Source organism: Lissotriton vulgaris, chromosome 9 (assembly GCF_964263255.1).
Source record: "Lissotriton vulgaris chromosome 9, aLisVul1.2, whole genome shotgun sequence".
NCBI lineage: Eukaryota > Metazoa > Chordata > Amphibia > Caudata > Salamandridae > Lissotriton > Lissotriton vulgaris.
This window is the reverse complement of record NC_141697.1, coordinates 1184544060-1184616148: the sequence shown is the minus strand read 5'-3', so window position 1 is coordinate 1184616148 and position 72089 is coordinate 1184544060. Positions and strand designations below refer to the sequence as shown.

Sequence of the window (72089 nt, the reverse complement as noted above, 5' to 3'; positions counted from 1 at the left end):
TAAAGAAAATACCTCTCTCAGTGGCATAAGACCCTGGGTTAGCCTGTATTTAAGGGGGGGGGGGGGAAAGATCAGGGTCTATACATTGTTCAAACAAAGGGGCCTCTGGTCCTAGATTCACTGTCAGTGCCTCTATCGGTCCTTCCCATTTTTTTAACAAGTTGATATGATAGATTTGTGAGGTGCCCCGAGCTGGATCTAATTCGATACGACATGTAACGGGGGTGACCTGTTCTGTGACTATGTAGGGACCCTGCCACTGACCCAGTAATTTGTGATCAGACGAAGCCATCATCAGCAATACTGGATCTCCCACCTCCAGATTCCTTTCCTTTGCTTTTTTGTCATACTGAGCTTTTTGAGCCAACTGGGCCTCTTCCAGATTAATACAGACAATAGTCCTTATCTGTCCCAGATGGGTTTTAAGACTAGAGACACTGGGCCCGATTCACAGAACTAACTTAAGACAAAATCCGAAACTTACTACTTTTGGTATTCACAGAAGTTAGGATTTTGTCTTAAGTTTGTCTTAAGACAGACTTAAGACAGACTTAAGATAAAATCCTAACTTAAGTCTGTCTTAAGTCTGTCTTAAGACAAACTTAAGACAAAATCCTAACTTCTGTGAATAGCAAAAGTAGTAAGTTTAAGATTTTGTCTTAAGTTCGTTCTGTGAATCGGCCCCATAATCCACTAAGGGTCTGGTGTTGTCTGGTTCGCCTTCCCATTTCTCCTGGGCCATTTCCAGCAATGTTCTGGGCTGATGGCCGTACAACAATTCGAAAGGTGAAAACCCGGTACTTTTTTGGGTTTTACATCGTATAGCAAACAAGGCCAGGGGTAACATGTCCTCCCACTTCCTGGTCTCTAAATCTAAGAGCTTTTTTAATGTGGTCTTCAGAGTGGCATTATACCGTTCCACCAACTCGTCTGTCTTGGGGTGGTAGGCTGCGGTTCTAATTTGTTGTATTCCTAATTGGGAGCACACTTGTTTCATGACCCTAGATATAAAAGGAGTCCATTGATCAGTTAAAATCTCCTTTGGGAACCCTACTTTTGAAAATACGGTTATCATAGCCTTAGTGATATTGACGGCATCGGGCCGGCGTAAGGCTATCGCTTCAGGAAATCTGGAGGCATAATCCACAAGGACCAATACATATCTACACCGGATCACTGACAGAATTTCGACCTCAAAAATATCGACCTACAGAAATATCGAGTCAAAAATATCGAAAGCAAGAATATCGACATCCTATCTACAACATGGTAAGTACAAAAATATCGAAAAAATAATATAGATGTTAAAAATATCGATGTTAAAAATATTGTTTTTTTTCCTTTTAAAATATAAATGTAAAATAAAGTATATAACACTAATAAATAAAATCTACATAGTAAAAAGTATCTAATAATGTTTAAAATTAATAAATAATACATATATAATAATAATACATTAATTAAATATATACAGTGTATATATATATAATATATATGTACTGAACACTAAGGTGTAATAATTATTTTACTAATTTATAAATGAATAAAGTATATTCAAAATTACAAATACATTTACAAACATAGAACAATAACACAAATAAAATGTAAAAAATATAAAAAATTAAATATACTTTTAATATTTTTACAATTAATTATATAAAACGTTGGATAGCATAAGGGTAAAAATTACTATTCCCACTCCAGAGAGTGCAATAGTAGGGAAAGCGTTGGATAGCGTAGGAGTATAAATTACTATTCCCACTCCAGAGAGTGCAACAGTAGGGAAAGCGTTGGATTGCGTAGGAGTAAAAATTACTATTCCCACTCCAGAGAGTGCAACAGTAGGGAAAGCGTTGGATAGCGTAGGGGTAAAAATTACTATTCCCACTCCAGAGAGTGCAACAGTAGGGAAAGCGTTGGATAGCGTAGGAGTAAAAATTACTATTCCCACTCCAGAGAGTGCAACAGTAGGGAAAGCGTTGGATAGCGTAGGAGTATAAATTACTATTCCCACACCAGAGAGTGCAACAGTAGGGAAAGCGTTGGATAGCGTAGGAGTAAAAATTACTATTCCCAATCCAGAGAGTGCAACAGTAGGGAAAGCGTTGGATAGCGTAGGGGTAAAAATTATTATTCCCACTCCAGAGAGTACAACAGTAGAGAAAGCGTTGGATAGCGTAGAAGTAAAATTTACTATTCCCACTCCAGAGAGTGCAACAGTAGGGAAAGCGTTGGATAGCGTAGGAGTAAAAATTACTATTCCCACTCCAGAGAGTGCAACAGTAGGGAAAGCGTTGGATAGCGTAGGGGTAAAAATTACTATTCCCACTCCAGAGAGTGCAACAGTAGGGAAAGCGTTGGATAGCGTAGGAGTAAAAATTACTATTCCCACTCCAGAGAGTGCAACAGTAGGGAAAGCGTTGGATAGCGTAGGGGTAAAAATTATTATTCCCACTCCAGAGAGTACAACAGTAGAGAAAGCGTTGGATAGCGTAGAAGTGAAATTTACTATTCCCACTCCAGAGAGTGCAACAGTAGGGAAAGCGTTGGATAGCGTAGGAGTAAAAATTACTATTCCCACTCCAGAGAGTGCAACAGTAGGGAAAGCGTTGGATAGCGTAGGGGTAAAAATTACTATTCCCACTCCAAAGAGTGCAACAGTAGGGAAAGCGTTGGATAGCGTAGGAGTAAAAATTACTATTCCCACTCCAGAGAGTGCAACAGTAGGGAAAGCGTTGGATAGCGTAGGAGTATAAATTACTATTCCCACTCCAGAGAGTGCAACAGTAGGGAAAGCGTTGGATAGAGTAGGAGTAAAAATTACTATTCCCACTCCAAAGAGTGCAACAATAGGGAAAGCGTTGGATAGCGTAGGGGTAAAAATTACTATTCCCACTCCAGAGAGTGCAACAGTAGGGAAAGCGTTGGATAGCGTAGGAGTAAAAATTACTATTCCCACTCCAGAGAGAGCAACAGTAGGGAAAGCGTTGGATAGCGTAAGGGTAAAAATTACTATTCCCACTCCAGAGAGTGCAACAGTAGGGAAAGCTTTGGATAGCGTAGGGGTGAAAAATTACTATTCCCACTCCAGAGAGTGCAACAGTAGGGAAAGCGTTGGATGGCGTAGGAGTAAAAATTACTATTCCCACTCCAGAGAGTGCAACAGTAGGGAAAGCGTTGGATAGCGTAGGGGTAAAAATTACTATTCCCACTCCAGAGAGTGCAACAGTAGGGAAAGTGTTGGATAGCGTAGGAGTAAAAATGACTATTCCCACTCCAGAGAGTGCAACAGTAGGGAAAGTGTTGGATAGCGTAAGGGTAAAAATTACTTTTCCCACTCCTGAGAGTGCAACAGTAGGGAAAGCTTTGGATAGCGTAGGGGTAAAAATTACTATTCCCACTCCAGAGAGTGCAACAGTAGGGAAAGCGTTGAATAGCGTAGGAGTAAAAATTACTATTCCCACTCCAGAGAGTGCAACAGTAGGGAAAGCGTTGGATAGCGTAGGGGTAAAAATTACTATTCCCACTCCTGAGAGTGCAACAGTAGAGAAAGTGTTGGATAGCGTAGGGGTAACAATTACTATTCCTACTCCAGAGAGTGCAACAGTAGGGAAAGCGTTGGATAACGTAGGAGTAAAAATTACTATTCCCACTCCAGAGAGTGCAACAGTAGGGAAAGCGTTGGATAGCGTAGGGGTAACAATTACTATTCCAACTCCAGAGAGTGCAACAGTAGGGAAAGTGTTGGATAGCGTAGGGGTTAAAATAACATACTTATAAATAAAAGTTTTTTTAAATTATAAAAATATAAACTATGAAATAAATATAAACCATATACAATAGCTATACATAATTATAAAAGATATGATTAGCAAAATATATTTAACCATAAATAAATATAAAAAATACAATTTTATAATATTTAATTACCAATTAATAATTAATATAAAATTATATTATTAACAAAAATATTAATGTATATACATTATTACTTTATTAAATTAAAATTACTTCCCACCGTATTCCCCTATAAACCCACTACCCACAACAGAACACATTTATCTATTTATGAATTAATTAAAATTATTTACCAATCAATTAAAATTAATTACCAATTAAATAAAATGTATTACCAATTAATTAAAATGATTTTATACTTCCTACTAATTAATAATTATTTAAACATAATTAAATAACTTCCCACCCTATTCCCCTATAAACTCACAACCTGCTACAGAACATATATATCTATTAATCAATTTATTAAAATTAAATACAAATTAATTAAATTTATTTACTAATTATTTAAAATTATTTTATAATAACTACTAATTAATTTTTAATTTAACATCATTAAATTACATCCCACCCTATTCCCCTATAAACCCACAACCCGCTACAGAACATATTTATCAATTAATCAATTAATTAAAATGAATTACCAATTAATTAAATGTAATTACCAATTATTTTAAATTAATTAATATTAACTACTAATTATTAATTAATTTATCCTAAATATATTGCTTCCCACCCTATTTCCCTATAAACCCATAACCCACTACAGAACATATTTATCAATTAATCAATTAATTAAAATAATTTTCCAATAATTAAAAATAATTACCAATTAATTACAATTTATTAATAAATCCTACTAATTAATAATCAATTTAACATAATTAAATTACTTCCCACCCTATTCCCCTATAAACCCACAACCCGCTCCGGTACTAAAACATATAATTTGCTTAAAAATAAAAATATTAATATATAAAATTAACACAGTTATAATATTAATTAATTTAAATACTTAAGTACAACATATAACACATACATAATAAAAAACAAAAAAGTAATACAAATATTGATATTAGTGTCATCGAAATTAGTAACATCGATATATATGCTATCGATATTACTAACTTCGATATTACTTACATCGATATAAAGAATTTCGATATTACTTACCTTAGAATCGATATTCTGTCCAACGATATTCTTGACATCGATATTCTGCACCTTCGAAATCTCTAACACGATATTTTGGTAGGTCGATATTTACTACTCGATATTTTGACTGTGTACCATCTACACCCACTTCTGGACGGTAGCAAAGGGCCTATTATGTCCATGCCTACTCTGCTGAAAGGTTCTTCGATAACCGGAAGAGGATGTAAGGGAGCGCGGGGAGGTATGTACCTGCTATGTCGCTGGCATATGGGGCATTCCCTGCAATACTTCTTTACTTGTTGAAAGATGCCGGGCCAATAGAAACGCTCAGTGATCTGCTTCTCTGTTTTGTCTGCCCCAAAGTGTCCCACTAATAAATGGCTGTGGGCCAGAAACAACACCTTTTCTCTAAAGGGTGTGGGAATCAGGAGTTATGGTGTTTGGGTAGGGCCTCCTTTTCTATAGAGCAACCCATTTTTAGTAAAGAAATAAGGACCTACATGAAGGGGATCTTCGTGGTCTAGGGCATTTTTGCAAGCTTCCTGAAATACCAGATCTTCTCTTTGGGTGGCGCGAAAGCTTCTGTCTGTTTCTCACGGATTCTCTTCTGGTAAAGTAGGTAAGACAGCTGGAACCTTTCCTTTCTCTGCTCTTTTCTGTTTACGACTTTTCCGGGGTTTGGGATACGGCCAGTCGGGTTTTTCTTCTCCCGAAAATGGAGCTTCAGCCCACCATTCTTCTCCTTTGTTCGGATTAGCCGTTATCATTTGGGAAAGGTGGGGATAGTCATTTCCTAGGATGACTTTTTCGGGAAGATTAGGGCTAAGACCCACCTTCAGAGAACTACCCGGATCATGATCGTATTGTATTTGGACCTGAGTGGTTGGATATTGTTTGACGTCCCCATGTACACAACGTATAGCAACCGTTCCGTCACTGGGTCCAATCCAGGGTTCCAGGTCTTGAGGACGAACTACACTTTGCAACACCCTGTGTCTGCTAACGCCAGTGTTTGTTGTCCATTGACTTTTACCTTGCAATGATAGGGAGGTAGTAGATTACTGGATGAGGAACAGTAATAATTCCTGGCTACCCCGATTTCCATCGGTTCCAATTTTTGGGGGCAGAACCTGGCAATGTGTCCTAGTCCCCCGCAGGGAAAGCACTGTGGTCCGGTGTTTGGGGGGCGGAATACTGGGGTCGGGGTGGCTACTCTCGGGATGATTTCCACAGGTTCTGGCTTTTTTGGGGTTAAGGGTTGGGGTGGCCTATGGATTCCTGTTCCACTGGCTTTCCATGGTGGTTCGTCTCTTCCTTTTTGAATTTCCTGGGCGCGGTTGTACGCACTAGCTATTTCCACAGCAGTTTCCAATGTCAGGTGGGCCTGTTGTCTGACCCATTTCTGTATAGGTGGGTGAAGGAAAGCCAAATATTGTTCTAAATAGATTTTGGACATGATGCCATCTTTATCAGTAGTGGCTGGTTTCAACCAACGGTCAGTCATGTCCTTTACCCTAAAATACAGGGCATGTGGTGTTTCCTGAGGTCCCTCCTTAATTTGAGGCAGCTTTATCCTGTAGGATTCGTCATCCACTCCCAGTCTCTCCATGATGCGTCGTTTGATGACAGCATGTTGTATTTCTATCTAGGACCCTAATTCGATATTCCCGATTCATGCCCTTATGTGGTTATAATGAATAATATCCTTATAAAGGCATAAGAACCATATCCATATTCAGTAATAGCCCATGCAGTCCAAAGCACAGCACGGCTACTCCCATCGACTCCTAGAAAGCACAACGCGTTCTTTAAACAAACCAAGCCTCCAGCAGCCCAGGAAATCCCCCCCTGCTTTTGTTTTGATTTGAACAAGAACTCCTTGAGTCCAGAAAGAACTGTTAGTTCTTAGTGACGTCTTATGTCCAACCTTACGTCAAACCCGGCACCTTTCAGGTATAAATATACCAACAGTTGCTTTAAGCAAACACACAGTGGTTTGGAGCAGAGCGGCTATCTACTTGCCCGAGAGCCTACGAAAGCCGCCCCTCCACTTTGACGCGCTGGAGAAGCTGCTTTTTCTCACGCCGAGAAAATCCAGCTCCTGTGTTCCCGAGTCACCCTTGCGGGTTGCTGGGAGATCGAGTCCTGAAGAAAGAGATACCAGACCTCCCACATTCTATTACCAAGGTACAGAGATGACTAAACCCCTAAGAGAATTCTTGATTCAGATTCTTGGAAAAACCTACTTAACCAACTTCACTTAAACTGCTACTTACTTATTCCTTCCCAAGTACTAGGCTTAGGTCAGGTACACCGGGGTAGGCGTAGTTAGAAGCACCAGTTGAGTATGTTAGTCAATGTTTTTATGTATGTATATATTTTATTTATTTTAAAGTATCATATGGCTAAGAAACCATATCAATGCTTTTACAGTATTATTTCATAATACTACTTTTACTGTACACACTTTACTTTATGATAAGTATTGCAATTGTGGCAATTCATTTCTCTTGCATGAGAAAGAAGACTGCTCAATAAAATAATACATTTTATCGAAAACGCCTGTCTCTCTATTTCTCTGCACTCTGGTGAAACTAAGTATGCACTGTTGACTGAGTGAAATAGCTGCCTATTGTTTTCACACTTTGAAAGGAAGGGGGGTTTTACCCAAAAAAGTCACTAGGGACCTGGGTGCTATATGATATATTAAATGAGGGTCCCTGTGAATAAAGTAAACACACTGTAAATTAATCACAATGAGTAAAAACTGCAATTTATAGGCCAAAGAAAGGAATCATGAATTATCCCATTATTTATCAAAAAAACATCTATTTGACGCTGGTATATAGTATCCAAAGAAATGCGGGCGGCGTCAACTGAGAAAGAGGGGAGGTAGCCATTTCTTTGGCTCAGGGATCTGAAGCCGATTAAGGGGCTCATTACGATCGCGGACGGACTTGCGTCCGTCCGCGAGCCCTGAGAAGGAGGGAACGTCCGCATGTGCTGCGGCGTTCCCTCCTGTACAATTAGGATGTGACTGCCACCCTGGCGGTCACATCCTCTATATTTAACATTGCGGCGGGTGCGGCTTCAAGCTGCACCCGCCGCAATGTTAAAAAGGCATGCATTGCATTTACATGCAGAAAGCGGCAGGCACCGCGCAGTGCCTGCCGCTTTCTGCATGTAAATGCAGGGGGGTACCATAGGTACCCCCATGTGCACCCCCCACCCAACCTTCACCCACTTAGTGAAGATCCGTATGCTTTTCCACGGCAGACAATCTGCCGCGGAAAAGCATGTTTTAGAAGCCATCCTAATATGTCTGGCGGTGTCTGAGAGACACCGCCACCATATTAGAGCTTTTCCGCCGTGGTTGTAAGCTGACCGCGGCGGAAAAGCGGCGGACTGAAACCAAGACCCACCAGCCATCCTAATGTGGCGGTGGGTCTTTGGTGGGTCCGCAGCGGTTTTCCCGCATCCTCCGGGCCGGCGGTGGCTTCCGCCGGCCCGGAGGATGCAGGAAAACCGCGATAATAATGGGCCCCTTAGTGTGTAAATATTTTAGGAATTTGATATATCTACTTGTCACGAATACTATCATCCTTTATCTATTCCTTTATTCCTCACAGCATCACGCTACCTCACTCTTTCCTTTTTTTGGGGGCACTGTTATTATAACCTATAAATTGCAGTTTTTACTCATTGTGATTAATTTACAGTGTGTTTACTTTATTCCTTTGCTATCGTTGCTTTAAATAAATGTGAATAATGTCTACACAGTTCACAGGGACCCCCATTTCATATATTGTTTTCACACAACTCTAGAGATACACTCTTTCCTGAGGGAGCAAAGTTGTCATGTTGTATGGTTGTCAGAAGCTAATCCCTTCTTGTCTAAATCCGGAGAGTTAACTCTTTCCTGAATATTCGAGAAAGTTTCTAGTGACCTCTGAGCTAGCTGGCAAAACGAATTAAGTCTAATATAGTCAGTAGAGACCTAGTCGACCTCAGTCCTACGTCTACACTGCTGTTTATATTATTCCAATGCGCAGAGCCTATTGGGAATATAGGAACTACACTACATGGTGCCCAACGTTTGGTAAGGGGATATTCTAACGCAAGACACTAGAGTAACTCAGTCATGCTTTTTCACACAGAACCCCTTTTCCCCTTTAAAACTCCAAAAGACGTCTGGAGTGGGTGAAAGGTTAATATCCGCCGGAACTTAGTAGGAAGAGATTCCTATGTATTAGTTTTTGGTTTAGTCAACATTGAAGGATACAGTGTTCCAAAATATTGTGCACCTAATCTTTGTTTCCTTGAAACTTGATCTGCAACAAAGAGCTTTCTGTCAGTAAAAATGGTGGAAAGTGACGATGAAGCAGAGAGAGCTAGAATAGCGGCTCAGCTCGTAGAGGATGGCACAACCATCCAAGACAATGACCCGAATGCTATAATCATTCTGGTAAATGTAAGAAGAACTATAACTCTTAAACTTATAGAGAATGGACTATCACCAAGAGGTGGTACACTCATATTCATGGTAGAGGCCCATGAATATCGGCAGACAGAGGTATTCTATTCATGGATACATTTTCCAGCAGCACACGCTGAAACAAAAGAATTCCACTATAACAAAATAGAGGAACCTCCGGATATATACACTCCTTTCGAGGACGTTGAAATCCCACTAAATTACCAAGAGCACCTGATCTGGTTTAATGGCGCCCTAAAACATAATAATCACATCACCAGGCACGGTCCACTAGGTAGACCAGGAGCAACGTGGCCGGTTCTAGCCAGCGACACACCACATCCAGACATTGATAAAATGTCAGACCGGGAACTTTTAGCTCAGCTAAAACTATTAATTAAAATGCATAGACAATTGGTCCAATATGTCATGCGGACTTCAACAGTCCAACCCACAATTAATATTCCACAGCGACCCCTCATCAGGGGAACACAAACAAAATTACACCACCGAACATACAATCATGTCTTGGTAAAGTACCCACAAAACAGGAACACATTCCATTCTGGTTAGCACAGAAAATTACTCAAATAGAAGCAGTATTTCCAGATACTACTCCTACTGAGAAACACAGAATTCTGACTATCTGTCTTCCAATGGGGATCGCACCACATGTGGAAGACTATGACACCTGGGGCACAGTCTTTGCTTCAATATACACAAAAACACATGGTGTTCCGTCTATGGCGGTTATACCAGATGTACTAAGACAGATTCAAAATGAATACAGTCCAGAACCTGCTTTAACTCTGGTTATGAAATTATTGAAAGACTTCAAGCAGGTCTCGGCTATATTGTTAGCCAACATAAAAGGAGAAGCAGCATCTGTGGCGATCCGCCAGAAACTGAAGGAGACAGATATAGCAGACCAGCCATTTGAACTTGCCAGAATCATAGAAAAATCCTATGAAGAGCTAGGAAGAGATAGTTTGGGTGGGAAACCGGTAAAACCCCAACTAACTGAAAATCCTGAAAAAACCTTTATTAAAAATAATCTGAATACTCCAAAAAGGAGTTGGGATGGGAATAAACAGTCCACTCCCAGGGAAAAATGATTCCAGTCCAGAGGAAGTCTCCTCAACTAAGAGAAGAATCTCCAGACCAAGGAAACAAGTCTCCCCAAAGGGAGCCCCCTGAGAAAAGATACAACCTTAGAAATAGGGATAATTTGAAATAATCTGATAGATATCAAGATGTTGATACACGTCCCTCTCGATCTTTTCAGACTTCCTCACAGAAATCAGAAAGAAGAGGACAGTCAGAACACAGAGAAGAGCAGGCCAAGTCCAAAGACAAAGAACCTGCTCATCAAAGTGATAAATCACAATTTCCCAGAAAGAAGGTAGCAAGTAATAAGATTAAACATGCCGAGGGTTCTGAGGACACAACTGAAAAACGGAGAGTGGGCCCAGACAATGCTAGACTGCGCAGCAGAAGTGACCATAGCTTGCAAGATCGTGATGAATCTTCTGGAGACAGTGGACACGAATGAATACATTCAGGTGGAAACTGCAGATACCAGGGTTAGCAAACCTCATAAAATATACGAAATAACATTGCGTATAGAAGGGGACAAGAAATGGAAAGTAAGGGGTCTCTTTTGGGATAACCTTTCGAAAGGCTATGACATCCTGTTAGCTGAAAAAGACTGGTCACCAGAGTTTGTCAGGGAGTGCGCTCATGGCGAAGAAATGATTATGCCTGCCTTCTCGAATCATATACCAATTCATTAAAAATATACACTTGCAAGAAAATGGGCAGTAGCCCAAGCTCCTGCATTATATAAAAATCATGTAGGATGGGATGAGGATTCGCCTCACCACAAAATCCAGTTAAAAAATCAGCCCACTGCACAAAGGCAGTACTCAGTTAAACAAGAAGCTAAAAAGCAGGTCGGGGAGATTTTAGATCAACTTGAATATCAAGGGGTGATTGAAACATGCACCTCACAAATGAACAATCCTTTGTTTCCTGTCGCCAAGCCAGACGATTCATATCGTCTAGTTTTGGACTACAGACACCTCAACTCCTGTTGTAAAACATTTGCAGTAGAAAACTCACACAGTGCAGCACTAATGAATAACATTGTGCGCAAAAATATAAAACGACATTAGATCTCTCTAATGGATTCTTTTGTCAAAACATTTCACCTGAAAGCAGGTATTTGACCGCTTTCTCAATAATGGGGTTACAAAAACACTTCTGTCGACTCCCACAGGGATTCAAGAATAGCCCAGGATTATTCTCAGCAAGAGTAGCTGAGTTACTACAAATATATGATGGTGAGGCATTATCCTATGTCGATGATATCTATCTCACAGATGAAGACCTAGAGACTCATTCAAAAAGAGTGAACACCATAATACTTGGGTTCGCATCAGAGGGTTACAAATTGAACTTTAAAAAGTCACGAATTGCCCATCTAACTGTCCTGTTTCTAAGATATGAATTATCAAGTGAAGGCAAGAGCCTAGCTGACAATTTCTTAGAAAAATGTGCTGTACTCCAAGCACCAAAAACGCTGAAGAATTTACAATCAATACTAGCTTTCCTGAATTTCGGAAGAACATACATTCTAAATTATGCAGAGAGAGTTAAACCACTCTATGAATTAATAAGACCTGATTTCAAACCAATAAATTGGACTCAGAAACACACAGAAATTTTAAGATCACTACAAACAGACATGTTAACTAAAACAAAATTGCAAACATGCGAAAACATACGCAACCTTGAAATCCGAGTCATCCCAGGAAGATGCGGATTCACATACCTGACCTCTAATGAGGGAGAAACGGTACCTATAGCTTACAAATCACATTTGTACACTCAAGCTGAAATGAAATTCAGCTCTACAGAAAAAATTCTGACAGCGGTTCAAACAGCTGTAGCAAAAGAAAGAGCCCTGGCCCAAGGCAAGAGAATAACTGTTTATACAGCAGAATCAGCCCTCGAGGCATTAACAAGTCCACTTAATCTGAATACAGTGACATTAGATTCAAAATGGGTACAATGGGAAAATTCTCTTGCTACAGAAGACGTGAAATACTATTTTGACCCGAAACTGAAAAAACTAGATGATCTAGAATACGAACAAGAATATCCTCTGCCAATCGAAATTCTGCCTCTCGAACCGTACACATGTGTAATCTACATGGACAGATTTGCACAACACTACGGTGTAGAGGAAAAATCCTACAATGCAGCATGCACGATTGTTAAAGGTCGCTGGCGCTCCGGTAAATTCAAACCGATGATTACCAAAACTGAATCACTCAGAAACTGTTCAGCTCAGCGAGCTGAAATAAGATCTTTAAAGATGGTGCTTGAGAATGCCGATCGTGAATTCCCGACACTAATAGTGTGCGATTCGCATTTCTGTGTCAAGTCTTACAATAGTGACATGCAGACATGGAGTAAAAATGGTTACAAAGATGACACAGGTGCCACAATAAGGCATAAAACGCTTTGGGAACAAGCAGTTCTTTTAAAGAAAGAACTACAGAAGACTCACGTGATACACGCACTGAGTCATCGACGTGATGGCGTTCACGTTGCAGGGAATTCATTGGCTAACACAGCCACAGCGGAAGCGGTTCAACCGGCTTCCGTAGCCACTGAAAAGGGTTCAGAAAAACACGTAGATGGGGAAACCATGCTGGCGGTAAAAGCCTCATTAAAAGGCGATTATGCAGCATTGCCTCTCAACTATCCACTCAGTAATACATACATAATTGATGCAAACTCCGTTCCTTTTGCTCAAATCCCTGGAGTGGGGGATAGAGTAATTCCAAACACGAACCGGAGAGTTTTCTTGATTGAAAGCGCACACATGTGACTGGGTCCGAGTCACCAGCAGATCTTGAAATCTCTAATAGAATTACAATCAGAGTACTGGTGGTCGGGAATGAGCGTGCAAATTTACAAATTTGCAATGGATTGTCCAGACTGCAAAAGAGATCGCAGCTGTGAACCGGACCAGACTATTGCCAGGACATCTGTGTTAGAAAGCATCAGGCTATCTATAATGCAGAAATCCAAGCGGAGAAATGCGTCCCCATAATTAATAAGACAAAATTAACTTAAAAATGTAGACCAGCAGCCTCGGCTAATGCCAGAACTATTATAAAAGATTTGCGAGTCTTTATCGGCATATACGCAATTGGCATGCTACATTCTGATCAGGGTCCTGCGTTTAGCTCTCGAGCTTACAAAGAGGCCATGAACAGCATGGGCATTGCATTGCGGTACTCTTCTCCCTTCCATCCTGAGGGAAATGCGGTAGTGGAAAGAAAAAACCAGGACATAAAGCAATCTATAACGGCGAGGGTATTAGGTTCGGGTGATGGGTGGGTCAAACGTAGTCTTATTAATCTGCCAAGAAATTCTCTAAAAGGTCTCACTCCATACGAACTATTGTTCGGTTCTAGAATGCACATTCAGGGTCTTGATTGTCACACTTCAGTGGTAGAAGAAAAATCCTTTGATATCAAAGACCGTTTGGCTGTTTTGCAGGATTTAAATGAAACAAGAAAAAGCCTGAGTAACATAAAGTTGAAACAACAGCCGACAACCACTGAAGAAAAACCACCTGTCCCAGCAAGACCTGTCTGGATTCCAAAGATTGGGGATCTGGTCAGGGAGAAGATCGCGGTGAAGAAGGAATTTGGGTCTTCTTACAGAAAAGCTGTACCTGTCTTAGCTGTCAGCGGAACAAGATCAGTTGTACTACCGCACCTTGCTGGTAAAAAGGAGAACCGAGTTGTATCCATCGACCTGGTAAAACCACAATCATGTGGCCAATAATAAGTAGTAGGCCCAGTGGACTCCCAAGAAATAGCAGAATACCGAAATTTGCTACAATCCAAGAGGCTCATACTGAGAAACTAATCACAGTTGATAAACCTGCAGTGAATAAAAAAGGACTATGCAATAATGCCATGAAACTTGTGCCTCTTGAAACCCAAATTGCAACAGTTTGTCAAGAAACTCCAGTCTACAATGATGTAGCCTCAGACTATGCTAATGAAACAAAGAAAAATGTAAAAGCAAATGAAAATCCGGAAATAATTCCAACAATTGACAGAACTGCATCTGGCTACTTCATCAACTTTGACGACTTTTCTGAAGATCCAAGCGAGCATGAAGAAACGCCTGCAACAAAAACTTTCAAAGACAAAGTAATTGAACTGGCTCTCCAACTAAAAGAAACATATCTGATTTCACCATGGATTGAATTTTGGATTTTGTTAGGTGTACTTACTCTCCTGCTTTGGCTCATCATGGTTCTATGTTTGGGAAAATTCATTGATGGAAAATATAGTACAATGGATACAGCAAGTCAGAACATCAACTTGGTCCTAAAGCCTCACACATCCTCCCACATCGAGAAAAGAGAACTGTCATCAGTAAACATCTCAGCCAATCCAATACCCGGTGGGGTAACATGGGACAGAACTGATTATGACATTTTTGGCCCGGTTGAGCTCTTGAAATATCCACACCAGTTCAAGGTTTCATTAAGTGACTTTGTGACACCAAGTACTTTCTCTGATGATTGGGACTTTGAAAACATTAATAATATGATGTCAGATTTAGTAATGTCAGCCAAATTTACAGAATATGATTACTTACAGGGTTCATCGAATTATGAAGAGTTATACTGTTATAATCATTTTGGTGATCACTATTTGCATAAAACTGCACAGCCTAGAAATGTTTTATCTTATAACCAATGGGAACACTGTCCAACTCCGCCAAAAGGCAGCTCAAAAACATTTTATGAGAAATTCCAGTACTTCTCAGGGTTTAACAACAGTGATCCAGAAACATTTTATTTTAAAATGTTAACTAGGACAGGAATGAAAACAATGTTGACAAATACTAAATTGATTTAGTCTGAAAAATGTTATGACAAAATATCTACATTTGCTTTTGAATTCTGGAAAAACAACATTGAAACAAAAACGATCTGGGGTACCAAAGATTGGCAAGTACAAGGCCTAGAAGCATTATTTAGGGCCTGCATGATCCCAGAACAAATGATATTCTTGAATGACACAATTCAACAAACTACTTGTCTTGGCCTAGCCGAGATAAAAGACTTAAATACACCGTCTATTCTGAAACCCATAACTGATAGTGATAGCACTACAGATGTGGAGATAGACGTATCCCATATTTTACACCAAAACAGAACACATCCTGATTGGAAAAAGTGGTTGATCTGGCCAACAGACACAAATAACTGTCAAGATAGATTCCTGAACAAAACAAAGGGGTTCAAAATGACCAGGCCAGACCCAAGATACTCCCAAAGACAACATCCAGGGATAGTTACAACATACAGTGTAGGGAAACTATGCCTTGAGTGGCTACAGAAATCCACACTGGCTGAAAATAAGCAACACTTGACTTTACTTAAAGACCGTGCTGACTTGCGTGATTTCATACTGGGACCACGCAAACAGCGTCAAAAACATTTCATTGCGGCCGGTATTGACGCTGCATACAACGAAGCTTGGAAAGTAATGCAAATTGAAACAGCAGAAAAAAATATGAGAAATTGATTGTATAAATTTGGAAAAATCACTTTCTGTGGTGGACAATGGGTTAACGACTCTGTCCTCCTGAATATATTCACTGGACAACATTGTATCATCTGCTATTGATATAATAGAGCAGGACTTACTAATGTTACAACATGGTCAGTCTCAATTACGTTCTATTGTACAGCTTGGTTGGACATTGCAAATTCTGCGTTCAGGCTACGTACCATGGCGTTTAATCAACACAACGTCATTATTCGGAATCTTTAACCTTACTGATATTCAAATCAGTTTGGCACAAAAAGGAGCAGACTATACGATTCTGAGCATTGAAAAACTTGAGAGATTACCATTGACAATGTAATAGAGACCTGTCATTGAATGGATAATACACGGAACAATTTCAATTACAATAACAACTTTCCAGTTTAAATACTGCCAAGAGTATATACCTGCGGGCCAGTATGAAAGGTTGGGTAAAGAATACATCAAATCAACCTGGGGTTTCCCTATACACACAGATGTTATAGTGAAGGGAAAAAGGAGGTATTCCTTAGTGGTAACAATTGTAAAACATCACTAAGCGGTACACTTCTGTGTCAAGGTATTAACTTGCATGGAGCCTGTGAAGGGTCTTCAAATAACCTTTCATGTCACCTGCATGGCACGCCTGCAAAACAGATAGAGCCATTTTTTAGACAACTTAGTAACGGGAGTTATGTTTTAATAAGTGACCACAGCTGTTGTGGAATGGTGCCAGGGAAAGCTTATCTCGTGACCGTAACTTCCAGGGTCGTTTGCTGTATGCAAGTATTGTATCCACACAGCAATCCAGATATGGGGGCTGCTTTATGGCCTTCTTTGAATATCTCTTCTATTCGAATTGATACTTTAAGCAGAATGAAGTCTATTCTTTTACAGACAACTGTGCCTCTAACGTCATCCAAAGAAACGTATGATCTGCAAGTGGCAAGGACATCGGTAGAGATACATTCTCTTTTCTCGACAAATTGCCCTGTGCATTTCGTAGAAATGTTAAGCCAAATCTTAAACATGTCTGATACCAGTGGCATCGCACATGTATTTAAGACAGTTTTTTCGGGACTGTTAGCACCCTTTGAAACACTTCTGGGCATCTTCCAGAATTTTGTCCATTCTGTCTTTGGCAGCCTACCCTTAATCTTGGGACTCGTGGCAGGAATTTTATTTTTGTTCCTTCTGCTCCGATATGGCAAGCCAATCCACAGACAAGACTCCAGCAACGATGGAAGAAACGATCCTAGCAATACGATACAGAGACCATATCACTAAGATCCTCGGATTGGCCTGGCTAAGAGATCTAAGTACAACCTGGTTTCTTTCATTCAGACCAATCTGGCAGGATTGCATCTTACCTGTGCTTCGATGTCTGCTATGCGGAGAAGAATGTGTGTTGGACGTCTGTCTTACACTACCATCAGCAGTACTAATGGATATCGATACCTTGCTAGGTCCTGTAACGACTCATGCATCGTGTTGTCCCCACAGGCTACCTATTCTGATGACGGCATTCGTTGAGACTTCACCACTACGAGTAGGTGGCGGTGAGGTACGAGAGGAAAGCAGCACCAAACAGGTACAACCTTCTGTGAGCATTGCTGATCCAAACATCGATGATAGCAATCACACTCCAAACTGCACAGTTACAGCATTTTCGAACTTGGTTGAACTTTGACCTGATGTTGTAGACCAATTTTTTGCGAGTCTGTCTGATATGATGTTCTCTCCTAACAACGAGAATAAAATTTAAAAACAATAATCACACAGCGTTCCCTGAACTCTGAATTCGGCCTTCAGTTTTGATAAACAAAGCTACTGAAAACATTTGGAACTATTTTTTCCCCTGAAAGCGAAATTATTTTTTTCATTTTTTCCAAAATATTTAACTTTTTTTTGGCACATGGTACTCTGCTTAAAGTAGAACTATTCTTAGAGAACAGAGCTTCTATTTTTAGAATACTAGAGACAATATTTTACCTAAGCCTCTAGCACATATACAGCATTTTGTATAAATATGTGATGGAATGGTCTCGACCTTCTTTTCTGTATTCAGAGCCATTTCATGTGTAATTTTCGCAATTCATTCAGCTGATATATATATGCATTTAACTAAATGATGACACTCATTTTCGTGTATTTACCATATACCATTTCAAATGCGAAATATGTATTTTGGGGTGGGTTGGAAAGCACACATGCATTGTTATATGTTTACTATTGCTTAGTTTTTTAGTAATGATGGACATTAATCCGTGGAGTGGGTGTTGTATTTCTATCTAGGACCCTAATTCGATATTCCCGATTCATGCTCTTATGTGGTTATAATTAATTATATCCTTATAAAGGCATAAGAATCATATCCACATTCAGTAATAGCCCAGGCAGTCCAAAGCACAGCACGGCTACTCCCATCGACTCCTAGAAAGCACAACGCGTTCTTTAAACAAACCAAGCCTCCAGCAGCCCGGGAAATCCCCCCCTGCTTTTGTTTTGATTTGAATAAGAACTCCTGGAGTCAAGAAAGAACTGTCTTATGTCCAACCTTTCGTCAAACTCGGCACCTTTCAGGTATAAATATACCAACAGTTGCCTTAAGCAAACACACGGTGGTTTGGAGCAGAGCGGCTATCTACTTGCCCAAGAGCCCAGCTGATGCGAGAGCCCACGGAAGCCGCCCCTCCCCTTTGACGCGCTGGAGAAGCTGCTTTTTCTCACGCCGAGAAAATCCAGCTCCGGTGTTCCCGAGTCACCCTTGCGGGTTGCTGGGAGATCGAGTCCTGAAGAAAGAGATACCAGACCTCCCACATTCTATTACCAGGGTACGGAGCTGACTAAACCCTTAAGAGAATTCTTGATTCAGATTCTTGGAAAAACCTACTTAACCAACTTAACTTAAACTACTACTTACTTACTCCTTCCCAAGTATTAGGCTTAGGTCAGGTACACCGGGGTAGGCGTAGTTAGAAGCACCAGTTGAGTATGTTAGTCAATGTTTTTATGTATGTATATATTTTATCTATTTTAAAGTATCATATGGCTAAGAAACCATATCAATGCTTTTACAGTATTATTTCATAATACTACTTTCACTGTACGCACTTTACTTTATGATAAGTATTGCAATTGTGGCAATTCATTTCTCTTGCATGAGAAAGAAGACTGCTCAATAAAATAACACCTTTTATTGAAAACGCCGTCTCTCTATTTCTCTGCACTCTGGTGAAACTAAGTATGCACTGTTGACTGAGTGAAATAGCTGCCTATTGTTTTAACACGACTCTAGAGATACACTGTTTTCTGAGGGAGCAAAGTTGTCATGATTGTATGGTTGTCAGAAGCTAATACCTTCTTGTCTAAATCCGAAGAGTTAACTCTTTCCTGAATATTCGAGAACGTTTCTAGAGACCTCTGAGCTAGCTGGCAAAACTAATTAAGTCTAATATAGTCAGTAGAGACCTAGTCGACCTCAGTCCTACGTCTACACTGCTGTTTATATTATTCCAATGCGCAGAGCCTGTAGCGTAGTTCCTATATTCCCAATAGCTCTGCGCATTGGAATAATATATTCAGCAGTGTAGACGTAGGACTGAGGTCGACTAGGTCTCTACTGACTATATTAGACTTAAGGTTTGCCAGCTAGCTCAGAGGTCACTAGAAACTTTCTCGAATAAACGAGGAGGAGTTTAACCTCCCTGGATAGACAAGAAGGGATTCGCTTCTGACAAGTCTCAACGAATGCCGTCATCAGAATGGGTAGCCGCTGGGGACAACATGATGCATGAGCCGTTATAGGACTTAGCAAAGTATCTGTATCCAATGGTACTGCTGATGGTAGTGTAAGACAGACGCCCAACACGCATTCTTCTCTGCATAGCATACATCGAAGCACAGGTAGGATGCAATTTTGCCAGATTGGTCTGAATGAAAGAAACCAGGTCATATTCAGATCTCTTAGCCGGGCTAATCCAAGGACTTTAGTTACGCGGTCCCGATAGCGTATAGCTAGGATCGTTTCTTCCATCGTTGCTGGAGTCTTGTCTGCGACTTGGCTTGCCATATCGGAGCAGAAGGATCAAAAATAAAATTCCTGCTACAAGTCCCAAAAGTAGTGGTAGGCCGCCAAAGACAAAATGGACAAAATTGGGAAAAATGCCCTGAACTGTTTCGAAGGGTGTTAACAGTCCCGTAAAAATTGTCTTAAATATATGTGGGATACCACTGGCATCAGACATATTTAGGATTTGGCTTACCATTTCTACGAAATGCACGGGGCAATTTGTTGATAAAAGGGTATGTATCTCCGCCGTTGTCCTTGCAACCAGAAGATCATACGTTTCTTTTGATGACGTTTAAGGCACGGTTGTCTGTAAAAGAACAGACTTCTGTGAAGTGGTGTGGCTCACTGGTTAGAGGCGGCATACCCGAGAGCAGAGGACGGCCCGGGACCAGGGTTCGATTCCCGGCACGGCAGGTTTCTGGACCAGGGTCAGCGGACTCGATAATTCTCTCGCCTCGGTGCCCACTCTGATCAGCGATCACACTCGGCAACTCTGGGCATTAGCTTGCCTCATCTTCACTAGCGGCCCCACCAGACCGCCGGGCATGCCTGGTCTCACCCTGGAGATACCCATTAAGGGACCATCTCTCAGGGAAGCCAGGAAGGGTTTCGCAGCGGTCGAAGCGCCTTGGGACCCTACGGGTAAGTAGTGCACTATATAAATGCCAATACATTTACATTTACATTTACATTCTGCTTAAAGTATCAATTCGAATAAAAGAGAAATTCAAAGAAGGCCAAATCGTCGCCTCCGTATCTGGAGTGCTGTTTGGATACAATACTTGCATACAGCAAGTGACCATGGAACTAACGCTTATGAGATAGGCTTTCCCTGGCACCATGCCACAACAGCTGTGGTCCATTATTAGAATATAGCTCCCGTTAGAAAGCCGTCTAAAGAATGGCTCTATTTGTGTTGCAGGTGTGCCGTGCTGGTGACATGAAAGGTTATTTGAATTCCCCTCACAGGCCCCATTCAAATTAATACCTTGGCACAGAAGTATACCGCTTAGTGATTGTTTACAATTGTTACCACTAAGAAATACATTCTGTTTATTTTCACTATAACATGTGTGTGTGTAAGGCAATTTCCATGATGACTTAATGTACCCTTTACCCAACCTTTCCTACTGGCCCGCTGGTATATATTCTTGGCAGTATTTAAATTGGAAAGTTGTTATCGGAATTGTAATTATTCCGTGTATTATCCATTCAATGACAGGTCTTTCTGACATTGTCAATGGTAATCTCACAAGTTTTCAATGCTCAGAATCGTATAGTCTGCTCCTTTTTGTGCCAAACTGATTTGTTTATCAGTAAGGTTAAAGATAGAGAATAATGATGTTGTGTTTATCAAACGCCATGGCACGTAGCCTGAACGCAGATTTTGCAACGTCCAGCTGAGCTGTACAATAGAACGTAATTGAGACTGACCATGTTGTAACATTAGTAAGTCCTGATCTATTATATCGATAGCAGATGATACAATACTGTCCAGTTAATATATTCTGGAGGACAGAGTCATTAACCCATTGTCCACAACAGAAAGTTATTTTTCCAAATTAATACGATCAATTTTTCGTATTTTCTCTGCTGTCTCAATTTGAGTTACTTTCCAAGCTTCGTTGTATGCAGCATATATACCGGCTGCTATGAAACGTTTTTGACGCTGTTTGCGTGGTCCCATTATGAAATCCCGCAAGTCAGCACCGTCTTTAAGTAAAGTCAAGTGTTGCTTAATTTCAGCCAGTGTGGATGTCTGTAGCCATTCAAGGCATAGTTTCCCTACACTGTATGTTGTTACTATCCCTGGATGTTGTCTCTGGGAGTATCTAGGGTCTGGTCATTTTGAACCCCTGTTTTTTGTTCAGGAATCTATCTTGACAGTTATTTGTGTCTGTTGGCCAGATCAACCACTTTTTCCAATCAGGATGTGTTCTGTTTTGGTGTAAAATATTGGATACGTCTATCTCAACAGCTGTAGTGGTATTACTATCAGGTATTGGCTTTGGAATAGACGGTTTGTTTAAGTCTTTAATCTTAGCTAGGCCAAGACAAGTAGTCTGTTGAATGGTGTCATTCAAGAATATTATTTGTTCTGGGATCATGCAGGCTCTAAATAATGCTTCTAAACCTCGGACCTGCCAATTTTTTGTACCCCAGATGGTTTTCGTTTCAATGTTCTTTTTCCAGAATTCAAAACCAAATGTAATCATTTTTTCATAAAATGTTTCAGAATAAATCAATTTAGTATTTGTCAACATTGTTTTTATCCCTGTCTTATTTACCAGTTTAAAATAAAACGTTTCTGCATCACTTGTGTTAAACCCTGAGAAGTATGGGAATTTCTCATAAAATGTTTTCGAACTGCTTTTAGGTAGAGTTGCACAATGTTCCCATTGATTATACTTAAAACATTTCTAGGTTGAGCAGATTTATGTAAATAGTGATGTGCAAAGTGAGTGTAACAGTACATTTGTTCATAATTCGACGAACCCTGTAAGTAATCATGTTCTGTAAATTTTGCTGACATTACTAAATCTGACATCATATTATTTATGCTTTCAAAGTCCCAATCATCAGAGAATGTACTTGGTGTTACAAAGTCATTTAATGAAACCTTGAACTGATGTGGATATTTCAAGAGTTCAACAGGGCCATAGATTTCGTAATCCGTTTTGTCCCAAGCTACCCCGCCGGGTATTGGAACGGCTGTGACATTCACTGATGATAGTTCTCTTTTCTCGATGTGAGATGACTTGTGTGGCTTTAGGACCAAGTTGATGTTCTGACTTGCTGTGTCCATTGTACTGTATTTTAACTCAATGAATTTTCCCAAACAAAGTACCATGATGAGCCAAAGCAGGAGGAAAAGTACACCTAACACAATCCAAAATTCAACCCATGGAGAAATCAGATAGGTTTCTTTGAGTTGATGAAAGAGTTCAGTTAATTTGTCTTTGAAGGTTGTTGTTGCTGGCGTTTCTTCAGGTTCGCTTGGATCTTCAGAAAAGTTATCGAAATTGATGAAGTAGCCAGATGCAGTTCTGTCAATTGTTGGAATTGCTTCCGAATTTTCCTTTGCTTTTTAATTTTTTCTTTCATTAGCATAGTCTGAGGCTACATCGTTGTAGACAGGTGTTTCTTGACAAACTGTTTCAATTTAGGTTTCAAGAGGCACAAGTTCCATGGCATTGTTGCATAGTCCTTTTTTATTCACTGCAGGTTTATTAAATGTGATTAGTCTCTCAGTTTGAACCTCTTGGATTGTAGCAAATTTTGGTATTCTGCTATTTCTTGGGAGTCCACTGGGCCTACTACTTATTATTGGCCACATGATTGTGGTTTTACCAGGTCGATGGATACAACTCGGTTCTCCTTTTTACAAGCAAGGGGCGGTAGTACAACTGATCTTGTTCCGCTGACAGCTAAAACAGGTACTGCTTTTCTGTAAGAAGGCCCAAATTCCTTCTTCACTGCGATCTTCTCTCTGACCAGATCCCCAATCTTTGGAATCCAGACAGGCCTTGCATAGACAGGTGGTTTATCTTCAGTGACTGCTGGCTGCTGTTTTAACTTTATGTTGCTCAGGGCTTTTCTTGTTTCATTTAAGTCCTGTAAAACTGCCAAACGATCTTTGATATCAAACCATTTTCTTTTTACCACTGAAGTCTGACTATCTAAGTCCTGAATATGCATTTTAGTACCGAACAATAGTTCGTACGGACTGAAACCTTTTAGAGAATTTCTTGGCAGATTATTAAGACTACGTTGGACACTTGTTAAATGTTGGGCCCACCCATCACCCGAACCTAATACCCTCGCCGTTATAGATTGCTTTATGTCCCGGTTTTTTCTTTCCACAATCCCATTTCCCTCAGGATGGAAGGGACAAGAGTACCGCAATGCAATCCCCATGCTGGTCATGGCCTCCTTATAAGCTCGAGAGCTAAAAGCAGGACCCTGGTCCGAATGTAGCATGCCAATTGCGTATGTGCTGATAAAGATTTGCAAACCTTTTATAACAGTTCTGGCGTCAGCCGAGCGCTGGGGTCTGTATTTTTAAGTGAATCTAGGCTTAAAAAGAAATTAATGGGACGCTGGATTTTACTTATAGATAGCCTTATGCTCACTACAAGAATGGCCATGGCAGTTCTCCGGTCGGTTCGCTACTGCGATCTCTGTTGCAGTTTGGACAGCTCTTTGCAAATTTGTGATGTTGCAGGCTCATCCCCGGCCACCAGTATTCTGATTGTAATTCTTTCAGAGATTCTTTGATCTCTTGGTGCCTTAGACCCAATATCATGTGTGCGTCCGCTATTAAGAAGATTCTCCTGTTCGTGTTTGGAATTACTCTATCCCCCACTCCAGGGATTCGAGCAAAAGGAATGGAGTTTGCATCAATTATGTATGTATAATTGAGTGGATGGTTCACGGGTAGTGCTGCACAGTTGCCTTTTGAAGAAGTTTTTACCGCCAGCATGGTTTCCCCATCTCTGTATTTTTCTGAACGCTTTTTGTGGCTACGGAAGCCGGTTGAGTTGCTTCCGCTGTGGCTGTATTAGCCAATGTATTCCCTGCAACGTGAACGCCATCACGTTGATGACTCAGTGTATGTATCACGTGAGTCTGTCGTAGTTCTTTCTGCAAAAGAACTACCTGTTCCCAAAGCTTCTTATGCTTTATTGTGGCACCTGTGTCATTTTTGTAATCGTTTTGAACCCAGTTCTGCAAGTCATTATTGTAAGATTTGACGCAGAAATGCGATTCCCGACACTATTAGTGTCGGGAATTCACGATCAGCATTTTCAAGCGCCATCTTTAAAGATCTGATTTCAGCTCGCTGAGCCGAACAGTTTCTCAGTGATTCAGTTTTTGTTATTTTTTGTCTGAATTTACCACAGCGCCAGCGACCTTTAACAATCGTGCACGCTGAATTGTAGGATTTATTATCCACATCGTAATGTTGTGCAAATCTGTCCATATAGATTACACAAGAGTACTGTTGGATAGGCAGAATTTCGATTGGCAGAGGATATTCTTCATATTTTAGATCTTTCAGTTTTTTCATGTTTGGGTCAAAATAGTATTTCACGTCTTCTGCAGCAAGAGAATTTTCCCACTGTATCCATTTTAGATCTAATGCCACTGTTTTTAGATTAACTGGGCTTAATAACGCCTCAAGGGCGGATTCTGCTGTATAAACAATTATTCTTTTGCCTTGGGCTTGGGCTCTTTCTTTTGCTACAGCAATTTTGACCGCATTTACAATATTTTCTGTAAGACTGAAGGTTTTTTCAGCTTGTGTGTACAAATGTGATTTGTAAGCTATTGGTACCGTTTCTCCCTCATTAGAGGTCAGGTACGTGAATCCGCATCTTCCTGGGATGACTCGGATTACAAGGTTGCGTGCGTTGTTGCGAGTTTGTAATTTAGTTTTAGCTAACATGTCTGTTTGCAATGATCTCCAAATTTCTGTGTGTTTCTGAGTCCAATTGATTGGTGTAAAATCAGGTTTTATTAATTCATAGAGAGGTTTAACCCTCTCTGCATAATTTGGAATGTAAGTTCTTCCGAAATTCAGGAAACCTAGTATTGATTGTAAGTTCTTCAGCAATTTTGGTGCTTGGAGTACAGCGCACTTCTCTAAGAAGTTGTCTGCTAGACTTTTGCCTACACTTGATATTTCGTATCCTAAAAACAGGACAGTTAGGTAGGCAATTTGTGACTTTTTAAACTTGAATTTGTAACCCTCTGCTGCGAACCCAAGTATTATGGTGTTCACTCTTTTCAAGTGAGTATCCAGGTCATCATCTGTGAGATAGATGTCATCAACATAAGATAATGCCTCATCATCATATATTTGTAGTAACTCTGTTACCCTTGCTGAGAATAATCCTGGGCTATTCTTGAATCCCTGTGGGAGTCGACAGAACTTTTTCTGTGACCCCATTATTGAGGAAGCAGTTAAATACCTGCTTTCAAGTGCAATGTTTTGACAAAAGAATCCATTAGAGATGTCTAATGTTGTTTTGTATTTTTTGCGAACGATGTTATTGATTAGTGCTGCACTGTGTGAGTTTTGTACTGCAAATGTTTTGCAACATGAGTTAAAGTGTCTGTAGTCCAAGACTAGACGATATGAATCGTCTGGTTTGGAGACAGGAAACAAAGGATTGTTCATTTGAGAGCTGCATGTTTCGATCACCCCTTGGTATTGAAGTTGATCTAAGATCTCCCTGACTTGTTTTTTAGCTTCTTGCTTAATTGGGTACTGCCTTTGTGCAGTTGGTTGACATTTTAACTGGATTTTGTGAGGAGGGGAGTCCTCATCCCATCCTACATGATTTTGAGCTACTGCCCATTTTCTTGCATATGTGTATTTTCCATGTATTGGAATATGATTTGAGAAGGCAGGCATAATCATTTCTTCGCCATGAGGGCACTCCCTGACAAACTCTGGTGGCCAGTCTTTCTCAGCTAATAGGATGTCATAGCCTTTTGAAAGGTTATCCCAAAACAGACCCCTTACTTTCCTAGTCTTATCTCCCTCTATATGCAATGTTATTTCGTATATTTTATGAGATTTGCTAACACTGGTATCTGCAGTTTCCACCTGAATGTATTCATTCGTGTCCACTGTCTCCAGATGATTCATTGGGATCTTGCGCGCTATTGTCACTTCTGCTGCGCTGTCTAGCATTGTCTGGGCCCACTCTCCGTTTTTCAGCTGTGTCCTCAGTATCCTCGGCATGTTTGATTATTTTAATACTGGCTACCATCTTTCTTAGAAATTGTAATTTTTTACTTTGAGCAGGTTCCTTGTCTTTGGACTTGACGTGCTCTTCCCTTTGTTCTGACCATCCTCTTCTTTCCGATTTCTGCGAGGAAGTCTGAAAAGATCGAGAGGGACGTGTATCAATATCTTGATATCTATCAGGCTTTTTCAAATTATCCCTATTTCTAAGGTTGTACCTTTTCTCAGAGGGCTCCCTCTGGGGAGACTTATATCTTTGGTCCGGAGATCTTTCTCTCCGCCGAGGAGACCTTCCTCTGGACTGGAATCTTTTTTCTTTTGGAGTGGATTGTTTATTTCCATCCCAACTCTTTTTTGGAGTGTTTAGATTATTTTTAATAAATATCTTTTCAGGATTTTCAGTTAGTTGGGGTTTTACCGGTTTTCCACCCAAACTATCTCTACCTAATTCTTCATAGGATTTTTCTATGATTCTGGCAAGTTCAATTGGTTGGGCTGTTATATCTGTTTCTTTCAATTTCTGGAGGTAAGGTATATCCTCCATTGCCAATTGAACTAACTCTCTATATGCCTTTGTTAATTCTTTTATTTTAACTAAGAGTTCTTCGCTTGACATTTTAGCAATGTCTGGATGTGGTGTGTAGCTGGCTAGAACCGGCCACGTTGCTCCTGGTCTACCTAGTGGACCGAGCCTGGTGATGTGAACATTATGTTTTAGGGCGCCTTTAAACCAGAGCAGGTGCTCTTGGTAATTTAGTGGGATTTCAACGTCCTCGAAAGGAGTGTATTCATCCGGAGGTTCCTCTATTTTGTAATAGTGGTATTCGTGTGTTACAGCGTTTGCTGCTGGAAAGTTTATCCATGAATAGAACACCTCTGTCTGCCGATATTCATGGGCCTCTACCACGAATATGACTGTACCACCTCGTGATGTCAGTCCATTTTCTATAAGTTTAAGAGTTATAGTTGACCGGAATGAGTATAGCATTCGGGTCATTCTGTAGGAGACTTGTGTCATCCTCTAGGAGTCAAGCTGCTATTCTAGCTGCCTCCCTTTCGTCTTCACTTTCCCCCATTTAACTGGCAGAAAGGTTTTTGTTGCAGATCAAGTTTCAAGGAAACAAAGATTAGGTGCACAATATTTTGGAACACTGTATCCTTCAACGTTGACTAAACCAAAAACTATACATAGGAATCTCTTCCTACTAAGTTCCGGCGGATTTTAACCTTTTACCCACTCCAGACGTCTTTTGGAGTATTTACGGGAAAAAGGGTCTGTGTGAAAAAAGCACGACTGAGTTACTCTAACGTCTTGCGTTAGTTTTATCGTCTTACCAAACGTTGGGCGCCATGTAGTGTAGTTCCTATATTCCCAATAGGTTCTGCGCATTGGAATAATATATTCAGCAGTGTAGACGTAGGACTGAGGTCGACTAGGTCTCTACTGACTATATTAGACTTAAGGTTTGCCAGCTAGCTCAGAGGTCACTTGAAACTTTCTCGAATAAATGAGGAGGAGTTTAACCTCCCTGGATAGACAAGAAGGGATTAGCTTCAGACAACTATATAACATGACAACTTTGCTCCCTCAGAATAAGAGTGTATCTCTAGAGTCGTGTGAAAACAATAGACCGCTATTTCACTCAGTCAAATTGTGCGTACTTAGTTTCACCAGAGTGCAGAGAAAAGAGAGACGGGCGTTTTCAATAAAAGGTGTAATTTATTGAGCAGTCTTCTTTCTCATGCAAGAGAAATGAATTGCCATAATTGCAATACTTAATGTAAAGTAAAGTGCGTACAGTAAAAAGAGTATTATGAAATAATACTGTAAAAGCATTGATATGGTTTCTTAGCCATAAGATACTTTAAAATGGATAAAATATATACATACATATATACATTGACTAACGTACTCAACTGGTGATTCTAAATACGCCTACCGGGGTGTACCTGACCTAAGCCTAATACGTGGGAAGGAGTAAGTAAGTAGCAGTTTAAGTTAAGTTGGTTTTGCCAAGAATCTGACTCAAGAATTCTCTTTAAGGATTTAGTCAGCTACGTACCTGGGTATTAGAATGCAAGAGGTCTGGTATCTCTCTTTCAGGACTCGATATCCCAGCAGCCCGCGAAGGCGGCTCAGAACACCGGAGCTGGATTTCTCGGCAGAAGAAAAGACAGCGTCTCTCTCAGTGCGTAAAAAGGGAGGGGCAGCATCCGTGGGATCTCGCATCAGCTGGGCTCTCAGGCAAGTAGATAGCTGCTCGGCTCCAAAACCACCACCGTGTGTTTGCTTAAGGCAACGTTGGTATATTTATACATGAAAGGTGCCGAGTTTGACGTAAGGTTTGGGCATAAGACGTCAATAAAGATGTCACTAAGAACTTACTGTTCCTTTAGTGTTCGCAGGAGTTCAATGATAAATCAAAACAAAAGCAAATGGGGATTTCCCAGGTTGCTGGAGGTTTGGTGTGTCGAAAGAGCTTGTTGTGCTCTCTAGGAATCCAAGGAAGTAGCTGTGTCGTGCTTTGGACTGCAAGGGCTATTTACTAAATATGGATCTGATTCTTATGCCATTATAGGGATATTATTGATTATAGCCGTACAAGGGCATAAAATAGCAATATTGATTTAGGTTCCTAGATAAAAACACAATAAGCCTATTGGGAATATTGGAACTACACTACAAGCATAAGGTACTGTCCCTTGTACGGTGGCTGCCTGATAGGCTGTTTGCAGATCACCCGACAGGAGAGGGGCCAAGTATTGCTCCCACTTATCTGCAGGCCAGGCTGCCGCCGTGGCTATGCGTTCAAAATTATTAAAGAAAAATTCCGGATCCTCCCCACTGATATACTTCTGCATTACCATAGAGGGTAGGGAAATGGGTCCTCTCTGATTACCCAAGATTTCAGCCAATTTATCCATAGCAGCTCCATGCGTTTGGCTTTGTCCGGTTATGGCCTTCTGTGTCTTCTCTCGGTCTTCCTCCACCACGATCAGAAATCTTTCCATCACTTTACCCAAGTGTTCCTGTTGTTCAGCCATTTTAGCAAGGGCAGCCTCCATGTCTCCGCTGGATCCCACTTCTGACACCACTTGTGGGAGGGCAGGCCGGATATACAGACGCGTAGGCTGAATAAATTGACGAACAGGAGTTTATTTATTGTCAGTTGGCACAGATTTTGATTTCACAACAGGGTCCAAAGTCTCTTCCTCTACAGGGGACTTCTCACTTCCCGAAGGATTGGCTGAGGAGGCCAGTGTTGTTCTTCCCTCTTCGTTTGGAAGACGATGATCTTGGGGCGTTGTTGTGTCCGTGGCGTTGGTTTCACCCGGAGGCTCACCAAGAGGAAAGAAAAATGGAGCCTGTCAGTTTCTGGTCTAAGAGTAGTTTACCTTCACCTACACCCGGTAGTGCTCAGAGGTATGGGAATTTTTTTTAGAAAAAGTCTGGATCATCCCCGCTGACATACTTCTGCATTACCATAGAGGGTAGGGAAGTGGGTCCGTTCTGGTTACCCAAGAGTTCAGCCAATTTATCCATAGCAGCTCCATGCGTTTGGCTTTGTCGGGTTATGGCCTTCTGTGTCTTCTCTCGGTCTTCCTCCACCACGAGCAGAAATCTTTCCCTCACTTTGCCCAAGTGTTCCTGTTGTTCAGCCATTTTAGCAAGGGCAGCCTCCATGTCTCCGCTGGATCCCACTTCTGACACCACTTGTGGGAGGGCAGGCCGGATATACAGACGCGGAGGCTGAATATATTGACAAACAGGGGTTTATTTATTGTCAGTTGGCACAGATTTTGATTTCACAACAGGGTCCAAAGTCTCTTCCTCTACAGGGGTCTTCTCACTTCCCGAAGGATTGGCTGAGGAGGCCAGTGTTGTTCTTCCCTCTTCGGTTGGAAGACGATGATCTTGGGGCGTTGTTGTGTCCGTGGCGTTGGTTTCACCTGGAGGCTCACTAAGAGGAAAGAAAAATGGAGCCTGTCAGTTTCTGGTCTAAGAGTAGTTTACCTTCACCTACACCCGGTAGTGCTCAGAGGTATGGGAAGGACAATGATTGGGGACACAGATGTGCTAGAGGCACAGGGGATAGGTAACTATAGCAAGGTATTTAGGAAATAGCTGGGTCTAGATGAGAATTGGCAGGGCTGAGTACGAGGTGAGATTTAGGGCCATGAAACACACGAGTGTCAGGAAGTGCCCAAGCTCATAAGACTTACAGAGTGCTGAGAAGTTCCCCAAGAGTACCCTATTCCTCCCACCACCCTAAACAAGACCCTATTCCTCCCACCACCCTCAACAAGACCCTATTCCTCCCACCACCCTCAACAAGACCCTATTCCTCCCACCTCCCTCAACAGAATCCCAGGTGCGGTGTCACTCACTGGCCCCACCTTAACTCTCCGGAGTTACGGCTCGCTCTCCAGCTTCCTCCGGGGATACCACAACTCCTCCGTCCAGTGGTCTTCGGTCTCCCCCGCTTCCTCGCCATCTGGAACGCAGTCTTGACTCTCGGCGTGCTGCTCCGGCTCCCGGTTCAAAACCTTGGCGTCCTCCTTTGCGCGGTTCTCCGTCCTTGACTCGGCCTTCACGCTGGTCCACGGCGCTCCTTCCTGGATTGCGTGCCTTTTTACTGGTGCCTCGCTGCTTCCTCCGTGTTCTGCTCCTCCCTTTATTTCCGGGCTTCTCTGCGGAAAAACATGAGAGGTGGGTGTCTCCTTTCGTGCGTCCAGCTGGGGTCGATTATGCTGCCGTCCTGGGTAAGGAGGGAATTCTGGGCGATGTAGTCTGGGGACAAGGTGTCTCCCGTTGGGCCCCCTCTCACACATCTGTTATTCAGAGCCAAGAGACCTATGGGTGAATGTGCCCTTTACAAATACACATGTTATGTTAAATGTAGAACTATACCATTTTGCGATTCCATTTATTCTCAAAAAACAAAATAAATATGGATAAATACAGACAGGAATGCTAAAAAAATAAATATCATAAAACCGGAAGCCCTAAATATATGTTAGAAGTAGTATCAATCATTACTAGTACATCTTGTATAGTAATTTAACTTTTGTAGTAGCTTAGTATATATGTTTAACAATCATAAATACTTAGACTCACTGGATGATGTCATCAGTGATGTCTTCATTGGTGTCATTCGATATGTCATCAGTGATGTCACTGACCATGTAATGAGTGATGTAATATGTGAGGTCATAAGCAGTGCATTATGTGGGCCTAAGTTATAGTTTGCGCAGGTAACTATAACTGCTGAATTTCTTTGGTTTTGTACAAATAAAAATTGAGCCTAGCTATTATGCACCTGTAACCCTTGTTTTTTTCAGTATATATATATATTCCGCACTTGTGTTTCTGCTACCACGCCAGGCTATCAATCCTCAGCCATCAAACGAGTAAGAACACGGAAGACCCAGAGTGCAGGTGAGTTTTTATTTTGCAGTGCACCACGCCAGGATAACGTTTCGGCCTACACAGTGGCCTTGGTCACATGACGCACTGAAAGAGTTGCGTGTATTTAAAGTGCTAGTGCAGTGACAACGGCAATAGTGATTGGTTGCAACTTAATTAGCAAAAATATATAACACATTTGTTAAAATTATCATTTAAAAGTGTAAAACGGGCAGGAAAGGCAATGTTGGGCCACGATTTGATAATACCTGTTTAAATACAGTATGGTTATCCGGTAAGACTGCAGAGCTTACATGGAGGACAATTTAGGTGTTCCCAAAGTACATTATAAATTTATACAATTTCATAACTTTGTGAAATTTCATGTATTTTACAGTTTGTGCAATATTGCAGCCGCACTGCTGCGCGAGAAGTGGCTACTATGTAATCACTGCATGAATGCAATAGCCCCTAATGTGCAAACTGTAAGTCCTCCAGCTTCCTAGTAAAATATATACAAAAATTTCATCTATATACATCTATATACAATAAATATCTTACGTACTATTTACCCGTAATCCAATTATAATATTAACTGGTAATAGATAACCGGATAACAATAAGGGCCCAAATGGTACATGCCTAACAAAATTTTCTGATGCCCAACTGTGTTTGCAATTACCACATAAACCCATGCCGTTGTTACGAACACATTAATAAACAAGTGAAAATTAAAAAAACAGTTCTTACTGAAATTGAAATTGTAAGGTACAGCTAAACACACCTAATGAGGATCCAACGCAGAAACTAATAAAATGGCTAATCAAAGTATGTATTTAAACATTATCTTTTTGACTAGTTACATTTCGTAGGTGACACCTAGAAGACTCAGAAGATGACATAGGATGTGGGTGCGCTGAGCAACAGCATACAACTCTGTGATGGGAGGTATGAATGCAGGCTAAGGGGATGGACAGGACTATAGACATGTGTAAAAGTCCTCCGTGGAATTCAGACCATTAGGGCTTTTGCTGTCCATCTCCAAGATGTATCTAGTCTCAAGAGCCCTTAAGATACCTTCTCGGTTACCTCCCCTCCTGAGCGGACCTATAGCATCAATAGCATAGTATCTAAGGAGACCACTGTTGTTATTGTGGAACTCCTTGAAATGCCTAGCTACAGGGTATGTGGCATCATTCGTGTTGATTGCTCGAATGTGCTGGAGCACCCGTTTGTGGACCTGCAATATATATATATGTATATATATATATATATATGTGTGTGTGTGTGTGTATTTTTTTTATTCTATGATGAGAGCAACCCAGAGCTCTTGTAACACAGGTTTGCGTTAAGTCTCTGCATGTTGAATCCAGTGTTCTGAAATAGTTCAAAGTTTGTTTTCTTCCAACACAAGCTTATCAAATGAAAGCAAGAATCCAAGCTCAATGTCTAGGCTGCAGCAGTGTTGTCGCACAATTACATATCAAAAAGGACGTTAAATACAAGCAAAGGTATACCCAAAAGATCTAAGATGATTTAGTAAAGACACAAACTCTAGGTAAGGAGCATGGTGTGTGTATTGTTTCTCCCGTGGCATCTTGCCACAGAATGCTGTAACAGCTGAACACCAACCATCAGACCCTGTCAACATTCTAAAACAGTGTGTGAGTCCCTCGTGCTCTCCAGTACAAGAGGAAGGAAATGAAAGCAGGGCATTGGAAAGACAACAAGGAAATGAACATACAGACAATGCAAAATCCACTTTACAGCTATAATACATATACAATCTGGCTGTAAGTCAACACTACAACTTCTCTCTTCCTTAAGAGGAAATTAGTGCAACCAGTAGTCCTTGAAAGTGAGAGGCATTACCATATTATCTAAAGACCTCATCCTCAACCCCCATTGAGATTGGCACATGTCATCAACAGAATCGCTAGAACAATTATGAAACAATGTCAGTGGTGTGGTGACAGAGTAGTAGCACCAAAGGCAGGAGATGGTGAAGCTTCCCTGAAATTGGCCCCTGCAGGCAGCCAGACAGTGGTCCCTGAGGGTTTGTTGGATGTTTGGTGATCAGGTGTAACCTTAACAGCACATAACACATTACACCACCCGCTATTGCTGAGCATAATGGCTGAACAGGAAGCCCTGATCACCTTTGTGGGTTTCCCAAACTTGTCACCACTGAATTGGTTGTATTCATGACTAATCCTTACAAAATCACCAACAGATATTTTACTAGGAATAGAAGATTTTCTTATATCATAATAAATAGTGCTTAGTCTTATTATGGTACCTTTCAATAAGTGGTAATATCAATGCGTACCCCTTGAATATCTCCTCTCCTTTTCCTGTACCAATGGGGCTAGAGCTTAGTGGATGCAAGTCTTCTTCTCAGTAATTCATACGGGGTTCTGCCTGTGACGACCATTATGTGGTGTAGTACGACAAGCTCAGAGGTGGGTTCTTAATCTTAACGCCTTCTGGACAGGTACGTTACGTTTTAGGGACAGTTGTATTGTCTCCTTGATAATGGAGTTGGCCCGCTCAACTTGGTTCTTAATTTTGGGATGATACAAACATGCTTAGTGAGTTAATCCTGTGAGCTAAGACATTTGGACATATCTACAGAAATCAATTGGGAACCATTATCCTTTATTAATTCTAAGGCAAATCCTTCCTTGGGAAAAAACTTGGTTTAGTAATTCAAGACCATTGCCAGTTGTGGGAGAGTCATAAAATGCAATCTAAATCAATTTGCCATAGTAATCTTCTAAAACAACAGCATCATGTCTGGTTTCATGGAACTTATTCATGGGTCCTATTAAATCCACCTTTACCTTTTGACGATGCCCCTTAGGGAGTGGAAGAGATGACAGTGGACTAACATGTTTTTAATGTTTTGTTTGCTTCTCTACACACATTTGATTCTTGAACAAATATTTCTACTTGAATGTCCAAGGGTGGCAACCAATAATACATGCTCAGTTTTATTTTTTTATTAATCATACCAAGATGCACTTCATAAGCGAAAGCAATGAGGAGTCTCAAATGAATGGGGAGCACCAGCACATCATTTCTCAGAAAAAAATCACCTTTAATTGACAGCTCCTCTTTTACCTACCAATAAAGTTTAAGGTTTACATCTAACCCCTTTTTCCGGGCCCAACCTTTCACAATGAATGTAAATACTTCAGAATACTCTGAATCTTCAGTAATTACGGCCATCCATCCAGCCTTACTTAAAGAATTTCCACACAAAAAAAGCTCATCCAACAAGTACGCAAAAGCCATGTCATCATTAGTGTCACTCTCTTCGTCTTCAGCGGAAGCAATCTCACATGGCAATCGAGACAGTCAACTGGTACATTGGCTTTACCAGGAATATGCTCAATGTCGAAAACATACTTATGCACTTTGCACACTAGTTGATAATGCAAGGTGATACTTTTGTCAACACCATGCTTAGTCAAGATACTAGAGGTTTGTGGCTGTTTAATTAGAAATGGCTCTCCTCACAAAAAACTTCTAAACTTGTCAACAGCCCACACAGACGCCAACAACTCTCGCTGAATGGCAGAATATTTTATTTCCACTTGTGAGAAGTGACGGTGATGAGGTGATCCTCATCCTGACCAATCAGGCTAAGGATGACTCCCATGCCAACTTGACTTGACTTGCATTCTTAGTCACCACTGAAAGCAGGGGCTCATTGAATGTCTTCAGGGATAATACCCTTTTCAACTCCTTCTTCAACATGCACACACTGTCAGAGCACTTCTTGTCCAACACAAAGTCAGTGTCTCTTTTGTCAAGGTGTCACAGGAAACAGTTTGTTCATTATCCTTTGGAAAACTGCTGAGGTCGAATTAAGGCCAAAGAGCATTCAGCGGAATCTGTTAGCTCCACTGGAGGTAATTAACGAAGTGAGGTCACAGAAATCCTCATGGAATTAAACTTCTTTTACATTTGGATAATGAAATGTTGCGTACTTTCTGCTTTATTGGCATTGCTTGGTCCTTCAGTTTGGTGTGATGTAGGAATTGCTTCAGCAGACCTAACTTTCCTGTGGAAACTGTTTAGTAGTCTTGCAAGACATCACTCAAGTTGACATCAGAAATACTGAAGACATATAGGGCCACATGTAGGTAATCCAAATTTACCGATTCTAAAATACCGAATTTTACCGATTCGGTATTTTACAATCGGTAAATGCTATGGGCTAGATGTAGGTAATTCCCATTTACAGACTCTTAAATACCGAATTTTACCGATTCGGTATTTAAGAGTCTGTAAATGGGAAGGGGGCAGATTTAGGTAATTTTAAAATCTGAATTACCGAATCTGTAAAATTCGGTATTTACCGATTCTGTAAATACAGAATCGGTATTTCCCATTGATTCCTATGGGCTTTGAAGCCCATAGGAATCAATGGGAAATACCGATTCTGTAAATACAGAATCGGTAAATACTGAATCCTGCAAGGGTGCAGGGGGTGTCACTTTGACACCCTCTAGCACCCCAAGTACAGGTTTGTGTGCAATGTGGCACACATACATGCCCTAAGGGCATTTCTGTGTGTCACATTGCACAGGTGTGCATGCACAGATGTACATGCACAGCTGAATTCGGTATTTTACCACACAATAGGATTGTGTGGTAAAATACCGAATCTGAAATGCCTGAGGCATTCAAAGATGTGCTACCTACATGTGCTTTTACAGAATCGGTATTTTTACCGAGTCTGTATTTACCGATTCGGTAATTTTACCGAATCTGTAAATACAGATTCGGTAAAATACCGATTCTGTAAAGCATGCTCCTACATTAGAAAACCCTAATACCGGTCGGAAACGGCCGAAATCGGCCATTTCCGACCGGTATTAGGGCTCCTACATCGGGCCCTCTGTATTTCCCATAGATTCCTATGGGCTTCAAGGTCCATAGGAATCAATGGGAAATACCGATTACCGAATCTTACAGATTCGGTAATTGAAAAAGTAAAATTACCTACATCTGCCTACTTCCAATTTACCTACTCTTAAATACCGAATCGGTATGATTTGATATTTAAGAGTAGGTAAATCGGAATTACCTACATCTGGCCCCTGGTGTGATACAACTTGCTTTCAATTGGCTTTTACAAGTTAAGTTGTTGTACTCTTCTATGGATATGATGGTTATCCGTGACCCGGTGTCCACCAGGATAGTGTTATCATGTTGATTCACATTTGTGGTATATTTTGGTTGGTCATGGGTATTGCACTTATCAGGCACGACAACAATAAAAACAAACGATTCAGAAAAGGGGGTGGTGATGCACTGGGACAGGAACAGACTAATTTGCATGTAGCCAGGTTCTGAGCTGGGATGGTGCAGTGAGCTAAAAAACGGTGATGGATCAAGCCCTGATCTTTGGACTGGGTAAAAGTGGTCTGCTTAATTCAGACACTCTGTTCATCACCAACCCCTCACCACCCCCTTTTCTGAATCAACAATAAAAACAAAGTCATCCAAGTACTCCTCAAAATCGATGCCGTCATCATTCTTTTTCACCGTAAATACTTTTTGGTGATGATAACTGGTATGACAAACCTTGGCAAAGTGGTCTTTCTGCCCTCAATTGCGGCACTCCTTTCCTTGTGAGCGACAGTGTTTGAAAGATGTCATGGCTACCAGAACCACAACTGTAACATTCACTATGGTTCAGTTCTTCTTGTCTGCGACTACTGAATCTGTTACTTGTCATGGTATTTGTTAGGTGTGGGCTGTGCATTTGAGCACCCAAGTTTCACTTCATTATCCTTACCTTTGAGCTTCTTCAGCAGTTTCCCACCCTTCTCAGAATATTCACATCTTTTGATAGTACGAATTACGTTATCAAGACTTGGATTCTTGTGGCATACCTGTAATGTAATAAAACTTGTGGTGTTCCATGATGATACTGATGCTAGTATTGAAGTATTCCTCCATCATCCTCTAGGCCTCTATATAAGGCTTTTCTACTGGAGACATGTTGTCAAACAAACGCCTACCATCAGCACCCAAACAGTTATAGAGTTGAGCATGCACAATACTGTATTCCATCCATGGCCATCAAATGCATCTTAAAACTCCTGATCCATTGGCTTTGTTCCCTTGGAGTAAGGGAACATTAAAAAAAGTGGCAGGCATTGCCGCTGCATTCATTACCCAAGGCAATGGGAAGATTGCATATAAGCTTGCAGTCAAATAAGTATGTGCCTTGAATGAGAATTGAGGGAGAGGGAAGGTTGGCACAATAAGGTATCATGGATTGCTGGAGAAAACCTGTAATTTGGCACAATGGTTGAAATTCCAGCAGAATTCAAACAGGTGGCAAAGGTGCACTGCAACTGTTATGGTCATGGGGATTATAATGTTAAATTAGTGTGGGTGGTTTTATTTACTTTGGAATATGCCCCCAGGGCCTATATGAGTAATGTGGGAGGCGATGCTAATAAGGAGGCTCCCCCTGGGGCATGGTTGAGGAACACAGCGGTAATGTCAGTGGAGAGGCATTGCTGCAATAGAGACGTTGCCTGTGGTGTGGGTATAGGAGGTTGCAGCCTCGATGGGAAAGCCCCACGGTGGGGCAGACCTGCACATGAGCGCAGAAACAAGCAGAGTCTGAGTTGGCACTGCCGGGAGGCAAAATAGCAGGGAGAGCCTAACAAACTCAGGGGCTTATTTACAAGCCCCTTGCGCAGCGTAGCCCCACTGCTTTCTCGTAGTGCGAGAAGCCGAAACATAAAATGGTGTAAATATCACTTAATATTTCTGCTTTTCGCACTACTAAAAAACAGAAGAAGGGTTTGATTGGGGCGGGTGGGTGGGCGGGTCTGCTGGAGTCCAAAGGAGGAGTGGCTAGCCCAATGTTGTGGGCACTGACTGTTTGGTCGGCCCCAGGGCCGACCAAACCAGGCATGTACACTTTCCCTTTTCTCCATGTAGGAGAAAAAAAGCCTTCCCATAGACGCCTGGGTGGTTGGCGTCCCAGCCAATCACAATGCTGCCATTGCAGCGTTGTGATTGGCTTAGGGGAGGGGAGGGAGGCTGCCTGCGGCTGTTTCCTGCAAGGACAATGCGACTCGTGACGGACCGCCTGAGGTTCATTTTTATTTTTTATTTAAAATTAACACCGCCGCGCGACCCCCGACTTCCCACCCGCGAATCATGCCAGCCACGACTGCCCTAGCGCCTCCGGTGCGTCCCTTTTAATATGAGAAAAAGTGATGTACCGGTGGTGCAACGGGCTTGTAAATAAGCCCCTCAGTGCTTTAAATAGGCCGGTACTCACCGGTACTGAGTACCAGCACTTTTCAGAGTTCTCCCTTTGAGTACAGGGACTTCTCTATGTGTCAAGAGGGCACCGCTACTCCTAGTCGCATGCTGAAGTCAGGCTCTGCGGTATGGGCGCATGACAGTTAATGGCCAGTATATTCCAGAGGCAGGTTGCTCCTGCAGCCTTACACTCTGACAGCGCGACAGGAATAAGGAGATGTGTCTTGACTTGTAGTCATAGGATGACCAGATTCTCAAAACAAAAAACGGGGACAGGTCATAGACATAGAAGTAGGACTATGGTTTGCAGTAACCATAGACATAAAAGTAGGACTGTTTGACAGCTGTCATAGACATAGAAAAAGGACTGCAATGACAGCTCCCTCCACAGACCGAGATGAAGCATTACAGACAACAAATCCGAGGTCTTTTATTGGCACCCCTCTCCTTTACGCAGCAGCATTAGTACTTTTTATTACATTTACACTTTTAAGGACTATAGCATATATTTGCCAAAAATCAATAAAACATCACAGGCTAGCAAACACCAGATTTACTAGCTTTATCAATGCTCGTTTCTATAGCTGCGCGTCAGCACCACGTAAAGTACAACTCACTAATGTTCCTTAGTTGCTCATGACAGAAAAGCATGGGAGGTAAACTGCGGATTGCTAAATTGCCAAAGGGCAGCCATGGACCAATGTAAGAAAAACACTTCTCTCCAGGTATTACTGCCTTAGGATCTTAAGGGTCGCAAAGGCTGGCCGACCACACAGTCCTCCCACATTTGCGTGGTCACTGCTGGGATGTCATGTTACCTTACTGGGGTGTATATATAGTGCACTCTAACCATTGGTATCATCTCATAGCGCAATAGTGTGAAGATCTGAGCAAAAAGCTAGAGCAGCGCTGCTCGCCTCTTCCACAGGTATTAATACTGCTCCTTTAAGTCCTTTCCAGCTAAACAGTTTGCCGTGATCTGAAAGGTCAGTCAAAAGGTCAAGTCATAGCTTTGATATGGAGAACACAGGATTTCTGTTCTGATCTTGGAACTGGTAGAAATGAATGGTTGGAGCTTGAGAAGGACGTTGTGGACGTCATCACCACATGTGTTATCGGACACTCATCCTAACATTCATAAATACTTTAAAGTTTCTGTTTCATGTACTTCTAGGTGGGACATCTGGGGGAGCAGCAAACACACAGCTTCAACAGATCACAGTAGTTCAGAAAGTTCATAAACTGGGTTTGCACCTTAATATCACTATTTCCTCCTCTAGCGAAGATTCACTTTTGATGATATGCAATTGTTCAAATATGGCTGGCACGATGACGTAGGTTGCGCTGCGTGTAAAAAGAGAAGGGAAATCCAGAGAGAAAATGTCTCTCTTCAAAGGATTTCCCTTCCTGCTACAGCGCGCACCTCAGTGATGACACACGCCGTAAACAGTGCAAAGAGAGTATGCAAGTGCATGCTCAACCGGAAAAATGAAAAACAGGGACATTTCTGTGTTTAACCAGGACACTGTTTGAAAACAGGGACATTTGAGTCACTTGGGGAAAGGTGTCGGGACACTTCTCCAAAAACGGGGACCGTCCGGGAAAACGGGGACGTCTGGTCACCCTACTTGTAGAGCTCCCAATACTGGAAGTGTCACGCTGTTATAAAAACAGCCATTAAAGCAAAAGAAGCATGCTTTCACGTAAAACTTCTGCTTTTCATGTAAAAAGCTTGAATGCCCTCCGACGAAGTTCACACCATATAAAACAACAAAGTGTCGTATCGTTGTAATAACTACAGACAAGTATAGATGTGTTCATACAGGAGCTTTATTAAGTGCCTCCTTCCTTGTCCCTGTCCCTACTCTAACTAACCCCATTCTGTCCACACTCCTCCTCGTCCCTTCCACCCCAGCTCGCTCCACCCACCCAACTACTAGACCGCTGACCACATAACATCTCCCCTTTTCTTAATAAAACAAACAGAACAGTGCGCTAACTCATATCTCCTCAATGAGTCTCTGTGGTCGCTGGATGTTTGGCGAGGTCGCATCGCCATGGCTCCAGTATTCTTCTCAATCAGGGGTTCACTCAGCTGACCCTTACTCTCTAGGTCAACTTGGTCCGACGCTTCCGGAATGCGTATTTCAGTCACATTCATCAAAGGTCCCTTCATGTCTCGAGGACATTTCTTAAAGTGCAACACATTCCTGGTAACTCGCCGTTGATCAGATTCCGCAGTTAGCATGGTGCCCTTATGTTGGGTAACCAGCAAAGGTTCATCTCGGAATCGACAGTCAGTTTTTCTTTGTTGGTCTTGCTTGACAAGTACGTAATCACCTTCATGCAAGGATGGTGATCCTGCTCTCCTTTTGGCATCGGCATATGATTTCATCTTGTCTTTGTTGCATTTATCAGTCACCATTATTTCTAGATGGCTGCGGATTGGTGACACTGCTCGCAAGGCCCCTTCCCAGGTCGGGATGCGATTTCTCATGGGGCGCCCCAGCATCAGCGTTGCAGGGCACTTTCCGGTGGTTGAATGGGGGGTTGTCCTGTAGGCTCTGAGAACCTCATTGAGAGCCACTTGCAGGTCCTTCTTTTCGGCCGTGGCTTGCTGGAATGTCTTTTTGATCATGGCCATGAATCTTTCGATGGTGCCATTCGCCTGTGGCCAAAGAGGTGTAACTTTTCTGTGATTGAAATCCAGGTGTTTCGCAAACGCATTGAACTCGTGCCCATTGAACGGGGGTCCATTGTCCGTTTTCACCTCTCTGGGGACACCCCATGTTGCAAACACTTCATCTAGCACTTTGAGAGTGCTAGAGGCACTTGTGGATGGCACAAATTGCGTGATGGGAAATTGTGAGTATTCATCGATTATGGCTACCACATATTTGCTAGAAGGTAGTGGTCCATAGAAATCCATGGTGAGTTCTTGCCATACTCCGCTGGGTAGGGTGGTCATTTGCAATGGGGCCGGTGGATCACCTTTGTTGGTCAGCTGGCACAGATGACAATCCTTCAGAGTGTCGAGGAGGGGAAACCACACGTGTTCCCTGAGGGCTCGCTTTGTCGATACTACTCCTCGGTGGCCTTCATGGGCAAGGTTTATGACGCCTTGCCGTAATTGACCAGGGACCACAATCCGTTGACCACGTAGTATTATTCCATCTGTGGTAACAGACAGTTCATCACAGACGTGTCGGAATGCTTGCATCTCCTGCTTGACAGCTGGATCATTGTCTTCTTCTTGAGGATCATGTCTCCACCGGTTGGTTTGAATCCTACGGAGTACTTTCTGCAAGATAACGTCTTGCGCAGTGACTTCTTGGATGACTTCCATGGGAATGGCAGGTGGCAGTGCTTGGTCGGCCACTGTCAGGATTATGGGCACTGTTCAGGGCGCTAGGTCAAAATCATTAGCAAAGCCAATTCGGAACAAGAAGGTACCAGCAGTTCCACGAGGAAAGAAAAGATTCCTGGTGTCCAGGCTAATGTGGAAACTATGTTTACAGGCATTATGTAATCCACAGCAGCATGGCAGCCTGAAGTTCCGTGATCGTTGTCCAGCGCCAGCAGTCTAGTGTCTGGGAGCTCGCGCTGGTGATTCAGCTGAGGGGTTGATTTGAACTTCAGAATGACGCACTTCAACTGAACTCGCACCGCGACGGGTGCGTTACTTGTGAAGTCCGCCGTTTTTTAGACATTCGTTTCTTGTCAAGCCCTTTCTGCTGACGGAGTTTCCAACAGCCATCAGGATATTTACAGTCAAATCGCATGCGCTACGTGGGAGCACCAACAGCTGCTGAGAAGAGTCCAGTAAGACGTTTTCAAAGCCAGTTTTTAGGCACAGGATTCTAGTGCCATCTTCAGGTACTTTAGAGAAAGACAGTTTTTGTTAAAGACTTGTGTAGTTAATTCTTCCGAAGGAACATTCTATATAAAGGTTTTTGGTCGCTGTCAAGAATACTGACATTTACACCAGAGCTTGGCGTCGCATATCTGTTTCATCATTCCTCTGAGCATCAGTTTAATTACGGGACTTTCATTTTCCACAGTTGAAGTTTAACTAGGAACTGTCAAAACTTCCTGGTGATTAAGGTGGCAGCTACATATAGATTTGGTGAGTAGGGGTTCAGGTACATCACTCAAATTAGTGGCAGTGAGACTACATAAAACGCCATAGTGATTTAAAGCTAATATATATATATATACATATGTTTTTCAGACACAGTACAGTCAGAACTATAGTAGCAGTAAGCCACTCAACATATAAGAGAGAAGCAAACAGCCAGGTCTTCCAGGTAACCATAGTAATTGTAGGATTGTAGTTCTTTAAAATTGTTAAGAGTTTTACAGAGAAGATTAAGTGCATGTTTTACTGCAGGTGCCAGTGTTAATCAACTACGTTGGCCGAAGACCAGAGAAGAATATTCTTCAACCAGGCTGTCTCTCTTTTTCTGTCCACTTCCCCTTTCCCTGCTACTTCAGAGGTGGCTTAGTGGTTTCTGGCCGTCACTGAGGTGGTGGGGCATTGGGAGAATCGTCGGCTTCGATGGACTTGGAGTGAGCCTTCTGACAGCCACGAAGTGGATGTACTCCTCGGCAAATGAAGGGTTGGAGTCCGATGGTGCATGAGGATGTCGGGACATGTAGTCAGCCGGGTTCTCCGCCTTCCCGGGTTTGTGGACAATTGTAAAAGTATATTCCTGAAGTCTCAGGCCCCACCTCTCAATCCTAGGAGGCATTTTGGATCTGGGGTTGCCGTAGATGGTGACTAGCGCCTGATGATCGGTGATCAAAGTAAAGTGCTTGCCGTAGATAAAAACATGAAAATGTTCACATGCCCAAACCACCGCAAGACTCTCTTTCTCAGGTTGCGAGTATGCCCTTTCAGGATCGGACAAACTGCGACTGACATAGGCAACAATGCGTCTCTGGTCAGAGTCATTGTCATATCGTGCTGAGATCGCCCCCAACCCCACAGGACTGGTATCCACAGTGATTTCAGTCTTCCGTCTAGGATTGAAGTACGAGAGGTTGTCAGCAGACTCTACTGCACGCTTGATCTCTTTGAACGCTTGATCACACTGGGGTGTCCAGTCAAACGGTTGGCCTTGTTTGGTGAGGGTGCGAAGAGGATGGCTGATGGTCGCATAGTCTCTGATGTAACGGTCACAGTAACTGGCCATCCCCAGGAACGATCTCAGTTCGCTGACATCCTGAGGGCTCTTGGTTTTGTTCAAAGTCGCTATCTTGTCCGGATCAGGTTTCATCCCTGCGCCCGAGAAAATATGGCCAAAGAATTTTAAAGTGGACTGGTGGAACTCGCACTTATCTTTGTTTAATGTCAGGTACGCATCTAGCAGGGCATGGCAGACGCCATCAAGTGCTATGTCGTGTTCACGGACATCGGAGCCATACACAAGGATGTCGTCGCTGTAATTTAGAGTGTTAGGGATATGTTGGATGATTTGCCGAATTGCCTCTTGAAAAATTTCCGCGGCTGATGAGACACCAAAACTCAGTCTCTTGTATCTGAAGAGTCCTAAGTGGGTTGCAAGTGTTGTAATGTAGCGGGACTTGACATCCAACTTCAACTGGTGATAGCCTTTATTTAAATCCAGCTTCGAGAACACCCTCGCCCCGTTCAAAGCAGAGATCATGTCGCTTAGATGCGGCCCAGGATGGCGTTCCCTTTCTATTGCAGTATTGGGTAATCGCATGTCAACACACAGTCTCACCTTGCTAGTGGTGCCTTTCTTCGGTACGATGACCACTGGCGATACCCATGGGGTTGGGCCATCCGTCCGTTCAATGATGTCTGCTGACAGGAGAACATGAAGTTCATCCTGAACAGCTTTTTGGAGATGGAATGGTACACGTCGAGGGTGCTGTGCCACAGGCCTGATCTGTTCATTGATGTGTAGATGTATTTGGCATCCCTTCATTTTCCCTAGTCCTTGAAACAGTCTGGGAAACTTGCTGACAATGTCCTGGTCATCACTGACCTTAAAGAGAATTTCAACAAGGCGGAGACGCTCTGCAGTTGGTAGGCTGAGTAGACAGTCAGCCTCTGGGCTTTTGATGACATGTATGACCGCCGGTATGGTGATGGTGTCATGTTTGAGTGTTATTGGGAATTTTCCCAAGCATTGAAGTGGCTTCTTGGACATCCAAGTGAAAACTCGGACTGGTGCATAAGCTAGAGGAGGCTTGGGGCTCATCCTCTCATATTCTGTGACTGGGATATAGTTCAGCAAAGCCCCGCTATCCAGCACAAATTTAGTGTCATGATTCCCTACTTTTATATCCAAGCGTGGATATTTCTTGAGTTGGTCGGGATCTGCGATCATGTTCACGTATTCAACTGTATATTCAAAATCTCTGGATGATGATCTGGAGTCTCGAGACGGTGACCTACGCTCCCATCGAGATCTGCGCGATTCTCGGCTGGAGTGTGACGAGCCTGAGGATACTGTAGTCTTTCCGTGAACAGCTCTTATGTGATGTTTTCTGGTGTCGGAACGAGACGACCTCGTTGTTTCACTTCGTCTCTCTTTGGGGTAGTCCCCACACATCGCTTCGAAATGGCTCGTCCGCCCACATTTCCTACATCTCTGACCCACGGCAGGGCAGGCATCTACATGAGGATAGTCATATCCACACCTGTAGCATCTTTTCATCCTTTCTGGTCTCCTTTCCCTCCGTCCAGGTTCTCGCCTCCTGTGCTCTGGATGTCTTTGATGAGACGACGGTTGTGGTCTCCATTGCTTGTCTTTCGAGCTTCTTCGACTGCTGCCTTTGGCTTGGATGCGACGCGCTTGTTCATGGCTCACATTGTGCCCGGTTTCAATGTTGGTGGCATGTTCCTCGGCCTGATCATAGACGCGAGTCATTTCTTCAATGTCGTCTAGTTCATGGGGTTTTCTTAACAGCCGCCTCCTCAGGGTTTCTGAGTGACACCCATCTATGATTTGTGACTTTATGGCGGCATCTGTTGAAAAGGTGTCAAATTCACAGTGTCTCGATAGTCGCCGCAATCGGGTGATGAACACGCTCAGCGCCTCGTCCTTTCCTTGGCGCGCTTGATGAAACGCATGACGTTCATAGTCCACATTTGTTTTATGGAGGAATTTTTTGTTCAGCGCCTCATGTACTTTGTCATAGGTCCCAGCATCTGCTGGGGGAAGATCTTTGATAATTTTGCTTATCTCTCGACCTGCCAGGTTGCGGAGGGCGATCAATTTTTCTTTATCAACAGTTACTTTGGATCCCTCAATGTAGTCTTCGAAATCTTCGAGCCGCTCTGCCACTTGGGGCCCATGCTCCCTCCTGTAGTCAGTGTTAGAGGTTCTGGGGCCCGCAGGTGCGACACTCCTGCAATGATGGGCTTGACTTCGTTTTGCTGTGGGGATGTCTCTGGGGTCACCATCTTGGTGACGCGTGTTTCCCGCCTTTTCTGACTCTGATTGGCCTGTCGCCGCTTGTTCGCAGTTGCCTTGGTTGGTTAATTACAGTCGTTTTTTTTTCAATGTCTATTCAACCTTGCTCGTGCTTGTTTATTCTTGGTTACTCGTGTTGCCTCACGCTTGCTACGTTTCTTTGTAGCTCGTGCGTGTCGTTTCTCACTAGCCAATCTCTACGCCTGACCTTAAGATGGCCGCCCCACAATGACCAAGGGGTCTGTCCTTAAGGCTGCCTGACCCCAAGATGGGCGCCGTTGCTAGCTGCACATGAGATTCTCTTTCTATTTATTCAGACCACAGCTGTTTCAGTCGGGACTCACCGGCCGTCGATTTCATGAAGGGGCAACACTTCTCTTGGCCTCCACACTCTGTGTCTCTGCGGCTGCGCTCAGGTAAGGTTGGGGTGGGCTCCCACCTTGCTTCTTGGTGTCTCGCGCTCACTCGGCGTCCCCTCGTCAACCCTCACGCATTGGGAGTGAGCTTGCGAGGTCGCGCACCACTCAAGCTCCGCTTGCACCACGCTTGCTGGCAGGGGTCCGTCGGTCTTCCGTGAGCGACGCTGGCCGTCGGGACAATTCCGGATGACTTTGGGTGGCAGGCAGGGTCGGAGTGGGCTCCCGACTTCTGCTCTTTCAATGCGTGCCGACTTACACGCATCAGGCGTGAGTCGCGGTTTTGGCGCGAAGGGTCTCCTTCGCTCGAGCGTGTCAGCGCTCATTGTTTCGGCCCCTCTTTACTCCCTCACAGTCGCCGGACTGGGGAACAGGGTCACCTGCTGCTGGCCTCTCACTTCAGGCGGCAGCTCCGCTTTTCACAGCAGCGTTCTTCTTTGTGGACGCTGCTCGGGACAGGGCGCTCCTGCAGGGTTCTGTGGGCAGTGGGAATGCTTATCCCACCCTCGTCGCCAGTTGTCGTATCGTTGTAATGACTACAGACAAGTATAGATGTGTTCATACAGGAGCTTTATTAAGTGCCTCCTTCCTTGTCCCTGTCCCTACTCTAACTAACCCCATCCTGTCCACACTCCTCCTCTTCCCTTCCACCCCAGCTGGCTCCACCCACCCAACTACTAGACCGCTGACTACATAACACAAAGAATACCAATTTCGCCCTGCAACTCAGAGCTGAACTTGGCCAAAGGGCACTAGGGAACTTTACACTGAAGAAGAAAATGCTGATATTGTATGGGCCTGCCTCAAAGACACGCCCGATCCAGACCCATCTTAATCACTTTAGTGAGTAGCTGCACTTCTATTTTTCTATTTGAAGCACCAGAGAAACTCATCAAAGCAGAGAGAAAAAGCATTGCAAGCAGGGCTGGAATGGCCGTCTAGGAAGCTGTAAGGGTGTGGGCAGTGGGCCAGTTTTGGAGTGGTGGGGGCCAGTTTTGCAGCAGTGTTGCAATATCGGCCCCCAGTAACAAAAGCAGAAGTACTGGGGGCTGGGTTGGTTTAAGCAGCAGTGCTTCACACTTGCACCCTCGCCACCCGGGGGCGGATTGAAAAAATGTCCAGGGTGAATGGTGTTCTCAGTCTAGCCCTGATGGCAGATAAAATTGTGTCCCATTCACCAAAAGCTCCTGTAGTAACGACAGGCAATAGGTAAAGAACATAACGTGTTTATTGTAGCTCACATTGTATTTCGCCACAGAATGCCGTAACAGGTGAACACAAACCATCAGACCCTGTTAACATTCTAAAACTGCGCTTGAGGCCCTTGCACGAGCAGACTCACAATGGAGGAAAGTAAAGGGGCGAATAGGTAAGACAACAATGAAATGCACATACAGTAAATGTACATTCCAGTACATGACTACAATACATTTACCCTATGACTCTAAGTCAGCTCTACAAATGTCCACCTGCATTTCCAAATAATGTGAGAGTTCAAGTATTCTTGGGAAATGTAGTTCCCTTGACCAGTACCATTGCTCAGTGTGTTCTCCACAAACGTGAAGCCTTTCACCAGGAAGCACTGGCATTTAATGACCACCACTAGCTTATATTTCCTTGTAATTTACTCAGTGCGAGGGGATTTGGGATGTTACACCATCATGCATGGTGAGCCCTGTCTGGTAAGCCACACATTCTAACACAAAGAATGGTGATGTATGTTACTGGTCCTGTATCTATGTACGTCTAATGACCTTGCGCCTACAGCTTGCGACTTCATCGGTGTTCCATCTCTGGGTGATCTATGTTGAGCCAGTCTGGCGCTTTGGTCTATACTTAGGGCTCAGCATGAGAATATCACTGTTCCTATGGAGTTTTACTATGTAGATTTGTAACCTGTGTTGATGATGTTTGTGTTTTGTGAATAAATTATGGCTTCTGTTTCTGCATGCCTCCAGTTCTCTTTCATCATGCAAATATAATCTGGGCCCCATCCAGAGGTCAGAAGATATGCGGCTCCCACCTAAAAAGGACAAATAACCCCTCTGCCAATCTTGCAGTTCCCATGCCAAATTTTATAGGTGGGATAACTGCAGGCTTTCCACTGATGAAGCCACTGCTGTTTCTGTCAGGGAAAACCCTAGACATGGAGATCCGTCTGAAACTGAGCCGCTGTTTCTCTCAGAGAAAACCCTAGACATGGAGGCCCGTCTGACGCTGAGCCTCACGTTCGCAGAGACCGTCAGCCTTTCCTTGTTAGTGTGGGGGGACCATCCATGATTTTCCCTGCCAAGATTCACCATATCAGGTTACCTAGTGTCAGCGTGTTAATCTGTCTTTTTATGCATATCAAAGCGCGCCAACGGCTAGGACTGGGAGGGGTGTAGACCCTATAATGACTTTGGTGCTACCTGACTGGACCTGTCACGATTGCATTTAAGATCAAGTTCAATAATCAACACTGACATCCTTTACAAAGAATGATACACAGGGGTAATAGTTTTGAAGGTTTATATAAGTAATTATTAGGAAAAATATATGAAATTTACCATCAATATATCTAGCAGCAAAGCTCCCTGACCACCTACGATTTGCTACACACTATTCTTCCTTCCTCAAAGATCTAAAAACGTTTTTGTTCAAACAGGCCTTCTCCTTGTAACTTGTCCCTCCTTCCTCTGCGCCGGCTCTCTCCGCCCTCAATTGCTGGACCTACCACTACAGCGCCAAGAAACCGTAGGGTGAACGCTGCGCTTTACAAATGTTTTAAATTCAAATTCAAATTCAATTCATACAATTCATAACCACAAAGAACTCAGTAAGGTTCTATTTAAAATCGGATATAGGTTCACCTTCTAAGGGTGGGAAGTAGCTGGTTCCGGGGTACAGATAAACGTATATCCTTTTAGAGGATCTTAGAGAATGACCTTCATACATTTCTACACAAGTACATGGTTCTCAGGACTTTACCAATGAGAAACAGGCTAGAGGAAACATTTTTACTAAAGAACACATTTGAGTATTCTCTTCCAGTAAAATTGCATTAAGTTTATGCAAGCATGCCAAGTGATTCAATGTACATTGATAACCTGATACAGTTTGAGTGTCCTTCCTATGGTGCTGGGAGAAGTCTCTGGGAACGCTCTGTATTTATTAGTGTAAACTTGCAATTCTTTATTTATAACAAGAAACATTACTTGTCATCACGTGGTATATTACAACAGTGATTCAAGACTGAGGACAGTATAAACACAGTTTGTGTTAGTATAAGCCCAGTTTCCAAACCATTTAAAGCAAGAAAAGGGAAACAGCTCTCACACTGGTCCTCATCAAAGACTCCCTGGTCACCTCCAACCTACTGGGATCAAGAGCCTAGCCCTGAAGTGGCTCACTTCATTTTTGGAGGAAAGAAGCCAAGAGGTTTGGATGCCCCCTTTTTCTTCCAAGGTACGTGAGGTCATGGTTGGAGTGCCTCAGGTCTTTGCACTTAGCCCTACTTTGTACAATGTTTATCTCACACCCTTAACTGTGTTAGCGGAGACTTTAGGAGCTAAGGTAATCTTCTATGCTGATGATACTCAGCTATTCTTCTCCTGTAGGAAGGGAAAAGAGCTTGCTGGGGAAGTAATTAAAAATTGCCTCTCTAATATGTACCATTGGTTGTCTATCAACCAATTAAAATGTCATTCGGATAAAAACGAGTTTGTTTTATTGGGCGCAACATCGTCATATTCATGGAGGACCTTCTAGCCCAATGATGCCCCCCTCCCTGGCCTCCAAAATGGAACCCTAAAAAATGTTGGAATCAAGTTTGACAGTGCTCTTTCTTTTCAGCCACAGGTCCAGTCACTGGATGGCTCCTGTTTCAGTCTGTTTAGAACCCTGAAAAAAATCCTTCCCCTCCTGTCAAATGATTTAAAGAGAATGGTCATCCAAACATTAATAACCTCCAGGTTGGACTACAGGAACTCATTCTACCTGGGTCTCCCAGAGTACCTTCTTGGCAGACTTCAGGTGGAGCGGAATTCGGCTGCCTGTATCCTCATTTAACCCCCTGAGAAGACACATGTCCTTGCATTTGAAAGCTCTTTTTGCTGGCTTCCCATAAAAAAGGATTGTTTTTTAAATTCTTGGTCATTGTCCACAAAGCTCTTCATGTCTTGTGAGACAGTTAATCAAGAGAGAGGATTCATGACTATGTCCCTCCCAGAAACCTTAGTTCCTCCTCCAAGCGACTGACTAGAGTTCCCAAGATTCGTTAGGCCAGAACTGGCGGCAGGTCTTTTTCTTATTTCGGACTGGTCTCGAGGAATAAGCTCCCAGGCCAATCGGCCTGGGCACGCTAATAAAAAGTGGCCCACATTTGCATATTGCCTTTCCACAAAACAATGCTTTGGCGAGCAGAGGCATGTTTTATTAACTTCACCTTGATTTAAAAAAATGCACGGATTTATTCACACTGGTGAAACACACCTGAATACAAGTGAGGCCATTTCTGTTCAGGCCCCCGTGCCCTGCGCAATCTGCATACATTTATGGGCTGACCCAGCCAGACAAAGGGAGTAACTCCTCTGCACCTTTGGTAAAAGAAAGGTAATGGAGGCCCATCTGCCTCCATAAAGGCCACTCCGGCACCCACTGAATGCTGGGCATCCTACCACAGACACTGCACAAATCGGCACCCCCAGGCTGCCCAAAAAGCAGCCCACAGCTGGAACTCGGATACCGGCCCCTCGGCCATTGCCCGATTGCCCGCCTTACCAATCCGACCCTGGGTAGTGGCGACACTGTCATTACCTGCTATCTAATTCAGATCAATTCATATGATGTAACTCCCTGTGATGTCATTACTTGCTAACTATTCAGATCACATCATATGACTATTATTTATTGTGTTGTCATTATGGTGGTAATTGCCAGATTTGGAAACAGAAAAACACTACCTCTTTTGGTCTAAATGTCAGCGAGTATGTAATAAGTAAGCATCTCTAATTATACCTGTTCTGTGTAAGACTCAAGCTTGTGAACATATTTTCATCACACGAATTACAAAATGATTGACGTTGCCAAAGCTATTTGTTTTTAGGTCTCGGCTAGCCGCGCGGAAGCGCGTCTCCGCCGAGATCTTTTGTTAGCGAGTGTGCTTCCCAGGAGACAGTTCCAGCCGCGCGCATCCTTGGAGCCGATTTGAAACGGGAACGCGCGCTGTGGCCAGGCGCTGTCTCCTGGGAAGCTCAAGCACCACACACGCATGCGCATACACACACACAAGCGCCCATGCACGCACGCACATACATACATACAGAGACACCCCCCTGACACATACACACACACGCGCACACACACAAGTGCACCGAGGCCCCCCTCCCTCCCTGCCCCGCCGTCACCGTCGCACACATACATACACACACGAGCATACACGCACACACACAAGTGCACCAAGCCCCCTCAGCCTTTTGGAGCTTACCTGGCCAATGTCGGGGACTCTGCTCTCAGCACGCGGCGCCCAACCTCCTGCTGGCGCGGCCCCGGGGCTCCACACCGCTCAGAGGAGCCCCGGGCGCGAGACGCATTTGACTCCGCCTGCCTCCTTTTCCGGTCTGGACGTGACCCCGCCCCCGTCACAGGCGACCGTGCCTGACTTCCGGGGCGGCCGCGGCGGGATTCCGGGGGCATTTAGGATGCTCTCTCAGCTTGCACTGGGCACAATCCTTAGTTACTGCAGTCAAAATAATGCTCATGAGTCACGTCTTTGGTAACCCCTCTCTCCCTTTGAGTAATTCTCCAGCAGCGATTTCTGCACCCGAGGCCATCGCCTGTGACTGCCTCTCCATCTCCTGACACCCCATCCATCTCTGCTCTCCCCTCGTGCACCCTTCTAATTCTCAGGTCTGCTTCTTTTGAAATCATCCTTTATTGTAGCTAAAACTGAACATACACCACCGGCTGCTCTTGCATCTATGGTGCATACTTTTAATTTATCCTGCTGTATTTATGTATTCGGAGACTCTCCTTGCTGCATGACGCTCTCTAGCGCCTCTTCCCGGTGGTCGTTCGTGGCAAGAATGTTAAATAACTAAATACAAGTAAATACATAATGCTTCTAACGTGCACTTATTGTCATGTCGCAGAATTATACCCAACATCAGCCTTGTTCACGCTGTGGGTGGCTGGTCACAGTCAGGTTTAGTGAGACGTGGTGAACATCAACTGTTCGAGGTTCAGGCCGGTGGTGCACAGGTAGCTTGGGGACAAGCGTGCACCGGAAGCCGAGGGTGACGTGCACCTCAGATAGTGAGGCTCGGTGATGGACATGCTGCTGACTTAGGTTCAGGCCGGTGGTGCACGAGCAGCTAGGGGACAGGCGTGCACCGGAAACCACGGGTGAGGTCACGTGCACCTTCCGCAGGCGTGGCTCGTTGAAGGAATCTACTGACTTTAGCGCTGCGCGAGGACGCCAGGCCAGCTTTGGCGAAGTCCATGAACTCGCAGCCGTGAGTTGGAAGGTCACGGGGCGGAACCTCACACCCACTGCGAAAGGGGCTTGGGGAGGGTCGGGTGAGGAGGGGAGAGTGCTGAGTGCAGAGTAGTGAGTGCAGAGTAGTGAGGGGAGAGTAGTGAGTGCAGAGTAGTGAATGCAGAGTAGTGAGTGCTGAGTGCAGAGTAGTGAGTGCAGAGTAGTGAGTGCAGAGTAGTGAGTAGTGAGTGCAGAGTAGTGAGTGCAGAGTAGTGAGTGCAGAGTAGTGAGTGCAGAGTGGTGAGTAGTGAGTGCAGAGTGGTGAGTGCAGAGTAGTGAGTGCAGAGTGGTGAGTGCAGAGTGGTGAGTGCAGAGTAGTGAGTGCAGAGTAGTGAGTGCAGAGTAGTGAGTAGTGAGTGCAGAGTAGTGAGTAGTGAGTGCAGAGTAGTGAGTAGTGAGTGCAGAGTACTGAGTGCAGAGTGCAGAGTAGTGAGTGCAGAGTACTGAGTGCAGAGTAGTGAGTGCAGAGTAGTGAGTGCATAGTACTGAGTGCAGAGTAGTGAGTGCAGAGTAGTGAATGCAGAGTAGTGAGTGCAGAGTAGTGAGTAGTGAGTGCAGAGTAGTGAGTAGTGGGTAGTGAGTGCTGAGTGCAGAGTGCTGAGTGCAGAGTAGTGAGTGCAGAGTAGTGAGGAGTGAGTGCTGAGTGCAGAGTAGTGAGTGCAGAGTAGTGAGTAGTGAGTGCAGAGTAGTGAGTAGTGAGTGTGCAGAGTAGTGAGTGCAGAGAGAGTGTGCAGAGTAGTGAGTGCAGAGTGAGTGTGCAGAGCAGTGAGTGCAGAGTGAGTGTGCAGAGCAGTGAGTGCAGAGTGAGTGTGCAGAGCAGTGAGTGCAGAGTGAGTGTGCAGAGCAGTGAGTGCAGAGTGAGTGTGCAGAGCATTGTGTGCTGTTGAGTGCAGAGTGCTGTGTATTGGCAATGTTAATGACAATGCCATTTATTTTTGATTTAAAGAAAAAAAAATGTCATGAGCAATGCCAATAGCTCTACCTTTAATGATGCCGAGACCATTGCATTGCAAATGCTTGTTTACAAATGTATGAATTTACTCATAATGTAGTTCTGGCACATGCACTTTGATCATCCACCACTAGATGGAGCAATAACCGGTGTCTCTTCTTCTAAACTGTCAGCGAGACGTTCTTGCCTAGTACTCTTTACTTCCTAATTGAGCGCAAGTGAGCCTTAGCAGGTCCTGGAAGATCACATGAGCATTTTCAATGTGTACTAACTCTATAATCACTTATAGTGTATACAACACATATACTTAGTATCTCGGTCGTTTTCCCTGGTAAAAGTGGATTTTTATGAGCTGTCTACAACAGGAATCTATGCGTTATCAGTAGTTTTGATAAAATGTACCATGTGACGTCGGGTCCTGATTTACGCCCCTTTCAGGTCCTTATATGCAATCCCGGCATCCTTTGTGCTCCCTCTTCCTTTGGCCTCTCTGCGGAGCAGGCGGACATTGTTGAGCCGGTGAGCGAAATCTGTTGCCATCCTCAGTTTAGCTTTAGATAATGGATTCTGCGTTTGCAGGAGAGAAGCCGTTAGCATGTGGACGTTTTGGAATGGTTTATATCGCAGCCCCCGGCCCTTACCGGAGGGTTCGGTTTCACTGAAAGTAAAGATGTGTTCAAAATGGCGAGTAGCTAGAATAATATGTGTCTTTGATCCGGTGTTCTAATCGGTTAATATTCTACTATGTGTCGGGGTCGTTGTTGGCTTTAGTCGGTGGTGTTAACTATATTTTCGGGCTGGTCACGCGAAAATATACTGCGCATGGCTGCACAGTCGTTTATTGCGCTATGGTGACTTGTAATTTCTGCAGTGGCACCTCTTAACCTGGGTGGATCGTAGGTGTACGAGACTGCTCCTCGTGCTCGGTTCGCGTGGGCAGATATAGAATGTGCGGAAGCTCTGCTGAAAGTGTGCCGAGTTGATATTAATGGGTGCTGAACGTGGTGGCGCAATTCACTTGCCATTAAGGATTGTGCTAATGTGTTGGCTGCACGCCTGTCAGTCGTATTACTCCACGCGAGTGTTGCCTACTTATTTATTTTATTTAATTTTAGCAATTTTTAAAGCGCAAACAAATACCCATAAGGGTGTCTCGGCGCTAAATTCACAGAACTCACTAAGAGGTGTCGGGGGAGTTAAGGTGGAGGATAGCCATGTCTGAACGGGGAGTTAGGAGGAGGAGGAGAATAGCCATGTCTTGAGGCTTAGTCAAGAGAGCTGATTTTTGGGTAGAAGGTAATGGCATTTTTTTTCATGTTGACAACGTTGAAATTGGGATGGGTAAGGCGGTTATTGACCCAGACCCTAGTGAAAATGTGCAATTTGTATACTGCCTGGTAGGTTTATTTGCAGTTTTAGCCACCTCACTTATGTCTCATTTAAAGGACTACTGCCCTCAGTTAGTTTCACTCGGGCTGAGAAGTAGTTTAGTGCTTAACACTTGATTCCGTGCCATCCTTAAATGAACTGTGATTTTTCTGCATGGTTTTGACTTGTACACACGTTATATAAAAGAGCTTAGCATGCGTTTTCTATTTCAGAAGTCAGTATTTAAATGTGCTTTGAACCATTTATAAAGAACTTGCTAATTTTTGAGTGGAGTCTTAAAGTAACTAAAGACTGAGAAAATAATTTTAAAAACTAATTCCTTATGTTTTGCCAACTGCTCCCCGAGTCAGGTACTTAACTCAATATGCTTACTAAGCTACAAGGATTGCAAGTTGAGACCAGCAAATAGCTCACGAGTCTGCAAAAAAGCTTTCAACTAAAAAGATATCTACATAAAACCTATAAAGGAGTGTCCAAGGTAAACTTGCTTTGTAACGGTCAGGTTCACTCGTTCTAACTATTTTGTTATGAGCCGAACCTAGGGTTTAACGGCCATAGTGCTCCAACAAATCCATTAACCAGTGATTTTATTGGATTGAAACGTGTTGGACAGATTAGGATCCATACAGCAGGTTTACTATAATTTCTACTTGTTGTTAATTGCTTTGTGGCAGTTTTTTTTATATTACATGTGCACGTTGACTCTAAGACTCCGCTCCTTGTGACTCCACTTCTGTCCCTATAATTTATGGCCCCCGTAGTAATTTTCCACTTCAGACCCTGCCTGATATCGAAGTGTGGCATCGAATGTATTACTCGCCAGGGCTTCGCTTCCCACTGCCAGGTTTACCACGGGGCACGCAAACCTAGCTTTACATAATCACGGTCACCCTAATACCATGGACTGGCATAAGCAGGGAAAATTGAGCATTACTTGCCACTCATACTAGCTGCGTTGGTGTGTAAGATGCACGAAGTCTTTAACTAAAACACCGAGGCCTACCGTTTACATGTTCATGTTAGTGCATCCAAGGTATGTCTGTAGTAAAACACCAACGATCGATGGTATTTGGAGCTACTTCTCCCCCTTAATGGAATAATCGGTGGTACCCAACGTTTTGTTGCATTTTTCGTTAGTGTTTTTCCTGGAGGTACTGTTTGTAATTCAGGTTTGTGCGTTAATGAGCTCAACGCTTTGAATATGAACCTGCATATGATAGATTATATGGCATTTTGAATATTCGACTAAGGCAACGCCCTGGTCATTTGACTGAAGTGGCACAATGTTTTTAAGTATAACAAAACCAACTATTTGGTAAGGAACGGTTCTGTAAGTAAGAGCCAGTTTGATGAAAGCTGATATGGTGTATTTTTTTCCTTCGCAGTTTAGATAGCCTGTTGTACTGTATTCCATCGGAAGCTCGTGTCCTCTTTAAAAGGATGGTTATTTGTAATCGGATTCATCCTGCTTTTGAAATTTCTCGTGTGGCATAAAGTTTATTTTTTGTGTACCTCTTGGTGGCTCATAATTTAAATAGCACAGGTTATCGGGGGGGAGGGTGGGTAAGCATGTTCGCATCTTGGGAAGACTTTCTTTGTTTGTGCGTTATATGTAGAGATTATTTTGCAACCATGCTAATTAGTCCATTGTGGGGGCTGACAAGACATGTCTATTATGATAGTTGTTTTCTGTGGCGTCCTGATATGGGGTTTAAAATGGGAATAGTCCGAATGCTAAATTGTGTATTACTTGCAAGTGACTGGCCATTTCTCCAACACTGTCTACAGGTGTCTAATGGTTGCCGCGAATCGTTGCTGGGGAGCTTTCTGTGCTCTTCTGGCGCTGATGCACGAGGAAGAGTCATGCAGATGAAAACCCATTCCATGACTAGCCATGAGAGTGGTTAGCAAGTGGAAGACCATCTTCAACAGTCGTGTGTGTTCTATGTGTGTTTAAATTCCCAGACCACTGACAGTTATCAAGACCACAGCGTTAACCGCATAATTATGAATTTACAAGCCATATGATTCACTGTCAAATGCATAGCTTGCAGACGTCTACAGCTTAATTTCTAGCTAAAACCTATGTAAGTTTACTTGGAGAGAAAGTGCTACCACAGTGGCAGGTTCTTACGAAAGCAAATTGTTTAGTTCAATTGATATGCCTGGTTTGGACTGGTACTGATGAGGTGAACATGTTCAAACTGTATTAGTGCGTTAAAATTTCACAATGGCTAAATAATACTCTTGTGGAACGTGCTCCATAGATTGGTCCTATTTTTCTAGGCTGATTCCTGTGGCTCCGATAGCATGTTGCCTTTCAGCGCTAAAGTGAGATGCTATAACAAACAGGAGGTTACCCGTAAAACCGGTAGAGACCAGGGTATTTAATGTATAACAGAACTGCAGTGTCACAAGGGTTTTGTTTAGTGGGCCATTTAAAGGAGCACAGCGCATTGCCATGAACAAGGGAAGGGGAGCAGGTAGACGTACGATTGAGAAGCTTTTCAATTATGTTTGGCAATACGGTTAAATTAAACAATCACAAATGCACTGTTACATTAAATGTCATGTAACCTATACTATAGTGTGCTCAAGTGCTTGTGAGAAGGTGAACAGCGCTAGTGGCACGTGAAGGGTGTATATATAACAGGAAGAAGGGCGCAAAAAGAAGTGATATATACAGTGTAATCTTAATGATGCCCATAAATTTGATACATGAAAAGCAGATTAATTCAGGGCAATAACGAGGAAGGTGCCGTAAACTATGCTGTAGAAGTCAATGGTGTTTCAGCCATTATAGAGTTTTAGGCCATCATCTGGACCAGGTTATAATTTTCGGTTGCAGTGCCGTATGGGGAAAGTGATTGTAAAATTCAAAAGTGGACTATAGAGAATACATTAATTGTTACATAATTAAAGGCGACAGTCGAAGCCGCAAGGATGATAACCCAAAAGTAAGGTGGGATAGAAGCGAGTTGCCAATGGGGTCGCGTGGCGTCTGGGCTGCAAGAATCACAATAACACTATTGTGCCTAGGCTCAGATTTAAGGGAAAAAAGGTGATTACAATTGTTGAGGTGGGGATGGTGGGCACTAGCCTGTGTGGTCTGAACCATCCTTTACACCATGCTGGAGGCACTGAAAGAAGCAGCATGTGTCCGAGGGAGGCGGGGAGCCGGTTATGCGGCTACACGCTGGGGAAAGGACCAGTGGATGGTCTCCGGATGAGAAGAAAATCTTACTAAAAGTTACATGCTTCCAGATCAGAAGGAATAAAGACCAGAGCTCGGCTATCAGTCTGTGGAGAGGGAGGGAGAAGGCAAAGGGAAATGAGAACCAGGCCGAGGCAGGAGTTGACTAATCAAGAACTCAAAGGTTGTCAACCATGCGTAATCTTACTCTAAATTTGCAATGGGGAGTATGAATAAACCCGGTAAGAGGAATCCATGGATGGGATACTAAAATGCAATGCGCCATGGCTGCTGGATTACTCCTTTCTCTATAATGCGCTTTCATGCGCTCCTTGCGTTTTTCAATTTACTGCGTAAGTGTAAAAAAAAAGGCTGCTGCAGAGTATTCATGCGTGACTATGGATGCATATTTGCCATAATTCTGAAGCTTGCCATTTTGGCATACAATTAAAAGGTTTAGCACCTCGTAAATGCGTGACCTATTGGACATGCCAGTGCTTGTTTTGGATTACTGTGACAACTGATAATTTGAGTTGAGTGTCCTGTGATCGGTCTTCCTCTCACTTCTAACATGAACCGGTCATGGGATGTCACTTTTTTTGTGTGTAGGTAAACATAGACTTGTGATAGTTTGCTCTTTATTTCGGCAGATAACTTGGTTTTCTGAAATGATTTTGAAACTATCACTTACTGGATTTTTGTTTCCCCTAGCAATCATGGCTGCCCTAAGACCTCTTGTCAAACCGAGGATTCTTAAGAAAAGAACCAAAAAGTTCATTCGTCACCAGTCTGATCGTTATGTCAAGATTAAGGTATGTCATGTTTTTAGGTCTAGTCTGGGCAGCGCATGCGCTGCGAGACATGCTGTTTGTAGTATTGACTTGAAGCCCCACCCATATTTGTCATTGTCCTTAATAAATGCTGGCTTCTGATTCCTTAATAGGCTTGTTAGTCCCTCCTTAGTACCTCCCTTGAGAACTGTCCCTTTTACTTCGGTTGTATAGTTTAGTCTGTAAGCACGATTTTAAATGTTTCCCCTACTGCAGGCACTACATGCTTTCCTGCAATATTCAGCGTGCCATGCACACGTTCACTTGGTGCTTTTAGGGGGGGGGGGGGGGGGGGGGCATTTGTTTGTCAACTTGACAAATGCTTTATTTGGTTGGGGCACTTCATAGCGGTCGCAGACCTTTCGTAAACGGCTCATCTAAAAGAAGCCGTGTGCCTCTATTGATGTGAAAGCGGAGCTTGGGACACTTGAAACACTCATTTGCAATGTATTAGGTCTTGCATTTTAGAAACCATGACCTATTTGTATTGTAAATGACAATGCCTCTTATTATTGCAGGTTTTTTAACCACATAAATAAAGTATTGTCATTTACAATGACAACAGCTAAAAATCTCGCAAATGCTGCTTGTTCAACATTGTTTGGACGTGTTTAGGCTTAGCTTGACAATGTGCTTGTACATTCACGGCTCATGTTCTGAAGTGCTTTAGGTGTCTTTGAATTTTTATGGAGAGCATCCTACCAGTTGCTTTCATGCTGTGAAATGCACGCCCTCGATTGCTGCAACTACTCTATGTACAATAAATGCTAGTGTGGTTTGGATATGCAGCCCCTCTGAAATGTTGATTACCCGTATGAAACTTGCAATGGCTTTGCTTTTTCTGCTGTGGGAGAAAGCATTTTGTGGCTGCTTTGAAATGAGGGGGTTGAATCAGTGTTTTGTAAAGCACACTACTTACTTGCCCGATAGGGTCTCAAAGTTGCTTGTCAATAAGTGGCTTTTTTCAGATATATTTAGTTCGACACCTCCCTGCTCTCACCTGACAGGTACATGGTTGAAGGTAAATTGCTAATTGTCTTTTGAGACCTCGATGGATGTACATGCTATGGTCGTTGTGTTTATTGGTGGAATGTCCAGCTTAAAAGTGAGCTGGGATAATACAAACTTCTTTCCACAGACTCCGGACTGGCTGGCCTGGGGTTCTGCTGAAACTAATCTCGCCCGGTGGGGGAGATTAACACCTTTACGTATTTGGGTTTTTGGTATACAATGAGTCGAATGTTTGAAGGGAACATAGGACGGGCAGTACTACCCCTTTCTCACACTTTTGTCCCTCCCCCGCAAACAGGCAGAATAGCAGTGCTGCCCACCTGCTCCATTACTATGCATATTTACCCTGCTTCATGCCCCACCTCACTTTAACGAGGTGGGCAGCCTGCTACAGGATTTGATCTAGAAGGGGAAACTCGCCAAAGTAGCTCTGGACACCTCAAACTGACATGAGGCCCAATGAGAGTGCAAAGACTAGCTGTATTACCCGTGCATTTTCTATGGCTCTAGCACTGGCACCACAAACATGGTAGATGTGCCCTGTTGATTGAGAAAGGAGCATGGTCTCCAAGTGAGTTCACTAATAACTCCCCTTTCTTGAACACACGTTCACTGTCGTGCACCATTCAATCAATACAATTTCTGAAACCTATTTTTACCAGCTAGGTTGTAATATCTAGAACTAGATCCCATATTATGTATAAAAAAGTCTGTTATTACACTTTGCAAGCAATAATGGATTACACAAATTACATTTTATATTTGAAATCCCTAATGAGTATCTAAAAATCAGGGTACATCAATTTATATTTCAATCTTAATACCTTATGATTCTAAGCAGCAATATGAGACATTCAAAGATAAATGAAGAAAAAATATTAAAGCCTCCAATTCAAAGGCAAATCTCATAAATTAGTGACTAAACATTACATCTAAATGAACTAGGCCATGCAGAGAGCAACATTAAAATAACCTCTTTGTAGCGCATTGGAACTTGCATTTGTGTATACTGCAAAACTCCCAACTCAGTCTACTTAAAGTAGCTCAACATTGCCACTGGTGTATCCTCTGTCATGTCTTATTAGGCCCTATGCTCCCGACATTCCCCTTCATTTGTAATACCACTTATAAGGGGTAGAGTGACAGCAGCCTTATTTAAACTCTGGCATTACCACGATAGGACACCTAGGCATAAACCAATTATTACATATTAATGCGGCCATGTAATTAAACCTGACTTTGTGTTGGTCGTTGTGGGCATGCAATGTTTGATGTCTGAGTGTAGCGTGGCTCTCGGATAAGTTGGGTGTGTTTTTGAGCAGTGCTTCAAATGATGCACATTTCTGCAGTTAGGACAGACATGCTTTTGAAAGATTGAGTGGTTGGGTAGCACAGCAGCACCTGTAGCCCAATGCATTCATAGAAGTAGTGTGAAAAGAGATCTGCCCTCAGGCTTATTTTGATAATATTAAACAATCAGTTTCTGGTTTCCTGACTAATGCTATTTTTCTGTTGCAGCGTAACTGGCGCAAACCACGAGGTATTGATAACAGAGTGCGCAGGAGGTTTAAGGGCCAGATCCTGATGCCCAACATTGGTTATGGTAGTGATAAAAGGACCAAGCACATGTTACCCTCAGGCTTCCGAAAGTTTCTGGTACACAACGTGAAGGAGCTGGAGGTGCTAATGATGAGTAACAAGTAAGTTTGGCTATGTAAAGAGAAGCATTGAGTTAAACTAGAATTTGTGTGCCTCGTTAAGGGAAGGGGGCATCTCTGTTACTGGCGGGGTTAAGTTGCTGTCCTTTGCAGAAGCTAGTGCTACTTACCTGCAGTAAATACATATTTGTCTAGATTTCCCCAGAAGCAAGCATGCCTGCTTTCTTCTGCTGCACTTTTTGTTGTCTGCAGTGCTCCTGTTAGATAACTAACGAAATTATGTCGTCAAAGCTAGCATTTTTGGTTGTTTGCTCAATGTTGTGTTGTGGGGTGGTCTTTCCAAGGGAAATCTCGTGAGGAGGAGGGAACTTGAAACACTGATCAGGGCCTTACAGTAGTGAAATCCTCAATTCTACTTTTTTAGGAATGGGGGGGGGGGTAAAGCGCTAACTACTCACCCTTATGGTTCTCTGGGGGCTGTCGTGGAAATTAAGTGAGCTATTGCCCAGTCACATGGTGCTGAGCTGCCGCTGGAGCCGGGGATCGAACCGTGAACCCTGTGCGCTCATGTCAGCTGCCCATGACTCTGTACCACACCTCTCCACTCCACAGGAATGAGACTGGTGGAAGAATATTATCCCTCTTTGCTTGAATTTCTGCCCTTGCTAAGGGCGGGAGGATCTGTGTGACTGATGATTGCACCAATGTTATTTTTACAATGGCACCATTTGGGTGAGTTGTGTGGCTTTACAAGTGGCTGGTCACCTTGTGTATGTTTTCGCCAATTGTACATGTATAAATAGTGAAACCCTTACGTAAATTGCTGCAGGTAAAAAATCATTGCCTGCCTATGTTGTGATGCCAAGGGACGTGTTTGGTTGAGATTGTATAAATAAGTAAAAGTTTTATTATTCCTGTGGCAGTAATCTTGGCTTGGACTTGAAAGCATGAACAGCACACAATGGGTCGTTGTGGGCAGCAAAGGCTGTTGCTGTGGTGTTGGCGTGTGTATTACTGCATTACAATGTTATGGTTCCGAATTATAAATGAAAGTTGTCCATGCTTCTGCTCACGGGTCACTCTTTGCTTTTTCAGGTCCTTCTGTGCTGAGATTGCCCACAATGTTTCATCCAAAAACCGCAAGACCATTGTAGAGAGGGCCGCCCAGCTCGCCATCAAACTCACAAATCCAAACGCCAGACTGCGCAGCGAGGAGAACGAGTAGACTGCTCTTTCTTTGCGGCTGTTATTTGCAAATAAAAACTGTAACTTCAACTGGTTTTTGAGCTTGGATCATTGGTGTACAGCGTCTGCCTTTCAGAGGGATTTGTGCATTGGACCGAGGGCTGTCTGAAAAACTTTGTGCATTCTAGTCTCAAACACAGGAAATCATCTGTTCATCGGATAAACACCCTCTGCTTACATTGTTTAGAGATTAAATTATTCATTGCTAGGGAACGCATGACATCCACTTTTTTTGACTTGGGTTTTGGTAAGTGGTGAAGGGGATATAAGACGATGTTTCAAGCTAAAAACTGTAAAACTCCTCCTGCTTTGATTTTCTTAAACGGAGGTATTATCACCAACCTGGCAGAGGAGCGTAGGCTGCGGGCTGGAACATACATCTACATTTCCTTTGTAGGCCCACAGGACTAAGATCATGCAGGGCCTTGAAGGTCAGACCGACTTAAATTGTACCCTCTGTCTCACCGGGAGCCAATGTAACTGGGCCAAAGCCGTAGAGGAGGGGGCTCTCGTCGCCCACCCCAGGGCTAGTTTAGCCGCAACAGACTGGACTCTGAAGTCTATCCATAAGAAAGCTTGGAGAGTCCAGCAGCTGGGAGTTACAATAATCTAGCCTGCTGAGCACAGTGCAAAGTACCACTTCAACTCGGGCTGGGGGCGGAAGTTGGGGAAGAATTTTTCTCAGAAGTCTGACAGCTAGACAGCCAGCTACTAGTTTCGATACCTGCGCCTCCAGAGAAAGCTCTGTATTGAACATGACACCTAAGTTGCGCACTACCTTCACTGGCTGTACCTCTGAGGAGAAATCCCCAGGCCATAAGTTACAGGGTAAAGAAGTTTGCGGCCTAGAGCAGTACAGCACTTCCGTTTTCTCTGCATTAAATTGCAGTGAATTGGCTTTCAACCACCCGGACGCGTCTCACAGACAGTTATGAAATTCTTCCAAGGAGGTTAAATTATCTCCCTCCAGGGAAAGAATCAACTGTGTATCGGCGTAGTTGACTATTTCGATATTATGTTTCCGAATGAGAGCAAATAAGGGCCTCAGATATTAAATAGCACCGGGCTGACTGCTGAGCCTTGGGAAATCTGTGCAGGGTAGCAGAGAAGGTGGATTGGAAGGGAGGGACGGCCACCGCTTGTTCCCTGTTATTGAGGAAGGACTCTAACCACTCCAGGGCTCTGCCAGCAACACAGCCTGTCCAACAGGATGACATGGTTCACCGTATCTAAGGCGGCAGACAGGTCAAGCAGTATCAACAAACTTGCCTGACCCTGTCTGCTCGCCAACGAAGCTCATCCAGTACGGTCACCAAGGCTGTCTCTGTACCATGGGCTGGCCTGAAGCCAAAATGCACTTCATCCAAGAGCTTGTATTGCTCAAGATGTATGGAAAGAGTGCCTGCCACCACCTACTCAACTATTTTTGCTGGGAAAGGTAGGAGCGAGATGGGTCTAAAGTTCTTCAAGCACTAGGGATCAAGGGTGGGCTTTTTCAGTATCTGGGTCACCACCGCCCTCTTCCACTGCGAAGGAACCACTCCAGTGGAGAGCAACTGAATCCAAACAAGCCGAAGCGTGGGAAAGAGCTCCTCCTCAAACTCCTTCCAGATTTTCAATGGGAGCGGATCAGGTGGAGACCCAGATGTAATAACCGAGGCCACACTCCTAAACTCATCTGCAGTCAGCTTGCGTAATTCCACAAGGGACTGAACTCTTCCTGTTCGCAGGCCACTCCAAGATTATAATAATGGGAGGGGTGACTAGGTCCTGCTTAAAAGGTCTATCACACTCAGCCAGTACAGAGGGGTCTAGACTGGCTCTGGATTGTTGCTGACCCATCCCCAGGTCTTCAATGATCTTATCCTGGAAGAATCTAGCTAGGTTCTCACACAGTTCCTGGGAGGGGATCTCATTCTTGACAGGGCTGATAATGCTATTAAAAAAAAATGTAAAATACTGCAGGAGCTATTTGCGGCATCGGTAATCTTGTTGGAATAATACGATGCTTTAGCTCTATAGATCTCCTTGTATTCTGTCCACTTTATTTTCCATGCCAGCCTGTCCCTGTCAAAGTACGCCTGTCTCCACTCCCTCTCCGCTTGCCTGCCTCGGATTTTTTAGGTTTTATGTGAACCAGGGGGATGAAGGTCTCCCCCTGCTCCTATGAATTAACTGAGTAGTAGAGACTGAGACAATCTGTGTAGAGAGAGGCATGGTTCGACTTTTAGGAAATGAACACACACTAAAATCAGGAGTGAGCTCAGTGACAAGTGCAGTAAGGGTGGTCTATAACTGGTTATCCCTGAGCACCTCAGAACTGGGATGAAATTGCATCATATGAAACTAGAAAGATCTACAAAATGCAGCCAACTATGTGGGGAACTTCCTTTCCATGGGAAAGGATTCATAATGAATTGTAATTGCATTTGTATAGCGCTTACTACCACTGAATAGTCTATGCGTTCCGGAGTAGCATGCTACTCGCTGAAAAATCGCTTAAAGTATTAGTGGTGAATTCATATAGTGAAAATATGAAAGTAATGAGTGGTGGATGTTAGCCAGTTATTTGGATTGAGAAGGATAGTGGAGGGGCAAAGTTTGCATTTATTTAGCACTTGCTACCCCTGATGTGGGCTTTTTTTTTTTTTTTGGTGAGTCGCACGCTACTCTGGAACCCATAGTGTTGGTGGTGAATTAGTAATTTGCGTGGTAGATGTTAGTTGTTCGTTTGGATTGAAAAGGATAGCGAAGTAGTAGAAGAGGCAAAAACGTTTGCATTTATATAGTGCTTTTTACCCTTGAGGGGTTGAAGTGCTTTTTCTGCGAGTAGCGCGATACTCTGAAACCATAAAGGATTAGTGATGAATTGGAGTGAAATATGGCATTTTGGGTTGTAAACATGTTAGTCTGTTTTGTTTGAAAAGGATAGTGAAGGGATGGAAGAGTATTTGGAATTCTTTCGTTTTGGCGCTTATAGCAGTAGGAGACTAGATGAGTAAAAGGGTGGTGGAGGGGATGAGTTAAAGGTTAAGGGAGGTTTTAACTCCTTAACTGCGGCGTTTTTCCGCCGCGGTGTGGGCGTTCTATTAAGTGGGCGGTGCTCTGTCGGCCATTGGCTGACCAGTACTGGGGAGGTAGTGCTCCCGTCGGTGGAGGGGTAGAAGGCAATAAGGTTTTTTCCAAACAGTAAGCCAAGTTAGAAATGCACCATATACAATTGAGATATTGGATTCTAGCACTCTATATACATACTAGCCAAGAACCCTGAAAATCGAATGCACCCCCTCCCCCACGGGTAGGAAAATTAACTCTTGTTATTGGTGAGCTTGCATAACAAGGTCGGCATTTTAACCGCATCGCTGCGGCGGTCTTTCCGCTACGCTGCTTTTTTCTAAAAGCAGCGTTAAATGACGAGCTCAGCTCGTCATCCGCACACACCCACCATGGCTGATGACTAGCTCAGCTTGTCATCAGCATCGAAGGGGTTAACATCTCTTGGTCCAAGACAACAGTCTTGGTGGGGTTCCCAGCCAGCTTCAGAAAGGCCATAACATTTGTTTCATTCTGTTAACAATTTCAGGGCTTTTGAGGTTCTGTCAAGTAACACTGCATCATTGGCATAAGGTGGGGCTTGGATGGTCAGGTTTTTGGTCATTGGGCTATCTGCTCACTTGGCCAACAGCTTCTAATCCGCTAAAACACAAAAGGAAAAGTAATGGGGCAGTGACACTCCTTCGATCTGTTGCAAAGAAAAGTGGTGCATTCACGGCCAGGTCCATACGGGACTGGCTGAGATCGTAATGTAGTACTAGGCCTTTATCAATCTCCAACTTGGCCCACAATTTGGACCGTACCAAGCTATAAAAGGCACAGGTGAGGTCCATGATTGCAAAAAAAGACATTGCTCTCCTGCAGTATACTTGTTAATTAGGAGTTACAAGTTGAAGCATTGTTTCATTGTCATCAGTCCTTAAAACCCATTCTGAAGACCAGTGAGGATGCCATTATCCTTCACCCAGACTAACTGACCTAAAATTATCCTTCCCACTAATGGCAGGAGTCAAGAGGAACAATTATGGCCATTCTCTGCCATGGAGGCAGGACAGTTTATACGCCAGATTAAGAACTTTGGTAATGAGGGCAGCTGCCATATTTGACATATTTTGATCCACTGGGACTTCATCAGGTCCAGGAGCTTTATTCGAGAGCCTGGCATTCTTCACTTGCGTCCCTTGAACTGTATACTTTGGAGAGATGATCTACCCATTTATCAGGACTTCTACTTGTGCCTAGTGAAGTTACTTACCAGTTGATAGTTTGCTTTTGTTTACTGTGCCAGAATAGACTAGCATTATTAACCTTACTTGCAGTAACCAAATCATCCCATTCTTGGTACTGATCCACTTTCTTTTTCTTCAAGCTTAGTTTGTAGACCTTTCTGCGGCTGGGTGGTTTAGCTGTATCTCCAGGGACAGCTTGAAGGGCATGATGTAAGCAAATACAAGCTAGCCTACACTCCCTGTCGAAGCTAGACTGAGATACTACTCGTCTGATCCTACAGTTAAATCTTTAAGTAGCCCTTACCTTACAAAGTCCTTAACTGTCAAAGGGTTTGCTCACTTGAAAGACATGTACACCAACAGCAGTTCTGTGCATGGCCTACGCACACTCATTTGGAAGTCAGCTCCTCGCCACACAAGCAGTTTAATGTTGTCTTAAGCAATAAGCTCCCTTGTGCCCACCACCATACTAGTTTTTTCCCCAACACTTGGAATTCACATGGTGACTTCTTTTGATCACCATGAACACTGCGTTCAATGCCATCTGCCACTAGGGGATTCAAAAGCTGGCTAGAGACCAATATCTAATCTGCTGCTGACTGGCTCCTAAGTCATAGGTGGGAATACTGCATGGGGAGGGGGCCAGGAACTCCATAGCGGTGTAAAGGTTATATTTAGGCTATTTGGCTTTAGGTGTAAACCTATAACTGATAAAACCCCACAGAAAGGAAAATAGCCATCACCGGTGTAAACATATAAACACTGAAAACACGTTTGCGTCCACAAACTAAGTGCCATTCAAAGAAAGGAAAAGATGAATGAAAGTCATTTTTATTTCTTCCTGAAGGGGCCAATACAATGTAACTTTGTTATACAAGGCAGCAGCAAGAAAGACTGAGAACCATATTCTGCTTGAGTTTTGTTGTTTTGGGATGTCACTAAAATATTCTCTCCCTTCTGCTTTTGTAGGGCTTGCCTGCATTAGAAGTGTGCATGCGCTGCTCTTGCCATGCGAGGGCTTCTTGGAATCCATATGGTTCCAGAAGTAGTGTCCCAACTCTGCCCCCAATGTTCATTTGTGCGTGTCATTTATCGTCTGATTATGATAAATATAGTGTAATGATTGCACTGGAGGCCTTTTAATCCCTACTGGTTGCCACCCTGTCCTCTTTTGGCCCTGCCCACTGTGTATTGGATGTTTTACTGGCGGCTGTAGACACTGTCTTCTAATTAGTGGGTAGGCACTTTAATTCTATTCTGCAGGTGCAAACGGTCACAGAAGGCAGTGTTTGTGTACACTAGTTTTTAGGTTGAGGCTACCGTCACTGCGTAAGCAGTGGGCGGAGCTGACATTTTATTTGTGTAGTATGGGGGCCTGAACATGCCCCTCTTCTCCATTGGCTGGCCTCTTGAATGCTGGCCAGCCATTGGAGGAGAGGAGCGTCACTCAGTTCAGGGCCCGCCGTGATGCGATTCTGGGGAGTTTCTTCTTTTTTAAAGCCCTGCCCCTTTTCTAGTGGTGGGCGTTACACCCTCCCTCTCGCCGAGTTACCAGTCTGACCTAAACACGCCCCTCAACTTAATACCTGGCAAATGGAAGTAGTGTCTTTAGATAATCATGTCCCGCCCCAGCTACTTTTGAGGAGTCCCTGCTCTTATTATTCCCCATTTGAAGCTCTGGGCCACAGCTGCGCGCTCAAGCCAGGCCATAACAGTGGAAGCAAAGCACCATGGGAGCGTGGGGATTTGCATGACACTTATTCATAGTTGCAAATATAGCAACATTTATTTCATAACACTGGCATTTACAAGGTCCATGCCTGTGTTACTTGGCAATCTAAGTGAAATCCTGCAGGAAGATTACGTGCTGGATTAAAAGGTGTGTGTGTTTTGCTAACGTAATGTGTGCCTGTCGCCTTTCACACCCGTGCTGATCCATTGCAGGAAGTCACACACGTGTTGTGCAGTCACGCGTAGATTTTCGCAAGTGTAGATTTTCGCGTGAGTGCATCTGAGCACAAGTGCAGGGAGCGGCTGAGAATGTGAGCCCCGGGGGTGGAATGTCCTGATAGTTAGAGGCAAACTCAGAATGTACACATTTGTGAATCTCCTCCAACCCCTTCCTACCAGGAATGGGAATTTACTTCTGACTAGGATGGAGGAGACGGAAGCACCCCAAAAACTGACCACCAAAGGGGGAGGGTCACTCCAGGGGAAAACTAGTTTTATCAAGGAGAAAAAAAAGGTCAAAGTTAGCCTGTCCCTTTGCACTGCTCGGTAGATTTACACGTGAGCAAATATATGTGTATGTTTACTCAACCAAAGATGGAATGCACAGAAGTTACCCTAGGTGCAGCTGGGTTTAGCCTGACCAGCCTTGAAGTGCAGGTGCGCACCTGACAACCTTTGTGGCGCCTGACTCGACGTCCTGTGAAAACAAGCTGCAAAGGGGTGCTTGGAAGGGGCCAGTGTTTGTTTACAATGAAACCGAAGCAGTGAAACGGTTGTCCTGCTAAAGGCAGCTTTGAAAAAACAATTTTTCTTTCCGGCGTTTACTTTATCGGATCGAGTGCAAACACCAACAGCGAAGGGGCCCTGAACCAGCAGGGGAGGCCGGCACAAAAATACCTGCAGTGCACCACCCTGACTCCGGTAACGGAGATAAAAAATCTTGGGGTATGGTTAGATCCTGCCCTCGTATGTCACACCAAGAGAACTGCTGCATGCTGTTTTGGCATACTGCGGGGTCTAAGACCAGTCTTGAAATTTTTTGACGCCTCGACCAGGCAGCTAGTGGTGCTGGCGACGGTGGATTCTCGGCTTGACTACGCCAGCTCCCTCCTGGTAGGGGTTAACCAGGCTGAAATCAGTCTGCAGCGTGTTCAGAACGCGGCAGCCAGAGCAGTGGTGGGTCTGCCCAGGTTCTGTTCCGTTGCCAACACCTTGCGTTCCCTTCATTGGCTGCCGGTTAAGCAGAGGATTCAATTTAAAGTGCTTTGCCTGTCTTACAAAATCCTCAAGGGCTCCTCTCCCCAGATTCTTACTAACCTCCTGTCTCCGTACGTTCCTGCCCGTTCCTTAAGATCTTTGGGCCATGAACTTGCAGTGGTTCCCCGGTTCAAGCTTAGCCGAGCTGGAGGCCGCTCATTTCGAGTGCGGGCTGTGGTCCTGTGGAACTCCCTTCCTCTAAAGATCCGTGCGCTGGATGATCTCTCATTTCGTAGGTCCATTAAGACCTTCCTATTTTCTTAGCTTGTTGGCTCTTTTTTAGTCTGCTGCTCTCTTAGTTGTGTTGTGGTGTTTACCTTGTCAAGCGCCAGACGCTCCTTCGCTGGAGCAGCTGTGCGCGATATTAGTTCCCATAACATATCCACACAATTGTCACCGATAGGCTGGGAGCTGTAGCTTATTTTGGATCTGGGTTCCCAGTTGCCGACTTTGGAACTGGGTAACCAGGTTCGAATCTCGGCGCTGCCTCATCCTGTGATTCTGGACAAATCCTTTTTCTTCCTGAGCCCCAAAAAAATGAAGTTAATCTGACGTGTGT

At 43.4% G+C, this 72089-nt stretch overlaps 2 protein-coding genes across 2 annotated transcripts; one reads left to right on the top strand and one right to left on the bottom strand.

The window, feature by feature from the left end:
- Positions 1–44090: 44090 nt before the first annotated feature.
- Positions 44091–47038, bottom strand: LOC147692997 (uncharacterized). Its single transcript, XM_086939569.1, is given in 2 exon segments — positions 44091–46909; positions 46912–47038. Coding segments are annotated over 2 exon segments (2946 nt in total).
- An 8304-nt stretch (positions 47039–55342) lies between these two features.
- Positions 55343–64472, top strand: LOC147692996 (large ribosomal subunit protein eL32). Its single transcript, XM_086939236.1, has 4 exons — positions 55343–55452; positions 60227–60327; positions 62875–63056; positions 64110–64472. Exons 2-4 carry the CDS (start codon positions 60232–60234, stop codon positions 64237–64239), a joined length of 408 nt encoding a protein of 135 aa, XP_086795362.1. The 5' UTR covers positions 55343–55452; positions 60227–60231; the 3' UTR covers positions 64240–64472.
- The last annotated feature ends 7617 nt before the right edge of the window (positions 64473–72089 follow it).

Excerpts from the sequence above, each read along its gene's own strand:
- LOC147692996 (XM_086939236.1), top strand. The coding sequence starts at position 60,232 with ATGGCTGCCCTAAGACCTCTTGTCAAACCGAGGATTCTTAAGAAAAGA. Across the intron at positions 60,328-62,874 it reads ATCGTTATGTCAAGATTAAG|CGTAACTGGCGCAAACCACG; the intron begins GTATGTCATGTT and ends TTTCTGTTGCAG. Across the intron at positions 63,057-64,109 it reads GTGCTAATGATGAGTAACAA|GTCCTTCTGTGCTGAGATTG; the intron begins GTAAGTTTGGCT and ends TTGCTTTTTCAG.